The sequence below is a fragment of the Nannobrachium achirus genome (genome assembly GCF_963921795.1).
Source record: "Nannobrachium achirus genome assembly, chromosome: 20".
NCBI classification, from domain to species: domain Eukaryota; kingdom Metazoa; phylum Chordata; class Actinopteri; order Myctophiformes; family Myctophidae; genus Nannobrachium; species Nannobrachium achirus.
In genome coordinates this window covers 7,417,262-7,488,300 of record NC_137827.1, presented here as the reverse complement: position 1 = coordinate 7,488,300, position 71,039 = coordinate 7,417,262, and the positions used below count along the sequence as shown (strand labels likewise).

At 41.9% G+C, this 71,039-nt stretch overlaps 2 protein-coding genes across 2 annotated transcripts; both read right to left on the bottom strand.

Moving 5' to 3' along the window:
* Nucleotides 1–33,895: 33,895 nt before the first annotated feature.
* On the bottom strand, nucleotides 33,896–41,767 carry LOC308305660 (uncharacterized protein). The gene is made up of 3 exons (XM_080750492.1): nucleotides 41,709–41,767; nucleotides 40,786–40,905; nucleotides 33,896–34,958 (listed from the first exon to the last, which is right to left on the bottom strand). Exons 1-3 carry the CDS (start codon nucleotides 41,737–41,739, stop codon nucleotides 34,039–34,041), a joined length of 1,071 nt encoding a protein of 356 aa, XP_080606618.1. The 5' UTR covers nucleotides 41,740–41,767; the 3' UTR covers nucleotides 33,896–34,038.
* A 13-nt stretch (nucleotides 41,768–41,780) lies between these two features.
* LOC308305513 (uncharacterized protein) lies at nucleotides 41,781–45,319 on the bottom strand (the record flags this gene model as incomplete). The annotated part of the gene is made up of 5 exons (XM_080750309.1): nucleotides 45,119–45,319; nucleotides 43,800–43,919; nucleotides 43,211–43,306; nucleotides 42,252–42,349; nucleotides 41,781–41,789 (listed from the first exon to the last, which is right to left on the bottom strand). Exons 1-5 carry the CDS (start codon nucleotides 45,252–45,254, stop codon nucleotides 41,781–41,783), a joined length of 459 nt encoding a protein of 152 aa, XP_080606435.1. The 5' UTR covers nucleotides 45,255–45,319.
* Nucleotides 45,320–71,039: the final 25,720 nt, after the last annotated feature.

Below are 71,039 nucleotides of genomic sequence, written 5' to 3'. Positions count from 1 at the left end.
GTTATCTGGTTCAACGGTGCTGCTCTCTGAGGGAGCGTCTTTCGTGCAACACATCGCCCACAGTTCTTGATGTATTGTGCCACCTCAGCTCCCATCTTTGGCCAATAAAACCGGTCTCTCACAAGTTCAATAGTCTTGTCAATGCCCAGATGTCCAGACTCATCGTGAAGAGATCTGAGTACACTGGGAATATGCTCCTTGGGTAGGACAAGTTGATGGACTTTCATGCCCGCTGGTCTCTCAGTTACTCTGTAGAGCAGCCCATCTTCAATCAACAACTTGCTTGCTTCTCTCTGCAAGAGTGCGATGCCAGGATCCTCACCCTTAACTGAGTGAACAGAGTGCCCTTCTTCAACTGCTTTCTTTACAGAAGAGATGACCAAGTCTGTATCTTGAGCTCGAATAAGGTCTTGGCGACTCATCTGGGTCAGACTACCCACATCCACCCGGGTGGGAAAAGCATAACCCTCTGGGATGACATCAGGGGAGACCCCTAATGCTTCTGCACAATTACAGAACTCTACTGCTCTTTTCCCACATCTGATTGGTTTGCATAATGCTTTGACAGTTTCAGAGGATATGTTCTGCCAGTCAACATCTGACTCTGGCAAGGGATTGCGTGACAGTGCGTCAGCATCAATATTGCTTGTCCCTGGCTTGTACTGGAGGGTGAAATTGTATGTAGAAAGTGCAGCAAGCCAGCGATGACCGGTCGCATTCAACTTGGCGGTGGTGAGGATATAGGTCAGGGGATTGTTGTCAGTCCTCACAGTGAAACTCGCTCCATACAAGTAATCATGAAATTTATCAACCACAGCCCATTTAAGTGCTAGGAATTCGAGCTGATGGACTGCGTAGTTTTTCTCAGATGAACTCAACTTCCTGCTAGCAAAGGCGACCGGTCTCAGCCCTTCTGGGTATTCTTGGTTGAGCACAGCCCCTAATCCCTTAAAGCTGGCGTCAATGTGTAAAACATAAGGCTTTGATGGGTCAGCAAATGCTAGGACAGGAGCATTTGTGAGGCACTGAATGATCTTATCAAAGGCCTCTGTGCAGGACTGATCCCACCTGTCACCAAATGGTTCATTCACCTTGAAGTAAGTCTTTTCTGGTATCTTGGCTGCTTTCCTCTTCTTTTGGGTTGGAGGGTAGCCCTTTCCGAGTTCTGTCAGAGGTCTGACTATGATGGAGTAGTTCTTTATAAAACGTCGAAAATATCCGCAGAACCCTAGGAAAGATTGTAACGATGGAAGATCGGTTGGCTGATTCCAATGGGCTACGGCGCTGGTCTTGGCAGGGTCGGTTGCAATCCCATTCTCAGAGACAATATGTCCCACGTATGTGACTTGTGGCCGGCAAAACTGACACTTGTCTATGGATAACTTCAGTCCCATCTCCTCCAATCTGTCTAGGACCTTGAAGAGTCTTCGTTCGTGCTCTTCCAAAGACTTGCCAAATACTATAAGGTCATCCAGGTACACTATGACCTCCAGCATATGCATGTCCCCCACTGCTTTCTCCATCAGTCTTTGAAATGTCGCGGGGGCCCCTGTAATCCCCTGTGGCATTCGTTCAAACTGATAGAACCCCAATGGACAGATAAAGGCAGTCTTCTCCTTATCCTCTTCTGCCATTGGGATCTGGTAGTAACCACTGCGCAAATCTAAAACTGAGAACCACTTGCTTCCAGTCAAACTGTCCAGGGCATCATCAATGCGGGGCACTGTGTACTGGTCTGGGACAGTTCTTCTGTTCAGTGTTCGATAATCAACGCACATGCGCAACTGCCCTGACTTCTTCCTGGCGAGTACAATGGGAGAAGCATATGGGCTCCTTGATTCCTTTATTAAACCTGCTGCCAGAAGTCCTTGCAGGTGCCGTCTAAGATCATCAAGGTCAGAAAGCGATATGCGCCGAGACCTTTCTCTGAATGGGGTATCGTCATTTAGTCGGATGCAATGTTCCACTCCCTTGGCCTTTCCAACGTCCCATTCCGAAGTCGAGAAAACGGTGGACCTCTCGGAGAGTTTCTGTCTTAGTCGTTCTTTCCACTCATTCGAGATGGGGGAATCTCCAAAATCAAACAGTGACCCATACATCTTTGGTGGAGTCTCTGCCTTTAGGCTTGAACCCTCCGTCACCATATCGGCTACCTGCAGATATGCAATCACTGTGCCCTTGGGAATGGAGGTTGTCTTTAAGGACTCATTTTTCAACAGCACAAGAAACCGGTCTTTGTCCATGTTTTTGGCAAACAGAACAGTCGGCTGTACAAACACACTAGGAGGGAGGGCAGGTGAGTGAGCCCGTTCTGTGATGAGGATGCTATCCTCTACAATTTGTTTCTCTATAACTCTACATGCGGCTATATGCTCACTTCCGGCAGGAATTACAAGGGGCCCAGGGCCGGACCACTTCACTTCAGCTACGGGACCATCAGCAGGATGGACTTTGTGAAATGTGGTGGCAGGCACAGGATGGGGTTTCAGCTCTGGAACGCATACTCTTGCTGACCCGATGTTAGTCATGCCTCCAGTGGAAGTGAAAGGTCGGACTTTGTGCACATTGGTACCAACCAAGACAGGGATGTTCTCAGAACAACGAGGATCTGGGCAAACCAGGGCAAGAACTGGAACTGACTTTGCCTTACAAGGTGTCTTCTCTGGGATCTCCAAATCAACTTGGATGTAGCCTCGGTAGGGATAGCTGCCTTCTGATTCACTAAGACCCCAGATAGATAAACCACTGACTGGATGCAAGGGTACATGTGACAAGTGCTTGACATACCAACTGTCAAAGATTATCGTGACCTGTGACCCACTATCAAGCAGCGCAGTGCAGGTTTTGCCCTCAACTTTAACACAAACAGTGGAGGGAGGCCCTACTAGTCCATCTGGCAGACTGTTAGCCTGGACGTTCACAGCGCTCCTCCGCACATTTGCGTCAAGTTGTGGGTTTTCTGCACTGGTAGCCGCACTTGGGTCTTCCTGGTTGCTCCTCGGCTGTCGCTGAGAACGGGAGAGACAGCCGCTGGCCGCCGCGTCCACGTCCATGGACGCGGCCGTGGACGCGTCCATGGACGCGGACGCGAAAAAAACGTCCGTGGACGCGAGGCCGCGTCCACGGACGCAAACGGCCGGCCGTCCCGGCCGTGGACGCGGCCGTGGACGTGGACGCGGCCGTGGACGCAGACGGCCGGGGACGCGGCCGTGGACGAGGCCGCGGACGTGGACGCAAACGGCCGGCCGTGGACGAGTCCATGGACGAGGCCGCGAAAAAAAGGCAGCGAAAAAAAAAAAAAAAATGTCTATTGTATGTATTTTTTGATGGAGAATTCAAATATGACCTTCTTTTTTGCATAGGACAACTCTAACCTGCATCAATTGGTATTTTATAATTGCCAATTGTACCCTATCCATCTGAAAAACAAATTGGATGTCTATTGTATGTATTTTTTGATGGAGAATTCAAATATTACCTTCTTTTTGGAATAGGACAACTCTAACCTGCATCAATTGGTATTTTATAATTGCCAATTGTACCCTATCCATCTCAAAAACAAATTGGATGTCTATTGTATGTATTTTTTGATGGGGAATTCAAACGTTACCTTCTTTTCTAGATAGGACAACTCTAACCTGCATCAATTGGTGCATCAACCTACTATCTATCTATCTATCTATCTATCTATCTATCTATCCATCCATCTATCCATCTATCTATCCATCTATTTATTTATACTTCACCTTTAGTCCAGAAGAGAGTTCAGCATCAGGAACTTGCACACATGGAACTGTGTCATGACTGTGTCATGGAGCTAAAACAGGGCTATGTTAAATACTCAAAATGACTCTGATGGACCAATCAGGGTGGTGGTGGGGGGAGGGATCAACAAGAGACAGAAACTGGATAATGCTTTGTTAACTGTCCCACCTAAGTCCCTGCTAGTCTGAACAAACATCACCTTCCCTCTCATAACACTACTACTACTACATTTATATAAAGCTGCTCTTGCATTTGAATTCAAGTCTGACACAAGTTAAGGTTAACTTAGGTAGTATTTCATTTTGCTGGCTTTTAGGGTCTGTGTGTGAGTGTGTAGGCTCACAAATTATTATAATTGTCATTAAGTGACTCTATCTATCTATCTATCTATCTATCTATCTATCCATCTATTTATTTATACTTACTGTTTACATTTTCTATACATATTTATTTCTATATAAAACTCAGTTGTGTGGAGTTATTGTGTGCCTTTTCTTGTAGCTAAAGAGTCCATTTGTTCACTAGACATTAAGTCAAGGTTACTATTTTGAGCTGAAGCTAAGTGTTTTATTGCTTTGTGGTTTAACATGATTTAAAAGGCAAATTCATTGTTATGGTTACTTTAGAAGACTGCTTTTGCATTCATGAGTTAAAAAGAGAGCCAAGCTAATTTAAATAGTTAAGTTAAAGGAACACAAAACATGACCTAACTCGCTGCCATTGGACAGACAGTTACAACATAGGCCTACTCTTATCTTTCACAGAACAGACAATTATCATTTGTTTTATCTATTTGAGACTATGTAGCTGCTCTATGGGAAATAGAGCATTATATCAGCCTATTCAATTGATAATGACCAATGGGTGCCAGTTTCTAAGTAGTTAACCATATTAACATAACAATATATGTGGCCTAGACATGGATATTGCCCAATCAACTCGTAATCTACAGAAATGTCCACCACATCACACAGTATAAAACTTAGTAGGCTCAGTGGATTCACCTATGTTAAATCATGTCAGGTTAGTTTGGTTCAAGGTTCAAGTATAATAATTTATGAGACAAAAATGTAAACAGCACAAATGTACAATCACATCTCGGCTAGAATGATAACATAAAGTCCTGACTACTCCTTGTTATTGTGGTCCTAAATACTACAATGATTAGTTTGGATGCATTGCTTCTATCATGTCCAATTAAAAATAAATACATTACATACATACAGAAATCTGCCTTCTCCTGTATTGTATTAGTGACATTCATTATAAATAGTAAAATAACAGGACAGAGCAAAAAAGGCCTCTGTTGTGTCTTTATCTGATCACATGCAATCAGACACTCACACTGCACAGCAATATATAAACTTTATTACAGGCTCAAGTTCCACAGGGTAAGAAGACAATACATTACAAAGATAATAATTTAAAAAAACAACAACAGAGAGTACATTCACAAAGCCCCACCGGAGCTAAAGAGGCACTCATGCCACTCATGCCAGTGTCCACTAATGGTAGACGTGTACCTGACAGAGCTACATCCAGGGTCTGTCATCAGTCTCTGGAACAATCTGAAACAATGTATCTTTCCTGTGGCTGTTATAATGAACACAAACAGATCAGAAAGTAATTTAACATACAACAATGTAAGGGATTCCTTTCTATTAAAAGCAAAATCATAACTGGGTCAAAGTTGCTTGGTTCTCCCCATATAAAGGCATGTAGGTAACAGTAACATGATATTATGTCATGAATGATAAAAGTAATGTTTAAACACTTTGATGTGTGTGAGTTTATCTGGAGACTTACTCAGTCTGTGACTTACAGAGATCTTGATGGTCTTTGGGTTCCACCCGTTCATCAGAATTGCCGCTGGTGCCGTCTAGAGATTTCATCTTCACTTGAAGTCTGGAGTCTATTATGTACAGTGTATTCTGGACAGTTGTGGACACTCTGCAACTAACCTAACCTAACACACACTATGTGTTAATGTTGATCAATATAATAATGTAAAAATACAAAGTTAAGTAGACCTAAGTAAGAAATAGTAAATACATTGTAATAATACATTGAAGGGGAAAATGTAGGAAAACAAATGCAACTCAGCATTGAATTTATGGCAAACATTTTGCTAACCCTTTCCAAATAATATACAATTAAGAAGTGGGATGTTACACTTAGTAAGAGAAAGAATTAATGAAATATTACATTTTTAAAAAGCTAGAAGACTCAACTATTATAGTAACCATGTGAATTGCTAATAATGTTATGGGTCAGATGTGTAAAGATCTATCACATTGTATTGTTCTTTTCAGACTCAACAATAATAATGATGATGAATCTGGCTCTTATCAGGTGTGTGTTTTCTCTCCCTGTCCTGTGCTGTCCTCAGTTAAACCAAGACAGTGCTGTTGTGACCAATGTGGAAAAGCCTTCAGCTCAATTTATTATCTCAAAGTAGACCAGAGAATTCATACCGGAGTGAAGCCATTCAGCTGTGAACAATGTGGGAAGTATTTTGCTCGGTCTGGACAATTAAAAGATCATAAGCGTTCACATACTGGAGAGAAACCTTATTGTTGTGACCAGTGTGGGAAAAGATTTGTTCAAAATGGGATTTTAAAAGAACACCAGAGAATTCACACTAGAGAGAAGCCCTATTGCTGTGACCAGTGTGGGAAAAGCTTTACTCGATTGTCTTATCTCAAAATACATGAACGAATTCACACAGGAGAGAAACCATACAGCTGTGTCCAATGTGGGGAAAAGTTCAGTTTAATGGCTGCTCTGAAAGTACACCAGAGATTTCACACCGAAGAAAAGCCTTACTGCTGTGAACACTGTGGCAAACGTTTCACTGTAAAATCTAGCCTCGTACAACACAAGAAGATTCACACTTGAGAGAGACCTTACTGCTGTCACCAATGTGGGAAAAGGTTCACTCTGAAGACGGCTCTGAAAAGACACCTGAAAATCCACACTGGTGAGAAGCCATATACTGCTGTGTCCAGTGTGAGAAAAGGTTCAGTGATATGCATCATCTCAAAGCACACCAGAAAAATCACACTGGAAAGAAACCTTATTGCTGTGACCAGTGTGGAAAGAGCTTTCCTAGACTGGAACATATCAAAATACACCAACAAATTCACACCGGAGAGAAACCTTATATCTGTAACCAATGTGGGGAAAGCTCTGTCAGGTACACGTCTACCGTTAGAGGACACTGGCATGAGTGCCTCTTTAGCTCCGGTGGGGCTTTGTGAATGTACTCTCTGTTGTTGTTTTTTTTAATTATTATCTTTGTAATGTATTGTCTTCTTACCCTGTGGGCCTTGAGCCTGTAATAAAGTTTATATATTGCTGTGCAGTGTGAGTGTCTGATTGCATGTGATCAGATAAAGACACAACAGAGGCCTTTTTTGCTCTGTCCTGTTATTTTACTATTTATAATGAATGTCACTAATACAATACAGGAGAAGGCAGATTTCTGTATGTATGTAATGTATTTATTTTTAATTGGACATGATAGAAGCAATGCATCCAAACTAATCATTGTAGTATTTAGGACCACAATAACAAGGAGTAGTCAGGACTTTATGTTATCATTCTAGCCGAGATGTGATTGTACATTTGTGCTGTTTACATTTTTGTCTCATAAATTATTATACTTGAACCTTGAACCAAACTAACCTGACATGATTTAACATAGGTGAATCCACTGAGCCTACTAAGTTTTATACTGTGTGATGTGGTGGACATTTCTGTAGATTACGAGTTGATTGGGCAATATCCATGTCTAGGCCACATATATTGTTATGTTAATATGGTTAACTACTTAGAAACTGGCACCCATTGGTCATTATCAATTGAATAGGCTGATATAATGCTCTATTTCCCATAGAGCAGCTACATAGTCTCAAATAGATAAAACAAATGATAATTGTCTGTTCTGTGAAAGATAAGAGTAGGCCTATGTTGTAACTGTCTGTCCAATGGCAGCGAGTTAGGTCATGTTTTGTGTTCCTTTAACTTAACTCTTTGAATTAGCTTGGCTCTCTTTTTAACTCATGAATGCAAAAGCAGTCTTCTAAAGTAACCATAACAATGAATTTGCCCTTTAAATCATGTTAAACCACAAAGCAATAAAACACTTAGCTTCAACTCAAAATAGTAACCTTGACTTAATGTCTAGTGAACAAATGGACTCTTTAGCTACAAGAAAAGGCACACAATAACTCCACACAACTGAGTTTTATATAGAAATAAATATTTATAGAAAATGTAAACAGTAAGTATAAATAAATAGATGGATAGATGGATAGATAGATAGATAGATAGATAGATAGAGTCACTTAATGACAATTATAATAATTTGTGAGCCTACACACTCACACACAGACCCTAAAAGCCAGCAAAATGAAATACTACCTAAGTTAACCTTAACTTGTGTCAGACTTGAATTCAAATGCAAGAGCAGCTTTATATAAATGTAGTAGTAGTAGTGTTATGAGAGGGAAGGTGATGTTTGTTCAGACTAGCAGGGACTTAGGTGGGACAGTTAACAAAGCATTATCCAGTTTCTGTCTATTGTTGATCCCTCCCCCCACCACCACCCTGATTGGTCCATCAGAGTCATTTTGAGTATTTAACATAGCCCTGTTTTAGCTCCATGACACAGTCATGACACAGTTCCATGTGTGCAAGTTCCTGATGCTGAACTCTCTTCTGGACTAAAGGTGAAGTATAAATAAATAGATGGATAGATAGATGGATAGATGGATAGATGGATAGATAGATAGATAGATAGATAGATAGTAGGTTGATGCACCAATTGATGCAGGTTAGAGTTGTCCTATCTAAAAAAGAAGGTAACATTTGAATTCCCCATCAAAAAATACATACAATAGACATCCAATTTGTTTTTGAGATGGATAGGGTACAATTGGCAATTATAAAATACCAATTGATGCAGGTTAGAGTTGTCCTATCCCAAAAAGAAGGTAATATTTGAATTCTCCATCAAAAAATACATACAATAGACATCCAATTTGTTTTTCAGATGGATAGGGTACAATTGGCAATTATAAAATACCAATTGATGCAGGTTAGAGTTGTCCTATGCAAAAAAGAAGGTCATATTTGAATTCTCCATCAAAAAATACATACAATAGACACTTTTTTTTTTTTTTTTCGCTGCCTTTTTTTCGCGGCCTCGTCCATGGACTCGTCCACGGCCGGCCGTTTGCGTCCACGTCCGCGGCCTCGTCCACGGCCGCGTCCCCGGCCGTCTGCGTCCACGGCCTCGTCCACGGCCGCGTCCACGGCCGGGACGGCCGGCTGTTTGCGTCCGTGGACGCGGCCTCGCGTCCACGGACATTTTTTTCGCGTCCGCGTCCATGGACGCGTCCACGGCCGCGTCCATGGACGTGGACGCGGCGGCCAACGGCTCTTGCTGGAGAACGGATCAATTTCTGTATGACCTTTTGATAATTTTCTGGAGCACTACATTTTGCAGAAATATGTCCATCTTCACCACATCGGTAGCAGAAGAACCTACTTGAGTCCCTTGACGCCGGAACTCTCTGCCGCTGAAACGGGGGGGAAGGCTCTTGCGCCGGTTGTGCTGGTTGGGATACTGCAGTAGGTCTGACTGACATAACTGAGACCCGTTTCCTCAGTTTTTTCACCTCCTTCTTTAACGCTTTGAGATCTTTATCTTCACCCGAGTCTTCCTCCTCAGTGGTGACGGACTGTTCTGGAGCAAGTCGTGCCGAGTGTTGCGAAGAGGGTTGTACTGTTGGTGAGGCTGTAAGCTCAGTGACTTGGGCTTTCAGTTCCTGTATTTCTGCTCTCAGATCCTTGATGTCCCCCTCTGCTGGTGCCATGACAGTTTTGACATGTACTGATTTGAGGGGGTTAAGCTTGCGACGAGAGGCTTCATACTCCTCTTCAACCCGGATCAAATTTAACAGCTGCAAAAAGTTAGGCGGTTTATCTCTGCGTTCTCTAAGGCGGAGATTCAGGAGCATCATGTCAGAGGACCTATTGGCTCCTTTTATCAGCTGGTCAAGGCGTGCTTTATCTGCAGAGGTAGTTGGCAAACCTCCCTTTTGAATGACTTTGTTCAGAGCTCTCTCCATTCGCCTCAGAAATGCTGAAAGCTTCTCACTTGGTTGCTGACATATCATTCTGAATGAAAAATAAAGTTCTTCACCCGTTTCAACAGTGCCAAATGTGTTCTCTATCACATCGATGTACTCGGTAGGAGTTGCCTCGGGGTTGTTGAAACGAACCGCTTGCAGGATCTCTAGGGCAGGACCCTTTACACTTTCCATTATCTTCATTCTCTTGTCTTTGTCTGATCGATCACACTCCTCAATCATGAGTCGAGCTTGCTCAATCCAGCTATCCAACTGCTCTTCCCCAGGTGGTGTGGGGATGACACCAGAGAAAGGTCGCAGCCTCCGGTATAAACCACTGTCACTGGGGGGCTTGCATGTTCTCTGCATTAGATCTCCCACTGCTCTAATAATATCTTCCGGTGTGGAAGCTTGGAGTGTAAAAGCAGGACTAGGTGACTGTGGCTCTTGACCAGGCGCCCCGGTCGGATTTTCATCAGAGGGTCCAAAAATCCTCCATGGCGTATTACCGCCATCTGGTAACACATCTAATGGAATGGCTTTAGTGTTAACGGGCTCTTTGCATTCACATAAGACAGTTAGCCCTTTACACTGAGGGTCATACATTCTTCCTCGGACCCTAACACGTCCAAGAGACTTTATGGACTGCAAGGTTTTTTCAATTAAATCATTCTCAGTTTCTTCTGGGACGTCTTTGACCAACAGGGCGTGCAAGGGGTTAAGGCCTTCTCCTTTACACCAGTGCTGCAGTTGTGCCATTGAGTCCTTTGTGTATACTACTATACCGTTTGACTGTGTCGAAATTTTAAGAGGTTTTAAATCCTATCAGTAAGAACTTTTCAATAAACACTTTTTAAACTTTTTTAATCACTATTTTTATTGTTGTCTGGGTCTGCTTTAATATTAAAATTAATTTGATCTCAGCAGTGCCTCCATTTATGTAGCACCCCAACAGCCTATGTGGGGGTGTGTCTCTGAGTTCGTACTATCTAGGTAGCTACCACAAAGGTTTACCTGTAGTGGGTGACACTTCCCGTACCCTGCTAATAAACAACCGGTTACCTTGAGTTTTAATAACATTCACAGTAGAAATGCAGTTTGGAAATAACTGACTTAAAAATACTTGACCCAGACAACGTTTTTAAATTTAAGGGAATCAACTTTTAATGAAATGTTTTAATATATATATATTTTTTAAAGTGTATAGAAATGTTCCCTTTTAAATGCAATAAAATAATAAACAATGAAATGTAAATAAATAAATGAAAAAGTATGAATTGAACAACAAAATATCACACCAGACTGTGTAGCCTTTCAGAATAAAGCTAGCCTATAAATGTAAACCTTTAAGGCTTATATCAGAACCATTCAAAGGTATGCAGATTTAATTGGCTTTACCCCAAAATGAACACTGTAACACAATAATCACAGCCCTAGTAGCCAACTATTAACTGTATGGTGTATCACACTGTAAACCAAATCAATAATTCTCAAACCCCTGAATTATTCCCTCTCTCTCCCTGACTATATGAATTCCCTTCAAAACACTTATCTCAAAGTATCTGCAGCATCAAACCATGAACTCAACCTTTAACCATGAACTTGATAATGAAAATAAAATAAACATAAAACATACACTGTGGGCCCACACACGCACTCACGCACGCACGCACACACACATACACACTACCACCCACGTTGCAGGCCTGTGTGTTGCTCCCGCGATGCGGTGAATCCGATCCTCACAGTGGTTCCAAACAGACACAGTTCAACTCACAGTTCTCTGTAGAAGTTGTGGAAACAGTCCGTGGATACAGTACTTGGAACGGCAGACGTTTCCAACGGTCGCGGAGCTGGACTCCCGGTCCGGAACAGTCTTCTCCAAGCCGACGTCTCGACAATGGCGTTCTTCTCCGGCCAGACAACCACGCTCCACTTGCAAACGCTGACACACTTCTATTCAGCGTTTTCGCACCGCAACGTCCTTATATCCAAACACGTAACGTGTCCACGGCAACTATAACCTGTAGTTTCACTGAAAACTACTGTAACACAGTGCTAACACGTCCTTTGATATCTGTTTCTTTTTCTTCAAAAAAGTCACCTCTTGTCTCTTCTCTGTCCTTCCTCCATCTACCTGTCTCTTCCTCCTTTTGCCCGCTTCTCTCTCCCACGGCCAATAACCGCAGGTGGTTCTGACTGGCACCAGGGTTGTCAACATTGGACTGTCAGAATCCAGGAGATTTATTTTTGGGGGGCGCGCGGAACTCCCCAACCGGGTTCTGGGGGGTCCTCTCCCCAAAACGTATTAATAGATATATTTTTCCTGTGTTCTGTTGAATTTTGTGCATGTTTGATACATTTATCAGGCTTACTTTACTAGCATGGGTACAATTTCAGCCTTAAAATGCCAAATGTTGTTGTACAGATTTGATGACTGAAGCAAAAGGACATCTTTAATAATGATTTCTCATCTTTAAGTCATTACTTAAGTGAATATCTGTATGATCTTTCTTGCATCCATTGCCCCCACCCCTAAAGCGGGGGGTCTGGGGGTCCTCCCCCAGAAAAATTTTAACATAGTAGATGTAATTTCCTGTGTTCTGGTGAATTTTGGGAGTTTGATACAAAATCCAGGAGAAATCCAGGAGATTTGCCAATCCAGGAGACTCCCAGGAGAGGGGTTCAAAATCCAGGAGACTCCTGGGAAATCCAGGAGAGTTGACAGGCCTGACTGGCACCCCTGGCATCCAATCCCTAACACCAGTCATGCACACATTCACACCACATAAAGGAACACTCCGTAGTCTTTGCTTAGTTCATGGTTTACATCCCATATGAAAACCCAATACCTAAACCTGCTTGGCTCTTTATCTTTATTTAAGTTAACCTCAGTTAAGCACTTATTTTTCAACTAAATTACTTTTGGTCTATTTTTCCATTCTTAATTTCTTTATTAAGACATAGAGACTCATTTATTTTAACCCTGTACTCTCCTCAGTCATTAGAGATTAAGTTTAACCCCTTAATTTCTCACCCGGGCTACATGTGCTAACTCCATAGGCTATGGTAGGATTTACCCCTTCAAAACGGGACTTCAGCACCCGGGGGATGCTGAGTGGGCGGGTCGTGAATAGGGCTAATTAATAAACTTGACCTTTCACTCTGTACTAATTCTGCTCTTTTCCCCCTCTACACTAAAGCTATTTGCCGAAAATAGCCGATCTACAAGCTCACAGTCACAACGCCTCGCGTTGCCATGCGTTGCGAGCTTGTAGATCTGCTATTTTTGGTTAAAGTTCTCCGAATATGAACGCTAGGGTTCAATTGGTTAATATAAAAAAGCAGGGGAAAAAAGTTTCTTTCACACAAAGATTTGGAGGACCCCCTGTAGTAACTCTGAGGACCCCCTTGGGGTCCCGGACCCCCTGTTGAAGACCCCTGATCTAGGCAGTTGTCATCCAGTAGGTGGCAGTAGTGAGCCATGGACTAGATGGCAGAATGGAATCCATTCCTCTTGCCATCCGTACTTCCGCCTTGTCGTTTTTACAGCTTTGTACATCTCTGTTCCAGAAAACAAACTATATCGTCTCTTACTGCACTTTAAACATCTTCAGACATGGTGGTCTCCTGTTCAGCGTGGGGCTGCAAGAACAGATTCAGCCGGGAGGGCAGACGGCGGGGACTGACCTTCCACAGGTAAGATTATTGAACACGTTTTAGTTGTATTATTTATGTTATTGAGACGCAACATACGGCCATGTTGTATTCGGGTGAAAACACGACCTGGCGTAACGAGTCTGAGGCCTTAAGCTAGATGCAGAATAGATGTTTTTAATATCTTTTTTTTTTTAATAAACTCAAATCTTTGCTTCTGGGGTCCCTGGACAAGGGACATTTTGAGATGGGGCCAAATACATATCATTTTGGAGGTCCTTGACATGACAAAGTATGAACAGTTTTATGAGAAAAATAAAGAAAAATAAACGTATTTAGCTATAGCAGTCTGTGGTTCTCAAACTTTGTCATGTCAAGGACCCCCAAAATGATATGTATTTGGCCGCGGACCCCCATCTCAAAATATGTTGTTCCAAGGACCCCCAGAAGCAAAGATTTGAGTTAAAATATTCACTCTAAATGTGGGTCTATTCTGCATCTAGCTTAAGGCCACAGCCGGTGAGTGACAACGAAACAACACAGCTTTCATTGCAGAGCCTACACAACACGTAGTTAAACATGTATGGCAGCATTGGCAGGGGTCTTCTGTCTTCAACAGGGGGTCCGGGACCCCTAGGGGATCCTCAGAGTTACTACAAGGGGGTCCTCCAAATCTTTGAGTGATAGAAACATTTATTTTTAACCACTTGAACCCAAGCGTCCATATTCTGAGAACTTTAGCCAAAAATAATAGATCTACAAGCTCACAATGCGTTTGTAGATCTGCTATTTTCGGCAAAGAGGTTTGGTGTAGAGGATTGATTGATTGATTGATTGATTGATTGATTGATTGAAGACTTTATTAGAAGTTTGCATAGGAAAAGGTACAGTTTCATGACGGTACAGTTCACTGGTACAAGGTCTACTAAAAGGAGATCCATGAAAAGACTAAGCTTATTTCCACAGGAAACCATTTAAGTATCTCATATAACATTGAATGACAGACGAATAGAACACAGTACTATGCAGTAGTAAAAAAAAGAAAAAAAAGAGCAGACTAAGTACAGAGTGAAAGGTCAAGTTTATTATGTGTTGACGGTTCAAGTGGTTAAATATGTGAAAATTGTTATATGAATCCAAAACGCACTGATGATTGTGCTGTGAAACTATATGGAATCTGATAAGGTTGCTTCATCTCATCTCTCTCAATTAAGGCGTCCTTGGCCTGAAAACGTTGAAGACCCCTGATTTATGGGGTTTATGTTGTCACTGCGCAACATATGGTGACGTGTTGACAATACTTCAACTGTAGTTCACCTTATTGCAACAACAACCCCTGATCATCTGGTGCAAAATGAAAACTGCCAATAATAATCATACCATTTGAGAGTTGAGAGTCTCAACTCTGTGTCTCAACTTGAGACACAGAGTATTTGCCGGGCCAAACAGTGAATCACGTGACGTAGGTCCCCTTCCCACATTCCCTCAGTGGTTCTCAACCTGTGGTCTGGGGGTCCCCAAATTTATTTTGGGGGGTCCCCAGATGATTAACTTAATGTCTACAAGCTACAGTAGTTGGGAAGTTGTGAGCTTAATAAATGGTCTATTTTCAGCCAAAATGCTTAGAGTAGAGTAGAGGGGGAGAAGTGTGGGACAAATTAGAATATTGTGTGTAAAAGCATTGCAGATGCCATAGCACTTCAAATCATAACTGACTTCGGAAACTTCCCACTGGACTTCAAGCAACTCTGACTTAAGAAGGTTGACATTTCTTTTAATATAAATCCTTGTTTTGAGTGGTTTTGTGTAATATTTGAAATATGAACTTTTGATATTCATGAGATTTTAACAAAAAAAGGTTTGGAATAATTCACTGAGTGTCCAATGTATCTAGAATATATGAAAGTTTCAAGAAATATATGAAAGTTTAAAGAAAATGCACTTTTACACAATATTCAAATTTTTCGAGAAGGATCTGTATATGTTAGCTATGTTGGAGTACTGTAGTAGACACTTCTTTTCATGTTGTGGTGTTGCGTACAGTGTGAATGTCACTAACCCCTCTCAGTCTGTAGTAAAGTCACATATCTTGGACATTTTATTACAGAGCAAATGACGGATGATGATGATATTAATCACAGACTATTGCACAGAAATCCAGCATGTGCTCAGAAGGGTAACCTAACTGGTATTTGTTTGACTGAGAATAAGGTTAGAAATAACTTTAGGATTACGCATATCTTTCTGAGTTAAGATTAGGAACACCGTTTTACTGAGGTTAGGAATAAGGTTTTAGGTTAGGGCTAACCTTTAGGCATAGTTTACAGAGGTATATAAGGACATTAAAGATCTCAATGGAAAATAACAAATAAGCCTTGCCTTACCCAAGTTTCCTTTTAGTTGACATTGTATCAGTGAACTGTACTGTCATGAAACTGTACCTTCCCCTATCCAAAATCAATCAATCAAAAGGCATAAACCATCAGCCCAGGCGAGTTTCTTTTCCGGCGACTCTTCTGGTATTCCTGAGAAGCAGTTAGGATCACTCTGTTTGTTAGTGCTTACTGCACACACCACTCTACGCTACCTTTCTGTGGTCACGCTACAGAAAAGCAAGTATCAGAAACTTCAAGTGGCTTATTATAATGATGATGATGATGCCATGGGCATCAAAGGCTGAGATGGTGCAGTGCGAGCAAAATGTTTGTAGCTGCAAGAGTTACCTGTAATACTTTTCAAGCAGTTCTCCGTAACTTAATGCATAGGTTCATGTGCCACTTGGATGAGTCTGTGAATAGCATCATTGTCAGCGTAAGTAACCCTGTGAAGAGCTGCACTAGACTAGATATTCCTCAAGGCATTCATTGGCTTAAGAGCTTGTATTTATAATAACCAGGCCAGGAATTGGCTTAAGAGCTTGTATTTATAATAACCAGGCCAGGAATTTCATGGAGGCCATGAAGGCCATGGCCACCGTTGCCCCTCAAACCAATGGCATGACCTGAGGCCACAGTGGCCTTAATGCCCCACCCAGCTGACTGCATCATTTTCTCCTTTGTCTTTTTTGTCAACATGTAGACAGTAGACACCGGTATCTCTTTCTTGTCATGTAGACACCAGTGTCTTTTGTTGAGATTCTGTAATCTTAACTCCCCCGAGTCCCCATCTTTAAACCAATCCAGTGACTTTGATTGGTGCAGGGCTGAGCATTGATCAGAATGTAAATACCCCGTGTGTGTGTGTGTGTGTGTGTGTGTGTGTTTGTGTGTGTGTGTGTGTGTGTGTGTGTGTGTGTGTGTGTGTGTGTGTGTGTGGGTGTGTGTGTGATTGTGCATGGCCTGAACAACAGCGCCCCTCCCTTAACATGTGTGGTCACAAAAGGTACTGTAGGCTAAATAGATATAGATACACCATAAAAATGCTAATATACAGCATACGATTTGTGAAAGTGACAAACGGGCTTCACAGTTATGTCAGGTGTGTTCATATGCTGATGGTGATGCGATTTCAGATCAATTGCTCCAGCCACCGAGGAGAAACGCTGTGACAGACAGACAGACACTCACTCACTCACTCACTCACTCACTCACTCACTCACTCAGACATTCGCAAAATTATAGTATAGATAGCAGTGATGTCATTACGTGCGCATCCCGCATCAAAAACTCATTCAAGTCGCCCAGGGACTCATTCATGTCATGGTCCTGGGTTCCCGGAGATGCGCCTCCATTGGAGTCCATGTTAAAATAATTTACTTCTTCTACTTAAGTTGCTATATTAGTTTAGATAGTTTAATTCGTTTTTTAATGTATTGTGTAAGATAAACACTGTAAAGATTTATTATCAGTTAAACCTGGAACAGCTAAAAACTATTTTCACTAGTGGTTCTCAAAGTGGGGTCCTGGGTCCTTGAGGGAGTTCCAGGGGGTCCCCAGATAAATGATAGTTAGGAACCAAATAGAACTTTATGGGTCTGTAACTCGGTGAACAAATGGAACCAAATGGACCTGTTCCATTTGTACTCTAGTATTTTAAGATTTCATATAAATTGGGGTCCCAGTGATATAAATATAATTAAATGGGTGTCTGTAGCCTAGTGTATTTAGAAATCCTAGTTCTAAGTTCAAACATTAGCCAAATTGTAAAATAAATATAAGAAATAGGCAAACATTTTGAAAATAGCCGATCTACAAGCTCACAGCGCTCGAAAACATTGTATTGAGGACTCATAAAACTTTTCTGGGACCCATTTGAATGACCACCTGTGGGTCCCGGGACCCATTACATTGAAAACCTAGTAACATCACTGCAATGGACTAAAATCTTGTTTTATTTGATGGCCTTCCTGCCCTGGCATTTGGCCTTTGGGCCCTCAAAAAATGGACAACACAAAAGGCCAAGTGGCCTTGCCCCTAAAATGACAACATTCCAGGCCTGATAATAACTGTCACAAATGCCTGTGTAACATGTTCAATTTGGACAGTTTTTTATAATGTTCATTGTTGTATGTATTCGTTTTCTTTGGACCATGAGTCTGCAATACATTCATTCATTCACTAATCTTTCTCATTTCTCTTGAAGGTTCCCCGCAGAGAAGAAGCTGAGGAGGCAATGGGAAGTTGCTCTGCGAAGGAAAGACTGGAAAGCCACTCGCAACTCCTCGCTGTGCAGTGACCACTTCAAGGCGGATGACCTTTACAGGGCAGGTGAAGCTGACTTCGTCCGGCTTAGAAAGGGAGCCGTGCCATCCGTCTTCAGCTTCTCTCCTCATCCTCAAAGAGTAAGTGTGTCATTAGGCTAAACACGTTCATAGATATCCATGATTCTTGTTTGTACAGTCGTGGCTAAAAGTACTGGCACCCTTGCATTTGTTAAAAAAAAATAATAAATAAAAATACAACACACAATGGTCTAGATTGTGCACAGTGACGGAACATCAAGGTCTCTGGATATGGACTTGGAGCCTTCAGATTGTATATGTCCATGCTTGGATACAATCTGACCTCCTGACAATTCTCTCCTTTTTTATTTGGTACATGCTCAGTATGTGACACAAAACAGCAGAATGAGGGATTTACTCCATTTAAAGATTAAAGTCAACCTGGACTCACCACAGATGAGTTCCAGGTGAACAGCCTGCTTGAAATTCAAGTACAGTGTATTTAAGTATTTATGCAAATTTCTGTGTAGAATGAGCTAGGATTCTGTATTTATTTTGGTTTTATGTTGTGTTCCTCTGCAAACCAAATACTGTATGTTGATGCAAAATATGTTTTCATTTGCCAAGCTCCTGGAAGATTTTTTTTCCTGTTTTACAAATGCAAGGGTGCCAACACTTAGTTAGTAAAGCTAGTAAACAGTTTTATTTTTTCCTCCTTTCTGAACCGTTTTTTTAAGTGGTGTTTCATCCATTTTTAGGCCGTAAAAAGCCTGATCGCACAAACGTCAAAGGACACTGAAGAGAGTCTGTCAGTGACTGGTCCTCCTCAGCAGCAGTGCCAAGAGACTAACACTCATAATGTTGTGAGTATTTGCTACATCCAAAGCAGCAGTGGGTATCAACAAGTGCTCATAGGACCAGAGATAGTCTGCCCGGCCCCACACCCACACCCTCCACAACTACCTGAGAGAGACCTGAAAGCTCCCCCATCACCACACATTACCAAGGTATTCTTTCATTTCTTGTTGTTGTTGTTGTTGTTGTTGTTTGGTTACACTTTGAAACCTCTGTCACTGTTTCAGACGCACTCATATTTTTGTTTACACAGTGAAACAGGCTGTTGTTAAATATGCATCCCTAAATGGTTAATGGTGCATTTATAGCGCCTCCCTTCATCTAGTTATTTCACATAATCACAATTATTTTGTCACAATCGTCATAATGGTTTCCATGTTGAAAAATGTTAATATATTTTCAAACATTAAAAAGAAAATGTGAAAATGGCAGATCTACAAGCTCACAACGCGTTGCAAGCTTGTAGTTTGGCTATTCCCACTAGTAACAATGTTATTTTTTAAGTATAAAGTTGTCAAATATGTCAGTCATTTCTTTGCATATTCAGGCTATGTGTCATATCTGCCATGTGTAACTTCAAAGACTAAAAGCCAAACAGAAATGTAATTGTCAATGACAAAATCACAATTAAATCATTAATCACAATTATTTTGTATATACTTACTGTTTGTTTAGACTTACTGTTTTCTTTTTTTGTTATTTCATTTTCTTTTCTTTACATATCTACTGCATAGTACTGTGTTCTATTCGTCTGTCATTCAATGTTATATGAGATACTTAAATGGTTTCCTGTGGAAATAAGCTTAGTCTTTTCTAGGATCTCCTTTTAGTAGACCTTGTACCAGTGAACTGTACCGTCATGAAACTGTACCTTTTCCTATGCAAACTTCTAATACAGTCTTCTATCAATCAATAAATCAACCAATCAATCAAATTATTAGAGTGAAAATTAATCATCTTGTAAAATGTCATAATGGTGACAGCCCTAGTAATACTGTGAAGTTTCTTCTTCCTCCTAGGATCACTCCTATGGTGACAGCTCTAGTAATACTGTGAAGTTTCTCCTTCCTCCTAGGATAGGATCACTCCTATGGTGACAGCCCTAGTAATACTGTGAAGTTTCTCCTTCCTCCTAGGATAGGATCACTCCTATGGTGACAGCCCTAGTAATACTGTGAAGTTTCTCCTTCCTCCTAGGATCACTCCTATGGTGACAGCCCTAGTAATACTGTGAAGTTTCTCCTTCCTACTAGGATCACTCCTATGGTGACAGCCCTAGTAATACTGTGAAGTTTCTTCTTCCTCCTAGGATCACTCCTATGGTGACAGCCCTAGTAATACTGTAAAGTGTCTTCTTCCTACTAGGATCACTCCTATGGTGACAGCCCTAGTAATACTGTGAAGTTTCTTCTTCCTCCTAGGATCACTCCTATGGTGACAGCCCTAGTAATACTGTGAAGTTTCTTCTTCCCTACTAGGATCACTCCTATGGTGGCAGCCCTAGTAATCTGTAAAGTTTCTTCTTCCTACTAGGATCACTCCTATGGTGACAGCCCTAGTAATCTGTAAAGTTTCTTCTTCCTACTAGGATCACTCCTATGGTGGCAGCCCTAGTAATATTGTAACGTTTCTTCTTCCTCCTAGGATCACTCCTATGGTGACAGCCCTAGTAATACTGTAAAGTTTCTTCTTCCCTACTAGGATCACTCCTATGGTGGCAGCCCTAGTAATCTGTAAAGTTTCTTCTTCCTACTAGGATCACTCCTATGGTGACAGCCCTAGTAATCTGTAAAGTTTCTTCTTCCTACTAGGATCACTCCTATGGTGGCAGCCCTAGTAATATTGTAACGTTTCTTCTTCCTCCTAGGATCACTCCTATGCGTTGCCTGGAACTCTGGACGGCCTGAAGGCCAAACTCATGGATGCCATGGCCACGGCCAAGAGCCTGAAGCAAGACCTGAGGAACTCCAAGTCAAGAGAACAGCTAGCGAAGAAGAAGGTTAGTCAGGGGATAGTAATACAATCTGGGGATAAATTCCTTACCAAGAAATGTCTTCACCAATGTGTTTAACCCTAACCCTAAGGTGTCTAGTAACACATCTAACAGAGTTTGACATTCAAAATTGGGCTAAAAACTGACCCACAAAATGATGGTTTAGTGATGAGTTTTCACAGTTTTGTGGGGGCAATTTTTAGCCAAAGGAATGTTTTTTTTTCTTTTTTTCTTTTTTTTACAAAATAAATGCCTGCCATGGATTCAGAATCATGACAGACACATAGTTAGACCCCTCACATCTTACTTAAAGCAGATACTTTTTCTGCGTATTTTCTTCCAGTAGTATAGTGTATAGAAAGTCAATGGGAGCCGCCCAGGGCCGTTTTTAGCTATAGGCGGTATAGGCGGTCGCCTAGAGCGCCGATCTCAATGGGGCGCCTGCCGAAATGGAGTGTTTTTTTTTTTTTTTTTATTAATCTTTTTTTATTTTTTTTTATTAAAAAAATAAAATAAAATAATCGGCGCCCCCTCTATTGGTTAATCTCACCCAGACGATCCAGTTGCTTATGTGGGTCAAAATAACATTTTTATTATCAATCATAAAAACTCGAGTCGAGCATCAGAGGGACAGAGGCAGGCTGCGCTAAGTCGCAGCAGGGCGATATGAATGAAATTGGTACTAGTAGTACCCCGCACTCTTCATTAGGGGGCGCCGATCGCTCAGCAGTGCACAGCCTGGGCTGGGCTCACCCGGCGCAGCCTGGCTGGCCTTCCTTGGCCAGTGTTACATACATAACAAATAAATAAATAAATAGAAATAAATTGTCATGCGAATGATCATGATTGTGACCAGTCCAGACTGTCCAGTGGCACTGTGTAGTATTAGGACCTACTGTTGGTAGGAACCTTTGTGTGTGGGCACTGGGGCTCCGGGGGAGTGAGTTAATAAACGGACACAACAACACTGTGTATAACTCTATGGTGTGGACACTCCGTTATTACAACAAAGTATAAACTACTCGACATGGTATCAGAAGTGGCAAGTATTGCGTGCCAGTTGATAGCAGTACTTTGAACCCGTTTGTTGTTTTAAAACCGTGAAAGTAACGTCGCCGTAAGGCTAAATTAACGTGTTTAGTTGTCACCTCATTCCTCCCTGGCTTTTGGAACTTAAAAGTAATACTCTTTATGATCCCTTCATTGAGAAATTCACCCAAATGTGAATATGTGAACAGCAGTTACAGAACCACGTCATAATCGTCATTGGTGATAGGTGAGAGAAACTGAATTAATTTATATTGCTGGATCTGCCGCTGTGCATTTAATTTCCATTGATTGATTGAACATTGAAGAATGTATTAGACGTTTGCAATAGGAAAAGGTACAGTTTCATGACAGTACAAATCACTGGTACAAGGTCAACTAAAAGTATGTGTGTGCGTGCTTATTAGGTTTATCCAGCGCGCTTGCCTTGTACACAGTCTGCTGTTCATTGTTGACCATTTTTGTAACAAATAAAATAAAAAAAAAGTTAATGAGCCACCCAACCTGACCCAAAAATCACGCCAAAACCCGAGAAAATGTCATATTATTGAACAGTCATCCAAACCGGCCCAAAACCGACTAAATTCACGGCAAAACCCGCAAAAATCTCTCGAATGCGCCCCCCACTCCCGCGGGGGGGGGGGGGGGGGGGCGCATTCGAGAGATCTCGCCTAGAGCGCCGATTAGACGCCCTACGGCCCTGGGGAGCCCAACTTTCAGCTCAGCAGCTGTAAAAATGTATGCTATGAATTTTGAATTTCACACTTTGTTTGATGTGTTACTTACTAGACACCTTTACACACACATTGGTGAAGACATTTCTTGGTAAGGAATTTATTCTCAGATTTGACATTATTGTGATAACATTCTCTGACTAGGTGACATTATTGTGATAACATTCTCTGACTAGGTGATAGGTGTGGGCGATATGGTGATAATTATCGTTGAGACGATACAATGTCTCCACGATATGCCCTTTCAGAGGTATCGTATATATATTGTGATACAATTGAGAGAGCCTTGTAAAAAATCCTGTTTAATCGTTAGTCCGATTCATTGCAGAATTCAATTTAAACCTGCATTTTGGTCTAAATCAGTAGTTCTCAAACTTTAAAATGTCAAGGTCTTTACATACTTGTAAAGTTCAATTTAGACCTCCCAAAATGAACCCAGAGAGTCTAGTTTTTAACTAGTAACTTGAAAAATAACCATGAAAACCAACGTGAAAAAGAATCGTGATAAAATCGTGTATCGATTCGTGATACAGCTTCTGCTTGGGAAAATATTGTGATATTGTATTTTTCCATATCGCCCACCCCTACTAGGTGACCAATCTCCTGGAGGACATACGGGAGAGGAACGTCCTGAACGAAGAACTGAAAGCCAGGCTTGATTACTACTCTGGTAAAATGAAAATTCTACTTTCAATGTTATTTATATTATGGTCAAATGTTTTTTATTCGACTAGTTTGAGATGCTTTCTTATCATTTCAAGGGGACTTCCTAATAGAGATGGGATTTATGGCTCTTTGAATTGAGCTGGATCTCTGGGATCCGTTCCTTTCAAAGAGCTGTTCAAAAGACTGGATCATTTTACTAGTTTCTTGATCACTTCAACCCTATATACATCACTTTTCGGCCATTTATAAATTTCCGCCATGTGAAAATAGTCGATCTACAAGCTCACAATGCGTTGCGATGCGACCCATTATGATCTTGTAAATGTTTTTCAAATGTTTTTTCTATATTTTATTCATTGGAAAACTTGTGAAATGGGACATTTTGCATAATGAGTGCTACTACTACTATTGGTACTTTAAGTACATTTTGATTCCAATACTTATGTGCTTTTACTCAAGTACATTTTAATTCCGAACTTCTACTCGTGGCAGAGTATTTCCACGTTGCAGTATTGATACTTTTACTTAAGTAAAGAATTTACTCCCCTTCATCAAAAAAAAGGAGCAGCTCCCTACTGCGAACCAGATCCCATCGTTCAATTCATAGAGCTGTTACAAAAGACTCGACTCGTTCGCGAATGTCCCATCTCCTCTACTTCCTAACTGGTTTGTGCTAATAGGGAGGGGGCGATATGAAAATTTCATATCACGATTATTGTGACCAAAGAAACAATGATTCACGATATTATTGCGCTAATCAAAATCCATTATCCTGGGGTGGAACATTTGCCAAAAAATAGCAGATCTACAAGCTCACAACGCATCGCGTTGTGACGTGTTGTGAGCTTGCAGATTGGCTATTTTTTGGCAAAGACATATGATAGAAAGTGAAAAAAAGACTATCAAGTATATTATAAGTACCTTTTACTAATTATAGAGGGTTTAAGTGGTACAGGATATGCAGCTCAGCAAATAAAAGGTGAATTGATAGCAGTGCATGACGGAGGACGATATCACGATAAATTAAATCTCCACGATACGATTATCGCGAGTGTTTTTTATCACGATAAACGATAATATTGCATATTGTCACATTCCTATGTGCTAACTGAATTTCAGACGTGCCGATGGAGCTCCTGTCCAAGCAGGGCCATGAGTTCACCAAGGACCAGAAAGAGTTCGCCCACACTCTGCATCGACTCGGTCCACGAGCTTACGACTACCTCCGAGACAAACTGCATCTGACGCTCCCCCATCCACACACATTACAAAGGTACTCTGACTGAAGCTCCCCCATCCACACACATTACAAAGGTATTCTGACTGAAGCTCCCCCATCCACACACATTACAAAGGTATTCTGACTGAAGCTCCCCATCCACACACATTACAAAGGTATTCTGACTGAAGCTCCCCCATCCACACACATTACAAAGGTATTCTGACTGAAGCTCCCCATCCACACACATTACAAAGGTATTCTGACTGAAGCTCCCCCATCCACACACATTACAAAGGTATTCTGACTGAAGCTCCCCCATCCACACTCATTACAAAGGTATTCTGACTGAAGCTCCCCCATCCACACACATTACAAAGGTATTCTTCTGACTGAAGCTCCCCCATCCACACACATTACAAAGGTATTCTGACTGAAGCTCCCCCATCCACACACATTACAAAGGTATTCTGACTGAAGCTCCCCCATCCACACTCATTACAAAGGTATTCTGACTGAAGCTCCCCCATCCACACTCATTACAAAGGTATTCTGACTGAAGCTCCCCATCCACACTCATTACAAAGGTATTCTGATTGAAGCTCCCCCATCCACACTCATTACAAAGGTATTCTGACTGAAGCTCCCCCATCCACACACATTACAAAGGTATTCTGACTGAAGCTCCCCCATCCACACACATTACAAAGGTATTCTTCTGACTGAAGCTCCCCCATCCACACACATTACAAAGGTATTCTGACTGAAGCTCCCCCATCCACACACATTACAAAGGTATTCTGACTGAAGCTCCCCCATCCACACTCATTACAAAGGTATTCTGACTGAAGCTCCCCCATCCACACACATTACAAAGGTATTCTGACTGAAGCTCCCCCATCCACACACATTACAAAGGTATTCTGACTGAAGCTCCCCATCCATCCACACACATTACAAAGGTATTCTGACTGAAGCTCCCCCATCCACACTCATTACAAAGGTATTCTGACTGAAGCTCCCCCATCCACACACATTACAAAGGTATTCTGATTGAAGCTCCCCCATCCACACACATTACAAAGGTATTCTGACTGAAGCTCCCCCATCCACACACATTACAAAGGTATTCTGACTGAAGCTCCCACATCCACACACATTACAAAGGTATTCTGACTGAAGCTCCCCCATCCACACACATTACAAAGGTATTCTGATTGAAGCTCCCCCATCCACACACATTACAAAGGTATTCTGACTGAAGCTCCCCCATCCACACACATTACAAAGGTATTCTGACTGAAGCTCCCCCATCCATCCACACACATTACAAAGGTATTCTGACTGAAGCTCCCCCATCCATCCACACACATTACAAAGGTATTCTGACTGAAGCTCCCCCATCCACACTCATTACAAAGGTATTCTGACTGAAGCTCCCCATCCACACACATTACAAAGGTATTCTGATTGAAGCTCCCCCATCCACACACATTACAAAGGTATTCTGACTGAAGCTCCCCCATCCACACACATTACAAAGGTATTCTGACTGAAGCTCCCACATCCACACACATTACAAAGGTATTCTGACTGAAGCTCCCCCATCCACACACATTACAAAGGTATTCTGATTGAAGCTCCCCCATCCACACACATTACAAAGGTATTCTGACTGAAGCTCCCCCATCCACACACATTACAAAGGTATTCTGACTGAAGCTCCCCCATCCATCCACACACATTACAAAGGTATTCTGACTGAAGCTCCCCCATCCATCCACACACATTACAAAGGTATTCTGACTGAAGCTCCCCCATCCACACTCATTACAAAGGTATTCTGACTGAAGCTCCCCATCCATCCACACACATTACAAAGGTATTCTGACTGAAGCTCCCCCATCCACACTCATTACAAAGGTATTCTGACTGAAGCTCCCCCATCCACACACATTACAAAGGTATTCTGATTGAAGCTCCCCCATCCACACACATTACAAAGGTATTCTGACTGAAGCTCCCCCATCCACACACATTACAAAGGTATTCTTCTGACTGAAGCTCCCCCATCCACACACATTACAAAGGTATTCTGACTGAAGCTCCCCCATCCACACACATTACAAAGGTATTCTGACTGAAGCTCCCCCATCCACACACATTACAAAGGTATTCTTCTGACTGAAGCTCCCCCATCCACACACATTACAAAGGTATTCTGATTGAAGCTCCCCATCCATCCACACACATTACAAAGGTATTCTGACTGAAGCTCCTCCATCCACACACATTACAAAGGTATTCTGATTGAAGCTCCCCATCCATCCACACACATTACAAAGGTATTCTGACTGAAGCTCCCCCATCCACACACATTACAAAGGTACTCTGACTGAAGCTCCTCCATCCTCACACATTACAAAGGTATTCTGACTGAAGCTCTCCCATCCACACACATTACAAAGGTATTCTGATTGAAGCTCCCCCATCCACACACATTACAAAGGTATTCTGACTGAAGCTCCCACATCCACACACATTACAAAGGTATTCTGACTGAAGCTCCCACATCCACACACATTACAAAGGTATTCTGACTGAAGCTCCTCCATCCACACACATTACAAAGGTATTCTGACTGAAGCTCCCCCATCCACACACATTACAAAGGTATTCTGACTGAAGCTCCCCCATCCACACACATTACAAAGGTATTCTGATTGAAGCTCCCCCATCCACACACATTACAAAGGTATTCTGACTGAAGCTCCCCCATCCACACACCCTAACCCTACAAAGTTATTAGTGGGAGAAATACATACAAAACTGTGAAAAGTGATGACTCATCACTAAACCACACTAAACCATAGTTTTATGGGGTCCATTTTTAGCCCAAGGAATGTTTTTTCATGCAAAACAAATGCTTGCAATGGATTCAGAATCATGGAAAAAAAAACCTAGTTAGACCCCTCAGATGCTACTTGAAGAATATGTTTTGGGGGGGTCTTTTTTCCCCTGTATAGTTAAGTGAATTAGAGCCATCTTTAATTCTCATTTTACGACCAGATCCCATGGGGAAAGTGCTTCGATACAGCAATTTCAGAATTCAGCAGAGAAAAATGCCTCCAGGTGCAAATTTTCACTGGGGGATATTTTTTTCAAGAATGCTTTGAAATAATAATTAAAAACAAAAATGTAGGAACAAAATTAAAGGACCCATAAAAATCTGTCTGTGACCCACAAATGGGTCCTGACCCATTGTTTGTGAAACAAGTGCATTAAAAGTGACTCTTTTTTGTATTCATTTCACAAAGGTGGAGTTTGGAGGAGCGGGCGATGGTAGAAAAACCAGAACTGGACCAGGCGATGGTAGACAAACCAGAACTGGATCGGGCGATGGTAGAAAAACCAGAACTGGAGCGGGCGATAGATGACATATCACAAAGCAGCCTTGAGGAGGAGGAGCCTGAGAGGTACGGAGTTCTGTTCTAATGTTTCTAGTTGGTTCAGCATCCTAGAGTTTAATTATGTATTTCAAAGACCCACAACCTGACAAGAGCCCCTTCTCAATTCGAGGGTTGGACACTACAAAGTGCAGGCTTCAAGTGCGATGACATCACTGGGGCGCGCAGAGCGGCTGTCCCATTTCGTAGACCCCTTCAAATCTACCCTTTGAGTGTGTACTATTTCTAGCCTGGCAAGCCAGCCCTGATACGTGCTCAGTCACTCATTCCTTCCCCAGTGTCAGGGCTGGACTTCGGCCTATAGGCACCGAGTATGAGAAATCAGAAAATGATCGGGCCAATCTGTGACTGCGTTTCAACTGCTGTCCGCACAACAAGTGAAAAGCCTCCCCTGATTGGTCCATGTGTACATGGTGATGTAGATGCATTGCTACAGCATTTTCAAAACAACAGTGGCTGCCCTCGATGCAACAAGAGTAACAGTTAACGCCAAAATGATAAAACAAGCAATAAGTGAAGTTATTTCAGAGTTAGAATCAATTACAACAATTAAAAAAGGAAAAGGAGTATCCGCTAGCGGAGCTCATGGCCGAAAATACGTGTTTGTTTCCCGTTCTTCCAATTGGCTGCACTGGTTAGAGCATTCAACCAAGCCGGGTAATAATAATAACTAAACTGCACTCTGTCCAGGTGCCAACTTGTCCTTGTGCACTCGTGACCATATATGGCTTACATGTGCGCCATACTACTGCAATCATTGCTGTTCGTTGCGGTCTGTATGTATGTGGGTGGGCAAGTTGGCACTGTGTCGAGGTGCCAACTTGCGCCTTGTTAATTATATCAGGTCGCAAACAGACAGCACCAAACACAGTACTTACTAAGTAATAACTGTTGTAGCTCAGGGGTAGAGAAACCGTCATTAGAGCACGAAAGGTCCCCAAAGGGTTCCCAGTTAGAATCCGGGCTCCACCTGAGTTAATGTCGAAGAGTCCTTGATCAAGACTCTGAACCCCTAGTTGCTCCCCAGTGAGCAGGTTGGTGCCTTGCATGGTTTCCTCCGCCATCGGTGTATGAATGTGTGTGTGAATGGGTGAATGTAATGCACAATCTATGTAAAGCGCCTTTTTGAATAAAAGCTCTATATAGATGCACCATTTACCATTTTGCATCTTTTTCTTTTTTTTCAGTTGGGCTGCTCCTTTGGATTGAAAGTCCCGGAAATGAAGTGCTGTGATTGGCCAGTAGTCAGCCTACCCTGGGATGGCGGCCGCAGTACAGGTCGCTCCAATGAAGTGCACCGGAGAAGCTAGGTTTTTATATCTCTGGGTGGGCTCCCTCCATGCTCCTCCCTCTGTATGGGTGGGCTCCCTCCATGCTCCTCCCTCTATGGGTGGGCTCCCTCCATGCTCCTCCCTCTATGGGTGGGCTCCCTCCATGCTCCTCCCTCTATGGGTGGGCTCCCTCCATGCTCCTCCCTCTATGGGTGGGCTCCCTCCATGCTCCTCCCTCTGTATGGGTGGGCTCCCTCCATGCTCCTCCCTCTAGCAGAGGTCAAAGAGTGGAGGGGGGGGGGGGGGGGCTCCAAGGAAATGGCAAGACCAGAGTATTAGAGGCAGGAGAGTAGGGTCACGCTTTGATCTCGCCGCAGACCGGAAGTGGCGTCGCTGGAACCTGGTTTTATTCTTAAAGACCCAATGAAATGACTATTTTGGGTATTTTATTTTGAAGTTTCAGTTTGAAAAGGAAGCCTGTGTGTTTCTGAACCAATCCGAGGGGACCAGCCCTTCAGGCGATGGGATTTAAAATCTGAGTAATGGGAGCCAGAAATGGAAACAAACAGATGAATGTAATCAAAGGTTCATTTATTTATTAGTGGACCTGTCTATGTCATCACTTTTTGAATTTCTGTTCACAGGAAGTAATTAAGAATGGCCTATTTAGGGACCTTTGATATAAATATACTATATTATATATATATTTTTTGGCATCTAGTGTTAGGTATGGCCATATTATCACTACAGATATGCTCTAAAAGTGTGAAAAACATGTTTTTGATTTCACCCTGTCTTTAACAAGCCTTTGCTGCTCTTCAGCCCCGTCCGCTCCCATTATAACCAAGGCATTTTCACTCGCTGGTAAGTAGACTAAATCACGTCTTTTCTCCCCTTTTAACTCTTTCGTGGACCTCTCCAAGTTAGGCTTGAACATTATTATTTCACGTAATCTGCTCTAGTTAATGTTTCTCGTAAGAATATTGACTTTATTTACTTTAAAATGATTTACTTTATTGTCTTTAAAATGGACTTAAATTGACTTGGAGAGGCCTGTGAATGCGTTAAAAGGGGGGGAAAGGTGTGATTTAGTTTTCTTACCAGCGAGTGAAAATGCCTCTTGGATTGGGCTGAAGAGGAGCAGAGACTTGTTAAGAATAGTCTTGCGTAGCCAGACAACTATTCCACAATCTCCGAATGCTATATAGAGTATGGAACGGCAGCTCCCGAACGGCGAGTATCGGAAGTAGCCGCTGCTGCTCTGAACTGTAGTCCCACTGGAAACATAACAGAAACACAATAGCTCAGACAAAGTCATTCGAGCAGCCTATTTTTTCTATGGGTGTATAGTTTAAGAAAACGTTTGAAAACATCATGGAAGTAACACCAATAATACCAGAGAAAGACGAAATAACGCCCCCAGAAATGTTGAAAGGAGACATAACGCTTCCAGTAGGACATGTTATTGCTACTGCACCAAGGGAGCGGTTGCGTCACATCGGCTTTATCTCGCACTCATCGTTTCTATTTCCGTTTGCCAGACTGTATGCCAGGAGCATTTGCCCAAATCGCGGAGGCAACTGTCTGGCCTCGCGAGACTATGTTAAGAATAAAACCAGGCTCCAGTAATAAATAGTGACGTCACATCCTCTTTTCACGCTTACAATGGGAGTCGGCGTAAGTGTCAGAACACTCTCTCTTCTATGGGTCTGGGCAAGACATGCCATCTCCGCTTTACTTCTCTTATTCCGGAGTTTGAGGCTTCTCTGGTTTTCGAAAATAAGCCTTGACCTCAAGGCCTTCTCTATTTGTATATAAACTATTTGTATAAACTATTTGTATATAAACTTCTGAATTAATAGTGTCCTGAACTGAATCCAATGTCTGTGGTTCAAAGGGTTTAACTGGGACTGAATCTACTAGAACAGTGGTTCAAACTTGGGGTCGGGACCCCAAGTGGGGTCCCCAAATTATTTTGCGGGGTACCCAGATGATTAGCTTAATGTAAAAAAAAAAGAAGAAAGAAATGTCTCACTCAACGGTAAACAAACCAACATAAGTGTATACAGGGTATCTGCACATTTATAAAGTGTCAATTTAAGGATTTTCAAGATACCAAACTGGCCAAACTGTCAAATATGAAGTAAGCAAGAGGCGAATATTGTGAAAATAGCCGATCTACATGCTCACAACGCCTCGCACTGTGAGGCGTTGTGAGCATGTAGATCTGCTATTTTCACAACATTTATTTGCGGAACCAAACGAGTCACATTAAATGTAATACCTACAATTCCAAGTGCTTGTCAGGGTGGGGGTACCCAGTTCAAATATGTTTATTTTGGGGGTCACAGCCTGTACTAGAAGATGATCAGGGTTCTGACACAACTGATTTAGGTTATTGTTTAAAACCTTCTGTTGGAACAATTTATTCTGCACCCACATTTACTTCACTGACAGCAAACAGAGGTGTTTATTTACCGAATTCACACCCTGTATTGTCATTATTAGGTTTAGATGACCAAAACTACACAAGGTTTTGTTTTACCAATTTGCTGTTGATGGTTAAATAAAACTGATTGGTGACTACAAAGTTTTCAACTAGCTTCTCATTTCTCACTCCATGACTTGAGTATACAAAAGGACCCCAATCTGACAACTTCAGTTGTTTTTACAACAACAAGGGTTCATATTTTAGATTGTCATTAGAGAAAAGAAAAGATGAGTGTTAAAATGTTTTCATTTACTGCTTTGTATCGTTTTAGCCATTTTAGTATTTTGATTTCAGTAGTTGGGGCATGCGTACAAGTGGCTAAATAAATATGTATTTTTACCAGCCCCCATAAGTCACATCTGCCCATGAAAGATGGCGGTGCATCTTGGGAATGGGCTTATTGTGTCTAAAAATACATATTTAGCCACTTGCATTCATGCCCCCAACCTGGGGGCATGCATGCAAATCAAAATCATTAAAATCACAAACGATAAAAGTAAATGATAACATTTTAACACTCATCTCTCAATGACTATCTAAAATATGAACCCTTGTTGTAAAAAACAAAACAAAGTTGTCCTTTAAATCCTATTAGTAGACCTTGTATCTGAACTGTGCTGTGCTTTTCCTACGTGAACTGCTATTAAAGCAAGCAATCGATCAATCATTGTGGTATGACCGCAGCTTTTTTTGATTTGTTGAATAATGTTTATTGTTATTTAAGAGAACTTGTGAACTGTATTGCTTTGTTTTGAGCTGTTTTATTGATTCGGGGATGACAAATTAAGTAAATTGTATCCAGCCACTTCCATCTCATGAAGTATTTATTGTGACAAACACCAATCAGCCCAACAAGAAAGTATTATGACATATTGTATGACTAATACTATAGTAACAGTAGTGTAGGCCATATTTGGGTGTGGGCAGTGGGCTGGTTCCAATGGACATTTCATTGCAATCACCCAGTTTGCACCTTGTAATCACACTTTTCAACAACCCAAGTTTTCAACAATCGAACAAAAGTTTTCTGAAAAACAATATTATTCAAAAATTAGCCTACAAAAACAAAAATGTTGCTACATACTGTACATGTACTGAAATACACTAAAATGTGTTCCCGGCCTGAATGGGTTAATAATTTGAAAAACAAACAAAAAACAAACAAACATAAAACATAAAAAAAATAACATTTAAAAAAAAATGAGAAAATATTCAAGCTACATCTTGTAGATTAGGTTATTTAAAATGTTTTTCAGATTACGATTAACATAAACACCATATATATCTAAATGAATTTCAAGCAGCTACGGTTTGTCAACATTTAATCTGTTTAATCTGTTCACAAATACACCTGGTCGCAGATAGAAAAGAACATCAACGATGAGAACTCAAGAGATCCCTTGTCAACGGCCTGTACCCTGGTATGGCTGTCAATCATAAGTACCGTATGTAAGTCACAAATACCAATAACTCTAATCATTGTAACTGACCTACTGTAGATATTTACAGTAAACTTGATTACTACCTTCTATAACTTCTGTAATTTGATTCTTTCAATGAGCCGTATGACATACAACTTGTCATGATCTTAGAGCATTGGCTCTCAACCTATGGGTCGGGGTCCCCAAATTATTGTGGGGGGTCCTCAGATGATTAACATGCAACATTGTTCTCTCCCTCAACAGTAAACAAACCAACACAGTTTACGTGTATAGGCTAGAGGTTATCTGCACATTTCTAAAGTGACAATTTAAGTACTTTTTAATACCTCTAAAATGACAAATTAAACATTGGCCAAATTGTCAAATATTAAAGTCAGAAATTGTGAAAATAGCCGATCTACATGCTCACAACGCCTTGTGAGCATGTAGATCTGCTATTTTCACAACAGAACCGTGTTATACAAAATGTTATGCCTCAACTCTTAGTGCTCGTCAGGGTGGGGGTCCCCAGTTAAAATATGATTATTTTAGGGGTTGTGACCTGAAAAGGTTGAGAACCACTGCTCTAAGTGGTTACACAGGGTGGTGCCAAAGTGACAGTTGTAATGCACAGGGCGTTTGACCGAGTGTGCAACTAATTTCCCCCAGCATGGGTCCTCATGTGCAGCTGCAGATGCGCTTTCTGAGTGAAGTGTTTGTCGCTGCAAATCGTACAACTAAAGGGTTTTTCCCGGGTGTGAATCTTCATGTGTTTGCTCAGGTCGCCCCTCTGACCGAAGGCTTTGCCGCAAACCGAGCAACCGAACGGCCGTTCTCCCGTGTGCGTCCGCATGTGCATCTGCAGGTGTGCTTTCTGAAGGAAGTGTTTGTCGCTGCAAATCGTACAACTGAAGGGCTTATCCCCCGTGTGAATCCTCCAGTGTAGCCTCAGAGAACTCATCCTACTGAAGCCCTTGCCACAGACTGGACAACTGAATGGTTTCTCTCCCGTGTGAGTCATTGCGTGCATGTTGAGATTTCCCTTTCGGTTAAACTGTTTACCACAAACCGTACAGCTGAATATTTTCCTCCCAGCGTGGGTTTCCGCGGAGGGAGCTCGTTCTGACGACGACGACGCTGCCGGGTCCTCCTGGGACAGCTCATTGTTGCTCCAGGAGAAAAACTGTCCGTCCACAGCCTGTGTCTGGTGTGATTGCAAGGTGTTCGAAGCCGGCTGATCTTCCCTGGTCTGCTCCCACTCATCATCGCTGTCTTCAGGGTCGGATTCAGAGGAGAGGAGCTGGACGTCGTCGCCAGTCGGTCGTGATGTTCCACGGTACTCGACTCGATCCGCTCGTGTTTTCATGTGTTGGGTTGAGGTGCTGGCGAGAGGAGGCGCCGTCTCTCTTTCGTTATGTCCACTTTGCACTGATCGTAATGTCCTCGTTGACACGCCAGACCCCCGGGTTCTCTGGAATATCTCCTGGTCTTTAATCTCCTCCAGGACGGGACTGGAGCTCCTCTGTTGGTGTTCAGGGGAAACCTCTGCTTTACACACAGGGCGATGCAGGAGGTCTGGGGGAAAAAATAAATGAATAGCACACCATTAAATGTTTCATCTTAATCTGGTTAAGGATTTCTTTTTCCGAAAATAGCCAATCTGCAAGTTCACAAGGCTTCAAAAATAGCTCATGCGTTGTATATTTGCTATTTTCCAAACGCGTTCACAGTTAAAAAGGTCTTAAAAGTAATTAAATGGACACTTTAGAAATGTACAGATACCCTGTAAATACTGTTGTGTTGCACATTAAGCCAATCACCTGGGGACCCATCCATGTCCTATGCTGGCAGGCAGCATACTTTTCTTTTCTTTATGTGGAGGAAATCTCATATGTTTAATCAATTTGCATGGTAGAGTATGTTAATATTACAAGTAGAATATCTGTATGGTAGCATATGTTAATATAATAGTATATCATTATCTGCGGTTGGTGGTTGGAGTTGGTCTACCTCCTGCTTGTCTGTTGAGACATTTACTGTACATTATGTGTGGTCAGGTAGGACATCTAGTGGCTGAACTGTGGTACTGCATGAAGTTCAAACAGCAGTTCATCCTCTGATCAAACAGGCGTTCCCTTACAGCCCGTGAACCACAACTAAGAACATTTACTTGAGTAATGTACTTAAGTACATATAAATATTGTACTTTTGACTCCATTACATTTGTAGGAAGGGACTCAAGGGAGCCAAACTTACCAAAACATTATTAATTGACCATCTAAGCCTAAGCCCTATTTCACATATATAATGTAATACAAATAGTAGATCTACAAACTTGCGTGTCCTCTCCTCATGTACATACCTGTTGTTACGTGGATTGTGGACCACTCTTTGCCTAACCTAATGTAAATACATGCTGCTTTTTATGCTGTGTAGATCATAGATACAAAATCATAGACATATCCCAATTAAGATGATAAATAGACCTTTATTTATCTTGCAGGATGATTCAGTCACCAAAGACAGAACAGCAGTTATGGTGTAGCCACAGGGAACGAAAAAGTACAAGATATTCAACAGTATACACAATAATACAGACCCTCAACCAAGCTTACATTATACAGGAAAGGTTTTATGATAGGAATACACACTTCATCACATCCTTACTGTGCTTATCGTACTGAGCTGTTGTTACTTCAGACCCAACTAGAAAAGTGCAATTCAGGGAGATCGCAAGTGTGGTTGCACTGACGCGAGTCATAAGAAATGAATTCCATATTACCATTTATATTAGATATGGTGAAGTCAAGTGAAGCATGAGCAATCATCCTGTCTGATTTGACATCATATTGTCCAAGATATTTGGCCTTACAACCCGGATAACTTTGGTAAAAAAGGGTTAACAAAAGAACAGGTTATGTCCCTGTACCCAAGAAATGTCTTCCCTCTGCCCCCTAACGATTACACGCCAAGGCAGGATGTCTTTCACAGCTGGGGCACCTTCCCCCTGCCTCAGGGGTCCCTGAACGTGACCGCGAGCTGCTCAGAGTCAGCACCCACCCTGTGCACCACCCAGGAGTTGATGTTGTCTGTCCCCGCTGCCTTCCTGGTGCTTGTCCGGGTGAGGTGATGCCGCGCTTGGTCAGTGGTGAGGAGCAGGCGAGGAGGGGCTGGTGGGTCAACGTTGGTCCCGTTGTCTCCCGCCTCTCGGGGCAGCCGCTGGTCCCGCTGAACAGGTTCATGTCATACTCAGACGCGTCTAGTGGATACCCAAGCTTGTACCGGAGGTAGGGAGCGCTCCATTGTAGTCACTTGGACCGCGCAGAGGAGGTGAATAGAATGCGTTTATCGTGGGCTTGCCCAGTAACGATTGCATTCACCACGGCTTCGTAAATCGCGCGGCCGGCCCTGGCCCGCTCTTCGCAGGCACTCAAGCCTGCGGCGCTCGGGCGCGAAGAGCAGGACCAAGGTCTGCTGGCCTTTGCGCCGCTTGCAATGTCGTGGACAATAACTGTGACATCTAACCATAAAACGAGAGCTCCCTAAACACGCTTGGTAATCTGCAAGACGCTACTCAGACCCTCTCCCTGCAGTGCTTGCTGAGCTGTACCCGCTAATCTTCCTGAACCCCCCCACATACATACACACACACCCGTTCCTGGTGTTGTTTTGCAGTAGGCAGCTCTCAAGTTCACGTTGACATTGTCATCCAACCACAAACTGGTGCAATAATTCAGTTGTGCTAGCACTGTTCAGTTACGTTCGCACTCTTCTTCTTCTCTGGCACGGCGGGGTTCGACTCTTTAGCGGAGGAGGTGCGTTTTATCGGCGCCTTTGGAAGGATATTGCGCCACCTGCTGCTGTCCTTTGGGTGGTTGTGGCGGCTGCACGAAGACAGGGTCGATTCACACGACGTGTGGCCCGTCGACACCGGTATGGTTTCTCTTGCCTCCAGACTGCCAGCGTTAGATGGGTTTGGCACCAGGTTGGCAGCATCAAAGGGGATTGGTACCACTACCAGGCTGGCAGCGGAATCAAAGGGTCTTGGCACCAGGCTGCCAGAATCAAAGGGTTTTGGCACGGGTGTTTTTTGCAAGCAGATGTTGGTGTAGATGGTCTCGGTGCCGGCTGCTTTGCAGATCCGAGGCAACATGGAGGCCAGGAAGTTTATCCCCATGGGCTCTCTGGAGTACCTGACGTCAGGAGAGAGAAGACACATGAAAACTACTACACTGTAAAACAACTACACTGTAAACTACACCAACAAAACTAGGCAAGTAGGGCTGCAACTGTTGACTATTTTATTAGTGTTTACTGTGTGTTTTATACAACGGCCTACTGGATCATACTACAGCGACACAACTTGCACACAGAAAGTAGCAGATCCCGCCACGTTTCGAGCTTGTTGATCTGCTATTTCTCTTACTTTTGAATTTTAATCCCGCAAAGTAACAGTTGTGGACAGTTGTGGGCCCGACAGAGACTATTTATAATTACTTATTTTATACTTCGTCACACAACAGTGAAATAGCAGATGCACAAGCTCACAACGAGTCGACTATTTAAATAAATAAGCATAGATTATTAATCGATTATATTACTGAAGTATCAATTATCTACTTTTAATTTTTATAATCGATCAAATCGATTGCACCGTTGCACCCTAAATAACAGGCTACCATTAGAGAGTATGCGCATGCATAAAGCGAATGTCAAATCGAGTGGCAAAGTGAGTTTAACACCGTTTAACGTCATTTTAATGCAATCAGATAGGACTTTTCTGTTCGGAAGTATGGGCTGTCAAGGCCAGAAAGTAAATTAATGTTTTTTTTGCCACTCAGTAGGCGTTCCCGTATAACTTCCGCGTATGATGATGATGTCACACGCATACCCTCTATACAAACACACGGCTTGAATGTGTGTCCATGGTTGACTCACCACAGGTGTCGGGTGATGTTTGTTGATCGTAGCGGGTGCAGATAGAAGGCGGGCGGGTCTTCAGGCAGCAGCGAGAGGTATTTCTCCAGCGAGGCGACGGGACACAGCGGGTTCCCGGGCTGCTCGCACATGAACCCCCGCAGACGACGCCTGTCCCTCTCACCGCCGTCCCGGGGGGCCTTGGGGTACTCGTCCAGGGCCAGCGTCACGTACTTCCGTCCGCCGTTGGCGGCGGCGTCCCGGTGGACGGAGAACGCCTGCGCCTTCAGGTGCCGGTTGCCCTCCCTGGCCAGGCGTCCCATATGCAGCTGCACGTCGAACCACACCTTGTTGACCAGGCCCTCGGGCGTGTTGGGGTCCAGCGCCGGCGAGCGCGTGATCTTCTCGAAGTCGGCCTCCGTCAGCCCGCGGTGCTGGAGCTCGTTGTTTCGGAGTCCCTCTCGGCGGAGCCTCTTCAGCACGGCCACGTAGATGGCGTTGCTGCTGCTGAACTCGGGGTCTTTGAGCAGGCACATGGCGCGGCTGACGGGCGGGTCGTTGAGGTGGCGGTTGAGGCCGGCGCGCAGCCCCACGTAGCTGCTGAAGCCGTAGGGCTTCCCCTTGCCGTTCCTCACGCTGGCGTAGAAGCGACGCAGCGTCTGGTTCAGCTCCACCTTGGTGACCGTGGCGAAGTCCACGGCCAGCTCCTTCTCGGCGCACCACGTCTGGAAGCAGCGCACCGACCACTGGGTCTGTCTGAAGGTGCTGAACGTGTGGGGCCTCGAGCGCTCCAGCTCGTCAAGGTCGTCCTCGTTAATTTCGGCGTGTCTTCGTTGTTTTTGTCCTTCCTCCTCTTCTTCCTCTCCCTCCTCCTCCTCCTCGCGGTCGCTTTCTGTGAAATGTGCCATTTCAACTTGGCAAAATCAGAACTATTGCAGAATGTAATTTAAACCTACGTTTTGGTCTAAATCGGTAGTTCTCACACTTTAAAATGTCAATGATCTCCCCTATGGCTCCATTTGGTTTCATTTGTATACTGTCTGGAATCATACTTGTAAGGGTCAAATTTAAACCTCCCAAAAGGAACCCAGAGAGTCCCTGGACCCCATTTTGATGACCATTGGTCTACTCTAAATGAAAAAAAAAAGAAAAAAGAAAAGAATGCAAAATCAGAACCCAGGACTGGACGTATGCGTTTTACAAAGTCCATAACACCACACTAACGTCAAGTGGAAGCACGAGGAGTCTCCAGCGTAACACGATACAAGTGCAATAAAGTGTTTTGTTCCATCCGTGCTAAAATGTCTCTGTATCCCACAACAGTTTACAGTTTAGGCATTTAGCAGACGCTTTTAATCCAAAGTGACTTACAATAAGCAGATAATACATCACTATAATAAACAAGATAATATGTCAGAACATCAACAACAAGCAGGCACTGCTGCAGCAGCTGAAAGCCAGCATTACACTCGGAAAAGGAAACTAAGTGGTACAGTGAGGCACAGACGGGTTTCAAACACTTCTTTACTGAACAACACGGAACATTTCAGAACACAAGCGGCCCGATTTGACGGTTTAAAATCCCATTTAAAATGTGTATTATGTAGGGAGAGGGACGGTTGAACACAGAGCGTGCAGTGGATATTGGGGGTGGTCTACCACACTGGTTCTCAATCTGTGGGTGGGGGGGGGGTCCCCAGATGATCAACTTAATGTGCAACTTTGTTTTCTCACTCAACAGTAAACAGAACATGAGGTTAAAGTGTATAGAGGGTATCTGCACATTTCTGAATTGACAATTTAAGGACTTTTTAATACCTCTAAAATGACAAATTAAACATTGTCCTAATTGTCAAATATTAGAGGCAGAAATTGTGAAAATAGCCAATTTACGTGCTCTCAACGCAAGGCGTTCACAATAGAACCGTGTTATACACAATATAACTACTTTACTTTCTTGTAGCTGGGAGCTACTTTCTTGAAGACCTTGTAGTGAATTATTAGTGAAATAGAACAGTTTTAATTGGTACATGGCTATGATTTTTCAGGTTGCCATATTGTAACCGTTTTAGAAAAGCAATAAGCCACGCGGTTCCCTGTATTTTATAACGGCTGAGAGGGTTGGAGACACCTTGTGTTTCCCCACGCCTCTCAGCCGTTATAAAATACCAGGTAACCACATGCCTCGCGTGGCTTATTGCTTCAGTCTAGCGAGACTAACAACAGAGATACAGTAAAATAAAAGTGGGGGGAAAAAAACGAATCTCTGTCAGTCTGGTCCGAGGCTAACAGACCTTGATGTGTGTCAGATACCTGAAGAGCTGTGATTGGATGTGTGTCAGATACCTGAAGAGCTGTGATTGGATGTGTGTCAGATACCTGAAGAGCTGTGATTGGATGTGTGTCAGATACCTGAAGAGCTGTGATTGGATGTTGGATGTGTGTCAGATACCTGAAGAGCTGTGATTGGATGTGTGTCAGATACCTGAAGAGCTGTGATTGGAGACTGTATATGTCAGGGCATATTGTCCTGGTGGAGAAGGCGGAGCCAGGTCTTCAAGAGGATGAGGATGGTCTGTAGCGCCACCTATGGCCTCGATGGAAGCTGCAACACATTCAGTGAAAAGAGCAGACCAGTGAGCCTTCATGTGCAGGGGGCGAGTTTCTAAACTCTAGGCTAAGTGGGGGATAGAGTGCTTGTTTTCATCAGTGTCGGCAGGTTAGCTGCACACCAGTGTTGGCAGGTTAGCATTTCAGCAGGTTAGCATTCACTAGCGTTAGTTTTACTGAGGTTAGGGTTACGCTTAGGGTTAGAGTTAAGGTTAGGGTTAGAGTTAGGTTTTGGTGCACCTCTGCCGCGGTCCAAGTGACTACAATGGAGCGCTCCCTACCTCCGGTTCAGCCAATCACAAGCTTCAAAAATGAGTGCGGGGCGTGGTTTCCCCCCAGTGCGCCTAGAGTTTACTTGGTTGTACTATCCTGTCACAATTATTACATAATCGTCTAATCGCAATTATTTTTGTCATAATTGTCATAATCGTTTCCATGTTGAAAAATGTTCATATATTTTCAAAAATAGTGGAAATAGCAGATCTACAAGCTCGCGACGTGTTGTGAGCTTGTAGGTCGGCTATTACCACTATCAATGTTCTTTTTTAGGTTTAAAGTTGTCAAATGTGTCAGTCATGTATTTGTATATATTATTTAGGTTATGTGTCATATGTGCCATGTGTAACCTCAAAGCCTACAAGCCAAACAGAAATGTAATTGTCAACGACAAAAACACGATTAAATTGTTAATCGCAATTGTTTGAGTGACAATTAATCGTCATGTAAAATGTCATAATCGTGACAGCCCTCGTTAGAACTGCTCAAAAAGTGATTGTTACTATAATGAAGTGAACTCACCATAAGGTGGAAAACGGCAGTCGTGATCCATTGTATTTCCTTCACAGCGCTCAGGGTCCTCTGCCTCCTCCTTTACCACGACTTGTTAGGAAGAGACACAAACCATCAATTACAATTTATAATTTAGGAATTTAGCAGACGCTCTTAATCCAGAGCGACGTACAATAAACAAGGTAATACATCAAATGCATGGAAATAGTCATCTATTTCTATGGACGGGTTTCTGGTCCACGTTACACTGATAAGAACTAGATGCGTGCGCAGGGTACCAAACTTAGCCAATGAAACCAGCTCTCCCCAAAACAACAGGTTTGGGGATTGGTGGGAATTGATTACATGATACGGTCACCTGTGCATTTAGTCTCAATGTTTGTAAACAAGAAACCCGTCTATATAGAATAGAAATTCTATAGAAGTTCTTGGTGACATCACAGAGAACTCTACTCCCTCGTTGGCTAAAGGCCCTGCCTATTGTACTGTAGGCCGGAAACAGACCGCACCGAAAACGGGACGAAAGAAAGAAAGAAAGAAAGAAAGACAGACAGTTGGCTTTGAGTCCTTACTGAAGTCTGGGTGGTCTTCAGGCTCCTCCTTCTTCACAAGGTCTGGGGTCCGGGCCTGGGGGGACTCCTCACACTGCTCTGGAATGAAGGAAGAAAAGCCCCAGCGTTTTAGGATGAACTGACATGAGAAACTCAACGATAACAGGACAATATGGGAGGAGTAACTCGGCTAATGACTTAGAATCACTTCACAATCAGAATTCTCTTCATTGTCACATGACTCATGAATCACAGGTATGAAGAAGTAAGTGGGTGAAATTACATGAAATAGCTTTTTTGTGCAAGCTCCGTTGTTTGTTTTCATTATGAGAAAGGAAAACAAAGAGGAGGATAGGGAGAGCAAGGAGACAAGAAAGAAAACAGAACGATGTCTACAGTATACACAAAGCATAATCCATCTGGTACAGTGTGTACATGAGGCAGAGACATAAGGTGCATACGGTTGGACACAAAGGTGGCAGCACGTCAGCAGGTACTTATTGATTGATGATAAACGTTCCCACGAGTTCAGCTTGGAACGAGCAGTAGTGTTGCATTTATTTATTTACGTTATATAACACCTTTATCCAAAGCCCTTTACAATGTGCGTTGCAGTCGCACACGTTCACCACACGTTCACTCACCGACAGCCGACGGCAGAAGAAACCATGCAAGGCCACCAACTTGCTCACTGTGAGCCATTTAGGGGCTCTGTTCTCATTGGTGGACATTTATTTACGTTAGTCCAGACCTGTGGTTCTCAACCATTCCTGGATCATCAGGGCCCACTTGAAAAATCTTCAAAGTGTTCGTGGCCCGTCCATCTGACCACTTGACATGTCAGAGCATGTTTATTTGAATTGATCAATCAAACGATTGTGTTTCCGGCGTGGTTAAGGATTTAAAGAAAATTATACCATGACCATTTCTCCCACCGCATAAAGAGAAAGAGAGAGATACCTGAAAAGCTGTTGATGGCATATTGTGCTGGTGGAGAAAGTGGAGCCAGGTCTTCATGAGGATGGTCTGTAGCGCCATCTATAGCCCTGATGGAAGCTGCAACACATGGATTGAGAGAGTGAGAGAGACTGGAGGGACTTCACGCATTGGGTCAGTGGTAAATGACTCTCTGTGACTCAGTAGCATCACACCGTTACACATCTGAGTCTTACATCTTGATCACATAACCGGGGAGATAATTGTGTACCCATTTCTGTGAGTTTTGCATGAAATCTGTAATCTGAGTAGTTGCAAAAACTGTGTTTTGAAGAAAATGTGTAAATGGCAGAAAATGTAATCTGGCACAAACGGCGTCAATAAGTTGCATCATGACTCTTGATCCAAGGAATCCAGGGGGGAAAACATTGTAGGATCTACAGTTCAAGACTTAAAGGCCAAAACGTGAGGTGGGCTGTTTTAGCGGCCACGGTGTGGAGATTTAATCACAGCACAGTGAGCACACAACCGTAAACACGGTCAGTTTGGAATGAAAACCAGGTGGAAAGCCTGGGGACACAAGGAGGCGAGTCTCCAGTAACAAGTCACTCACCCAGCTCAAAGTCCTGGACATGTTGGGGAAACCGTCTCTGCCTCTTGGTCCATCCTGCATGGTGCTCTGGAGACACTGGAGACGTCATCTTCACCTGCAGGCTGGACTCCACACACTGGTCTGGAATGAAGGAATCAAAGAACTTTAATGTGACATCATGGGTTGTAGATGCTGGTTGAACATCAATCAGAGTGATCTTAATCTTAGTGATTAGTGAAGCTTAATCTTAGTTTACAGAGGGTGTAAGAAGTGTTTTTGTTTTTTTGGCAGCCAGTGACACAGAATACACTACATCGTAGGGCTGGGCAATTAACGGAAAATATATATCCACAGTCACACCTCTTAATCGACTTCCAATACTGTGAATGCTCCTTTTGGTACTTACATCTGATACCAATACTTATGTACTTTTACTCAAGTACATGTTGAATTTCCTTCACTATTTCTACATTGCAGTAGCCTGACCATAGATGTTTTTTCTTTCTTTAAAAAAAAGAAAAAAATGATTCTGACATTTGCATAGCTATGATGGGCACTACAGTTCAGGTACGAAAATAAGTCAGACTACATAAAAAAAAGAAAAAAAAGAAAAGAAAAAAATATATATATGATGATAATCTTGATCCAAGGCTAAATGTTCACCAACCTAAGGTGTGTAGTGGTTCTCAAGCTGTGGGTCGGGACCCCCAGGGGGGTCCACATTCCACATTATTTTTGGGGGTGTCCCCAGATGATTAACTTAATGTGCAACATTGTTTTTCTCACTCAGCAGTAAACAAACCAACATAAAGTTCAAGTAGAGGGCATATACAGTGACAATTAAATTACTTTTTAATACCTCTAAAATGACAAATTAAACATTGGCCAAATTGTCAAATATTGATTGATTGATTGATTGATTGAAGACTTTATTAGAAGTTTGCATTGGAAAAGGTACAGTTTCATGGCGGTACAGTTCACTGGTTCACTGAGGATCCTCTCGAAAACGAGATGCTACATCTCAATGGGGTTATTCCTAATAAAGAATTTCAACACACTGGTACAAGGTCTACTAAAAGGAGATCCTGGAAAAGACTAAGCTTATTTACACAGGAAACCATTGAAGTATCTCATATAACATTGAATGATAGACGGATAGAACACAGTACTATGCAAAAAAAATAAAAACAGGCTACAAAAGGTAAATACAAAGAGGGGTAATAAAAAATAAAAACATACAGGCTGAAATGTGAAAATAGCAGATCTACATGGCGTTGTGAGCATGTAGATCTGTTATTTTCACAATAGAACCATGTTTATACATGTATAATGCAGTGTACCGTGCAGCATTGTGTGTTGTTGTGTCTCGTCTTCCTTATATTCTCTGATAAACCTCTCCACCAGCTCAAAGATCTCCTCCGCGGCCGCGTGGAGGCGCTGCTGCACCTGCAGCTTCACTGAGTCCAGTGGGATCATGTTTAGATCAGAACAACTCTTATAAATGTTATTAAAAACCAATAAAACACCCCTGAAATATAAATGTCTGCTAGGATGCTGTTATGTTTTAGTAAACAACAACGACAGTGGACTTCCGGGGTGGCGCAGCAGTTTGACGTCACTAACAGGCGCCACTACTTCCTAAGACCTTCAAAATAAGATGTCAGTGATTAATGTTTGTAAAGAGCGTACATTTGTTTTTTAAAGAATACATTTGCGATGTATGTATTTGAATGCTTAATCTATATTTTGAATGTGCATATCATGGGAAGATTAATCGTTTTTCACCATTTTTCAATTGGCTGAGGGGTACTCTTATTCTGAAGAGATTGGCTTATATTTGCTAGCCTATATTCGCCAATTTCACATAGACCTCTGGCTGCTATACATTCATAGGGTACATTTTTGCCCTGTTCAGGTACTGTAAGACTCTTGATTTATAATTTTTTAAATATATTATATGATATTATATGATATGATATTATATTATATTATATTATATTTATGGGATTTCTCAGATTATATCTTCCTCTCATTTTATTTTATAAATATTATTTTTAAAATGTAGAGATAAGAGAAAAAGTATCAATACTGCATTGTAGAAATACTCCGTTGTACAAATAAAAGTCAGAAATTCAAAATGTACTTGAATAAAAGTACAAAATATATTGGCATCAAAATGTACTTAAAGTACCAAAAGTAAAAGTTCAACATGTTTGAAAATAGCAGCTCTACAAGCCCACTGTGACGCGTTGTCGTGAGCTTGTAGATCGGCTATTTTCAAATAGCCTTGGTATGAAATAGGGCAAAAGTGGATTAATGTATGTTTTATAATATTATAATTTATATCTGCAAAGTAACTAGACAAAAAGTATTAGTACAACATTTGGAATCAAAATGCAGTGGAGTAGAAGTAAAAGTACTGCGTGGAATCTGGAAATACTCAAGTAAAGTGCAAATACCTCAAAATTGTACCTATAAGTACATGACTTAAAGGAATATTTCACTTTCAAAAAAACTTTTGATAATTTTATTGTCTAATCAGGCTTTTATGAACACCCTGAACAGTTTTTAATTTGCTTGATTCAATATGTAGATATGTGATGTAAATGTTACCAGGCTCTGCAGGCCCAGGGCCTCTCCCCACACACACCCATTGTAACTTCAAACTTCATTTTAACCATGATAGATTCATTAAAAACACACATTACTTTTTCTGGTGACTCATACTACCCTCCTAATATGTGAGCAGGCCGTGTTTTTTCCATAACCTTTTTTCATTTATTTGTAATAATTCTATTTTTTTCCATTTTACATTACATGATTGAAAGACTATCAATAGTCTTTCTGGTCCAAGGCTATTAGTTTACAATTTACATACACTGTGATATTCATGGTAGGCCTACGACATTATAATAGTTTGTTTTTGTTCGGTTGAAAATAAAATTAATGTTTCCTGTTTGTTTATGATCTAAACCCAGCATTTCTGGTAGGCCTACTCCTGCGGGGAACCCCGGGGTCAGGGTGCTGTGTTTCAACCCGGACAAGATAGAGGGGAGGGCGGGAACCGTTTCCGTCCCTCTCTCTCGTCCGGGTTGAAACACACCGTAAACAACAGAGCAGAGAGCGAACGAACTGTTCATGATACGGAGAAAGATCTGTGTTATAAATACAATAATAGAGGGTTTATTACTTTACTTTAATAGAATAATCCTTACTTTAGAGCTGTGTTCTACCAAGAGACATTCTTTGAGAAGGTATGTTTTCCTTTTCTTTTGTTTATAGATTCAGAATGTAACTTGGAAGAAAGGGGGCATTTCACTAGTGAACCTGAATAGTGTTTACTGGGAGATCAGTTTTTGATCAACAATTATTTGTGTCCTACGCTGCTCTCCTGTTTTAGCCTACATGAAATATTACCCTAACCTAAAACAAAGTCGACCCAAATTCGTTTCTCAACGGGTCTGTGGCCTAACTAGATGCAGAATAGACCAAAATCAAATTTTTGCTTTGGGGGGTCCCTGGAACAAAATATTTTGCGTTGAGGGGCCCGTGGCCAAATACATATCATTCTGGGGGTCCTTGACATGACAAAGTTTGAGAAACAATAGCAACATGAGTTTTTTCAGGAAAACTGTTAGGATTTAGAAGACATTTTTAGAATGTGCCTATCAGTGGTTAAGGACCCCCAAAATGTGTTTTTGGCCGCGGACCCCCATCTCCAAATATTTTGTTCCACGGATGGACCCCTATCGCAAAATATTTTGTTCCAGGGACCCCCAGAAGCAAAGATTAGATTTCGGTCTATTCTGCATCTAGCTTAAGGCCACAGACCATAGACCCGTTGGGAAACTAATTTGGGTCGACTTTGTTTTAGGTCGACCTTTCCTGTATTCCCCAAAACAAACTGATTCGACTACTTCTCGACATGGGGCCCATGATGACCCACGTTTCTCCCACACATTTTTCTAGCCGAAGATGGCTCAACGTGGAAGACATGGTTAAACAACTAATCACTAATCAATCCACTCAGTGCCAGGATATCTGACCAAATATCTCCAAAAGGTTAGCTACAGCCACAACACCACTGGGAGCACACACAATGATCTGATAACACAACCTATAAGACACATATGGGTACATTCTCCTACATCACTGCCACCCAAGTGTGGAATTCTTTTGACTACTTCCCTTAAAACACGCAGCTCGCTGGCTTCCTTCAAGACTGCCCTGAAAACTCACCTTTCAGGAGAACAGAGGCGAAGGTAGTAGTCTCCCATAGACAGGTGAGAAGTGAGCACCCCTTGTCTCCCCTACCCTGTACATACATACTCTTTGATAAAGTACATGTACAGTAGCTATGTCCCTGGACAGTGATTTAGTTAAATTAAATATTTAACCATACATTCGCAATCTCCAATTTCATACATAAAGCCTGGAATAGAAGAAGACATGCAACTTACACATAGACAGTGGTACTGTGATTGATCATACCAACCTGTTACTCAAGTCTGTTTCTTGTTCATTCTGTCTTTGTGCCTCTCTCTCTCTTTCTCTCTCTTGCCCTCCCGTTCAGAGTAACCGAGTATTTGATGTACTTTTGATCAGAAGTATACAGTATGCAGTATTACTTTATTTAGTTTATTTCATTTTCGTGTCAGCTTGTTGGCAATGGAAAAACTGTCATGTAAAATTGTGTCTGAATAATCCCATAAGGGATGGGCTGCGAAAGGCAGCCAGACACGAAAATACAATTTATAACTGTGATGATATTTGAATGTTTTTTTATTTTTTTATTTTGCTATTTGTATTCATGAGTTGAATACCAAGGACCTACGACGTGAAAAAGACCAAAAGGACTTATTTGAGATGCCCCTTTTAGGCAGGGTGTTTAACTGTACTTAGTTACTGTACTACATTCTTTAATGTATTGACTATAAATGGTAAATGGTGCATTTATATAGCGTTTTAATCCAAAGCGCTTTACATAGATTGTGCATTACATTCACCCATTCACGCACACATTCATACACCGGTGGCGGAGGAAACCATGCAAGGCACCAACCTGCTCACCGGGAGCAATGTGGGGTTCAGAGTCTTGCCCAAGGACCCTTCGACATTAACTCAGGGGGAGCCCGGATTCGAACTGGGAACCCTTCGGGATTTATACCCTTCGTGCTCTAATACCAGTTTCTCTACCCCTGAGCTATGCTGCCCCCATACTATACTTGTTCTGCTCTCCACTTTTGTCTAATAAAAGACGAAATCAATCAAAAAATCAGACCATTATTTTCATATTATATATGACACCACTAGGTCTAAAGTCCTTTGAATTGCTTCATTCCAGAGCAGAGTGTGGAGTCCAGACTGCAGGTGAAGATGAACTCTCCAGACTCAGCCAGGGCCATTTCTATTAAACAGGAGGAACCTGAAGATCAGCCACACTTCAGTAAGTTTAACCACTTGAACCCTAGCATCGCTAAGCAGGGGGAACATGTGCTGAAAATAGTCCATCTACAAGCTCACAACTCTGAAGTATTATGTTTAATATTGTTTCATTATGTGTGTCTGTGTGTGTGTGTGTGTGTGTGTGTGTGTGGGTGGTGACAGTGCACGCACACACACAACGTCAACATGCATTACAAGTACATTTTGAATCCTGGATGTTTACTCGTAACAGAGTGTTTTCCAATAGCCCCACGGTCGAAGACAGAAACTGGAAGTACGCAGAAATAGCTACAGAAACAGCAGAACGCTCTGAATCCACAAGCCTATGGGCCTATTGAACCATATCATTGCTGCACAAGTGACTCGTTGATATAATATAGAAAAGGTGATTTTGGGTTTTATATCCCTTTAACCTAACCTGACTGCGCCAGATAGTTGCAGCAGTGTGTAACGCTCTGCCTTACATCTGGGACCTCTCGGGCAGACTCGATGTAAGTGGCGGGCCATTTTTTGAAATTCTTTAGCAGGTGATTGGATGTGGCCGTCTCTCTATCACAGTCTGGGAGTGCCAACTCCAACCACTCATATTGGCCTGTCTGCATCCACGTGGTCTGCAATCAGACTCTATTGGCTCAGAGCCGCTCAGAGCCCGCCCGTAGCTGCCGCTGATTGGTCCGGCCCGGGGCTTTACGAGCGTTATCAACTCCCACCGAGAGATCTCAGATGGTAAAGTAGGGCGGTAGCCTACGCACTACTGCCACCATCTGACGCAAGTCAGGTTACCTTTAACCACTTATTGTAGACTGTAGTAGACTTACTCTACAAGCTCACAACGCGTCACATTGTGACGTGTTGTGAGCTTGTATATCGTCTATTTTTGTTTAAAACAGTGACAGAGGTGGCACCTGGTTTGAAATGTATAACAACGTATACTGCAAGGCTGCGCGGTTAATCGTTTTCAAACCGAAATCGAGATGTGAAATCTTGCGATTAGCGAATCGCAAAGGCCACGGTTTTGGCGAATTTCTGCGAAGTTGACTTCCCAAGCATTATGCAGACGTTTTAATTTTAGAAATCCGTTCATAATTAATTGACTAATGAATGATCAAATCATGCTTCCTATATATACCCGCGCATCGCTGCACCGCGGATTAGCCGACATTAGGGGTTGCTCCAATCTCCTCAGAGCAGGAGAGGAGCCAAGACAAGGCATGACACTGTCTGTCAACAGCACGTAACAGTGTATTTCCCTTCCAACAGAGTAGGCTACTCCATGGCTACAGGTAGTGAATGTTCTGGTAATCATTATAAATATAACATCCTTAAATCCTTGTGCATAGATTAGATCCCTTTTGTCGTAAGCTGAAAGTGAAAGTAATTTCTGTGCAACTGCTGCGGGAGGTAACCGGTAGACTCGCCGAAATGAAGGTCGCCGGAAAACGTGGAAGAGTCGCCGAGGAAGGCTCACCAATTTCGGTGGAATTCTCGCCTGCCAGACTTGGAATTGTCGCCGACAGCTTTTACATGTCGCCGACAGTGTCGCCGGTGTGTTTGGAATAGTCGCCTTTTATAAACCATTATACTTAGCATTTAAAGCTCTGATGCCCAAAATAGACAACAAAGGGAGTGAGTGAGTGAGTGAGTGAGTGAGTGGGGTATTCAAGTGAGTGTAGGCTACCCTACCCATATATCAATGTCACCCATTCACACATAACGTTTGCATAAGTGTCCACCACTTGCAGATGTGTGCAAGTGGTGTATAAAACATACTGTGCTTTTAGATCACTAATAGATGACATTAACAAACATACATAATCAATCAATCCACTTAACTCAATAGCTGCCGGGCGCCGCTAGGTGCCGCTAGAGTGCCAGCCATTCTCCCGTAGACATTCACTATCACATCCGGGTCGCCAGCCTGAACTGGCTTGGCTTTTCACTCGAATGAGTGCTATGCTAGTGAGCCGGAGGAAGTTAGCTATCAGTTAGCAATCGACTATATAATTTTTTAGAAGAGCGATCTAAAGTTATTCAGCCGCCAAAATAACTTGTCTGCTGGCCTCGGAACACAATCCGGAGAAAATCCGCTGTAAAGATGTGTTTTTCTATTGGAGTGGGCGGCGTGCTGCGGCCTTTTCTTCCCATTACGGGCCATGTAAACAGAATCGCGGCCTTGTGCTAGGATGCTAAATTAGACCGGGGCGATCGTTGTGCCGCCGATTATTTAATTCATTTTACTAAAGGAACCGAATAATGTCGGTTCTTGTAATCCTTAATACGTCTTGCTGAAACAGCGTTTTTTTGGGGGGGCTCTAAACTTTTTTCTAAACCATTTTCAATGGAATAAATCATCGGGACAAGTAGAATGGCTCACTGGGAAGAGGTGGAGGAGCCAGGACCACCCACGTCGCTACTAGCAGCTCAGGGTAAGCGAAATAGATTAAAAAATTAGTATTGGAATGGAAAAAAGGACCAAGATTATTCGGTTTTCGCACAGAAAGCGTTAATAAGCCCTAGTTTATATCTTGGCTATTTGAAAATAGCTGATCTACAAGCTCGAGCTTGAAGATCTACTATTTTTCAAACATTATTATGTACCTAGTTAATATCTAATTAAGAAGAGTGAGAATTTGTGGCTACTGTGTTGCTAAATCTGTTCATTATAAGTAGGCCTACATCTTCTTTCTGTAAAGTAGACTATAAAAATTGGGGGTCCTTGTTCTTGGCATGAAAATGATTGAGAACCATTGTTCTAAAACAATATTAGACAATAAAGTTTGACTGACATGCCCTAGTTGCTTATTTTCGGCTTATTGTTATAGACATGGTTGCTTGTTTCTCTCGCAAATGAGAATCTGGCAACACCGCCACTGGCTGGCTCGCTTTCCGCAGTTGTGATGGGATGATGAGACGGTAACGCTACTGATGCTTCGTCTGTGTTTGTTTCTGTGAGGAGAACTGCCGCGACGTTGTGTGGAATCAACGGAAGGCAGAAATCAGAGTAGGCTTCGCTTCTGTGATGGGACCAAAACAACTATTGCAACGTTGTCTGGATGATTAACGGAGGGCAGAAAGCAGAGTACAAAGCTGGCTGGCTGCTGCGTCTCTGATTTCCTCTATCCCAAGTAACTAACCGCAATTTAGCTCATGTGTTTAAAGCAACACGTTGAGACGCAGTTGTCACCTGGATGTTTAACAGAAGTATACAGGCAGCTACAGTTATAAGCTTATAGTTTCTCTAAATAGCTTACTAGTCTACTGTTAACTATTATTTTAGGGTAACTGATCTAGCCTAGAAGTACCCGGTGATTCCACACATCTGCAAGTGGTGGACACTTATGCAAAGGTTATGTGTGAATGAATGGGTGACATTGATATATGGATAGGGTAGCCTACACTCACTTGAATACCCCACTCACTCCACTCACTCACTCCCTTTGTTGTCTATTTTGGGCATTTGTTCTCAGCATGTTGTTTGTATATGAATTATAAATATAGGCGAGTATTCCAAACACATTGGCGACCCTTGTCGGCGGGCATTCTCGATGAGATTTCTCACTGCCTGGATGAGTTTTCTATAACGCCAGGCGACTATGCCAAACACTTTGGCGACACTTGTCGGCGACCATTCCGGGCGACCTTCATTTCGGCGAGTCTACTGGTATTCCTGCGGGATAGTTGGCCCCTCCTCCGTCCCCCACACACATGTGAAACTTATGGTGTGTGTCTTATGGTGCATTTCTTTACCTTGATAAAACTTAAGCAAGGCAGCGACTTACGGTACTTTCTTCCTTGACAATAATGAGAGGCAAACAAAACCATTACTGACATTTTGCTGAATATAAAAAGTTTTATATTGCTAATAAGCAAAGTAAAATGGAATCTTTTGGAAATATAATTTAACTGAATCAAACCATTTGCCAATTTGCCTAGTTAGTGATAATCAATTCATTTTTAAATGTAAACACACAATAAATATTCAAGGAAGCTTAAATGATGTTCTTTGGTTAAATAATGTCCTTGACAATGAGAGGCATTATTTCTGAGATTCTTCTGAATATAAAAACGTTTTATATTGCTAAAGCAAAATAAAAGGTAATGGAAATATAACTGAACTGAATCAAACCATTTACATGATTGCCAATTAGCCTAGTTAATAATAATCAATTTATTTTCTAAATGTATTACACAATAAATATTCAACAGAAGCTTGATCTAAGGTAGTGAAATGATTTTCCTATGGTTAAAATAATTTATTATATCATCCTTTTAACAAAAATAAAACTATCACTTATCCAACCTTGAAATAAATATATAAATACAGGGGTTAAGGTTCTCCGTCCTGGGGATGGATTTCCGTCCTGAGGAGTCCCTAGGGGCCATTTATGAGATCGAGGCAGATTTGCCAAAAAATAGAAAACAAAAAATGGGAGTGGGGGGGTGGGGGGTGTAGCCATGGCCGTGATGTTAATAACATGACCGAAATCGTCAAAATGCAGCATATAATACTTGCTAGTCAAGTCAAAATAATTTCCGTCTTAGGATTTTTTTTTTGCTTTAGCCCCTGTAAATATCGCGAATAAAATCGCAATCGCAATATTAGTCAGAAAAATCGCAATTAGGTTTTTTCCCAAAATCGTGCAGCCCTAGTATACTGTAGGTGGCGAGTCTGGCGACCGGTCTAAATTATACTTAATTAGTTTAAAACCTAAAACGAGGTGTTGAGTGGTGCCAACTAAGCGCTATGTTGCTTCAGTACAATTCACTGGCCCTCACTCCTATTCACTGTCCCTTGTAGAGCTATCAGTTTCCCTCTAAAAATCCCATTCTAATTTCATTCATTTTATTTTCATGCATTTTCATGCAAATAGTCGAATATGTTATATATGAGTGTATAGTTTTACTATAATAAACACATAATATGTGCGCATATTGAGATGCTGTAACAGGCTGGGAAAAAATCGAAGCTACAAGCCCTCACTACATTGCACCATCGATGGGTTGTGGGTTTGTAGATCGGCAGAGGCGTGGCTAGCAGCTAAATTGCTTGTTTAGACATGACACGGTGCGTGTCTGTCCAGCGTGTAAGCAAGCTCATCTACATGACTGACGGACAAATATTTGTGGGCTCGCTGAAGACGAGTCCACCATGTTATACCCCAGTTTATGTTTATTGTGGGCTCGCTGTTTCTTCGTCCGCTTTCAACTCCCTCACACTTTGTGCTAGAAACTTCGTTCAAACTTCAAAATGTTCAGCTTTCTACAGTGATGTGTGCTCGTACCTTTCTTTTTAAAATATTTTATATTTTTTGAAATATTTAACTTTTAAACCTTTTTTTTCCTCCTTATAATGGGAGTCTATGGAGAAAAGTGCCCTCTTTTCTGGCGCACATTCTTTGTATAACTCTTTCATACTTTCACATTAAAACCTCGTTCCAACTTTGAAATGTTCAGCAAGGTTTGAAGTGTCATTGTTGTTTTAATAATTTTGAAAAAGTTTATACTGTTTGAAATATTTAACTTTATTCGTAAATCTTTCATCCCATAGAGAATGAATGGGATCTGACTTTCAAATTTTCACTTTTTCACTCGACTTTGCAGCCTCATTACTCTGGCATACTTTTACGTAGGAACATGATTTAAAGTTGAAAAACGCTCACACATATTTGGACTTCTTCCTGGTTCAAACGGTATTCGAAAACGTTGTACGGTTTCTCCACAATCGCAGTCCAAAGGTAGAGTGGTTTGGGGTATTTGGGGTTTTTTTTGGCGGGAAAACCAGTCCTAGAGTGTGGCTAGAGTGGAGGAGATGTTTTCTTTTTCCCAGATTTTCTGTGAATACATTGTCCTCACGGTCAAAATATTCAACTTTTATGCATGTTTTTTGGCACGTTTGTAGCCACGCTCGTCGTGTTTCGTACAGTGCGACTAAAATGAAACGGATACTTACAGAATTTCATCTATGGCCCTCGGAGTGCCGGGCGTGACCTCAGACTGTCCCATTCACTCTCATTTTCTTCTGGTTCTCCGATTTTTTTTATTTTCCCCCAAACATTTCTAGCTCACTCTCATGCGCTCATTTTTTTCGGACCAACACTAAAATCGCAAAGTGCGTAGAACAATATCTAAAGCCACTCACCGAGCAAAGACTATGTGCTTTCGACATTTCATGTTTCCGGTATAGCGATCAGTTCATCACTTGCGAACAGTTGGTTCTACAGCTCACAAGCAAAGGTGCTCCTTATTAACTTTAATTACAGTGCTGAGTCAGTGGTCTCAAATGATTTAGGGGCGGCTGTAGCTCAGGAGGTAGAGTGGGTTTGCCAATGATCCATGGGTTGGCGGTTCAAATCCCAGCTTTTCCTGTCTACTTGTCGAAGTGTCCTTGGGCAAGACACTGAACCCCAAGTTGCTCCCTGTGAGTTGGTTGGTTCCTTGCATGGTTTCCACCGCCACCGGTGTATGAATGTGTGTGTGAATGGGTGAATGTAATGCACATTGTAAAGTGCTTTGGATAAAAGCGCTATATAAATGCACCATTTACCATTTACCATTTTACAAGCTCACAATAAGTTGCACTGAGTAACTTTGTAAGCTTGTAGATCTGCTATTTATCTGGTTCTCAAAGTGTGGTCCAGGGAACACATGGACGCACGCACGCACGCACGCATGTATGCACACATACACATGCATACTCACACGCACGCGCACGCACACGTCACACACACACACGCACACGCGCACACGCGCACGCGCGCGCACACACACACACACACACACACACACACACACACACACACACACACACACACACACACACACTTGAGTAGAGGCGAGTACTTTTACTTTAGATACTTTAACAATACTTTTCACTCTTTGGTATTTTGAATACTTTTACTCAAATATGTTTTTACTTCATAATGAGGAATTTCGGTACTTTAACAATACTTTTACTCTTTGGTATTTTGAGAACTTATACTCTTTAGTATTTTGAGTACTTTTACTCAAATATTTTTGTACTTCATAATGAGTACTTTTAAAATCTTAACAAGTACTTTTACTTCGATACTTTTATGATAATGTTTTACTCTTTGGTATTTTGAGTTAATTTACTCAAATATACTTTTACTTCCTAATGATTACTTTCGATACTTTAAAGTGATCCCTGGCTAATACGACAAATATGCCTTAATACATTATAATTGTCCTCTATAACTACAATGTAAAATTAAAAACATCTCAAATATTTTATTTCTTCTAGAAAGAGCTAATCTTTCAGTCAATAGGGGAAATGTCTGTCGCAAGTTGATGATGTCATAAATGTTGTGTGGTCTAATTTATGGCATGCATGTGCAAAATAAACCACAAACACATTTGAAATATTGATTTGATGCTCATATTAACCATAGGAAGTATTACGTTTGTTTTTATTTGCACATGCATTCCATAAATTCCATTAGGGATAGATCACAAATTACATTTATGACATCATCAACTTGCGACAGGCATTTCCCCTATTGAGTGAAAGATTAGCTATTTCTAGAAGAAATAAAATATTTAAGGTGTTTTTAATTTTACATTGTAATTATAGAAGACAATTATAATGTATTAAGGCATATTTGTTGTATTAGTCAGGGATCACTTTAACAATACTATTACTCTTTGGTATTTTGAGTACTTTTACTCAAATACGTTTTACTTCATAATGAGTACTGTTCAATTCTTAACGAGTACTTTACTTTTGATACTTTAACAATACTGTTACTTTTTTGTATTTTGAGTACTTTTACTCAAATATAGTTTTACTTCATAATGAGTACTTTTCAATTCTTAACGAGTATTTTTACTTCGATACTTTAATAATAATTTTTACTCTTTGGTAGTTTGAGTACTTTTACTCAAATATACTTTTACTTCATAATGACTACTTTTCAAATCTTAAAGAGTGCTTTTACTTCGATACTTTAATGATAATGTTTTACTCTTTGGTATTTTGAGTACATTTACTCAAATATACTTTTACTTCATAAGGGTGCCCTCACACCAAAATACCTATGAGAGTCGAATCCGCGTTCCGCCAATGCATTTCAATGAGAAGGGAGCGTTTTTTGCAGAAATCCTCTGCTGACATGAAACCGCTTCACTCTCATTGAAATGCATTGGCGGAACGCGGATTCCACTCTCATAGGTACTTTGGTGTGAGGGCACCCTAATGATTACTTTCGATACTTTAACAATACTTTTACTCTTTAGTATTTTGAGTACTTTTACTCAAATATGTTTTACTTCATATTGATTACTGTTCAAATATGCTAATTATCTAATTAATTATACACAATACAAACATGTACATGGCAGAAATGGATTCTACAGGAAGAAATACGTAAGAATCAACTGAGAAAAGTTTGGTAAACCCTTTTATCATTTTTTAAATAGGGTTTGTCCTGTCATTTCCACCCATGTTACAAATAATTTGACACATGGGCAGAAAGAACAGGAAGAAAATCATAATAAATTGATAAAAGGGTTCACCAAACTTTTCTCAGTTGATTATAATGTATTTTTTTCTGTAGAATCCATTTCTGCCATGTACATTTTTGTATCATGCATGTTTAACACATTGGATGTCCACGATTTTGTATTATTTATCTCCTCTAAGTGCCCAGGCCCACCACCATTGTGGCTAATCCGGCCTTGCTGCGTCAATGCATGCGCGATGACGTCACTTGGTCACATGAGCGCAGACAGGATGTTATTGTGTAACTTTCTGTAAGGGCTAGTGTTGATCATAGCTGTTCATTGCCGATCAAAATTTGGACATTATGCCGCACGCGGCCACAGTTTTAGCCATAAAACAAACATCGGAGATAAAGGGCTTTAAAGATGGGGAAATGCATTGGAGTATACGGAGAAAAACGGCCGCGTGATGCTCTCAGCGTCGACTCGAAGCGGCTAGCGGCTACATCCAGGCGCAGCCACAACCTAAAGGTGAGATATAAAGCTATACTGTAAATACAGTAAACGCGTCCAACGCGTCGTGGGCCTCCAGCGACATCAAATAAATTGTCGCGTAGACACCTCGTGGTCGTGAGCTAATTAGCATATTTGAGTCAATATGCTAATTATATCATTAATTATGCACAATACAAAAATGTACATGGCAGAAATGGATTCTACAGGTAAAAATACTTTAGAATCAACTGAGAAAAGTTTGGTACACCCTTTTATCGAAAGATTGTAGGGTTAGACCTGCCTACTGGTGTGGTTGTTATGAGCAATTATGCATTCCCTTTTTATTTGGGGTTTTTAGCTGGAGGATGCCACCTGCTGGGTCAGACGTGTCGTTCCAAAAACACCCATACTTATTACATCATAGAATCAACCCCTCCCCTAATTACCATTCACCCAACCCATGTGGGTGTGGCTAACTTCAGCTGGGTCACCACCCACCATGACAACCACACATACCAATGAACTGGTGGGTGTGGCCACATAAAAACATCCTTTTAACTCTTTCTGTAGACTTTTTTGGAAAAAATTCTTCCCCCTAGTATAATCATAATAGTAGATAATCATGTTTTATAGAGGGGGAAATCATGGCACCCCATCTTTAAATGTTACTTTCAAGTGAAGCTTATGGGGGTAAACCGCAGGAGAAATAGCTAAGTAGCTAAGAATATGTAGAAATAGCTTCAGGCCTGGGAGAATATTCCTCCGGACTGCAGCGCTTAAACAAAGGTGTCGTGTCACACACACACACACACACACACACACACACACACACACACACACACACACACACACACACACACACACAGAGACAAAGTGTATGCATGGGGATAAGGCATAATGACATCTGTGTGCACTGCAGTGCACTCAAACTTAATTGTTGATCATTTGTGACTTGATGAAAGCATTTATTTTCGCAATGGGAGGTCAGCATTTTTAAGTACTAATCCATTTCTTTAATATTCGAATTGTAGACAAAAACAGCCCTAGTCCCTTGAGTACTATTCACTGCCCCCTCAGTACTATTCACTGCCCCCTCAGTACTATTCACTGCCCCCTCAGTACTATTCACTGCCCCCTCAGTACTATTCACTGCCCCCTCAGTCTATTCACTCTCCGTTCAGTACTATTCACTGTCCGTTCAGTACTATTCACTGTCCCTCACATTAAGCAGATTATAGCTCATTTTGTACATGGAGGATGGAGATGTTTATCTACACTTAAGGAATCCAGTGTTAGCTGTCATATTGTTTTTCTGCTCCTAGACATCCTGCACCTGGTTGTGTGTAAAGAGGAGAGGAGCTCCAGTCTGCTCCAGGAGGAACCAGAGCCTCCACACATTAAGGAGGAACAGGAGGAACCAGAGCCTCCACACATTAAGGAGGAACAGGAGGAACCAGAGCCTCCACACATTAAGGAGGAACAGGAGGAGCTACTTCAAAGACCAGAGGAGCCTGGTGGGTCGACGTCGACATTACCAGCAGTGAAAAGTGAAGACGGTGATGAAGACACCTCTACGCACTGTTCTGGAGTTGAAGTGGAGCTTGAATCTGACTCTGAAGTCACTGAAGACAGTGACGATTGGGAGGAGACCAGTGGAGGTCAGTCAGTGTTAAACACAGGGACAGGACATATACTGTATGTGTGAGGAAAGAAACTGGGTGTTGGAATAAAATACATTCATGAAAAATACTATTAAATCAGAACGATTACCAGGGAAGACAAAATTGCTCCTCATTTTATACTCACCAGTTTTAACCTGCCTCTCCCCTTCTATCCTCAACCCCCCCCCCCCTCTCTCTCTCTCTCTCTCTCTCTCTCTCTCAGGAGACACTGGAGAAAAACCTTTTCACTGTAAACATTGTGACAAGAGTTTCAGCCAGTCATCTCACCTGAAGACACACCAGCGTATCCACACTAGAGAAAAAACATTTCACTGTGAACATTGTGACAAGAGTTTCAATCAATCACATTACTTGAAGAGACACCAGCGTGTCCACACTGGAGAAAAACCTTTTCACTGTGAACATTGTGACAAGAGTTTCAATCAGTCATATAACCTGAAGAAACACCAACGTCTTCACACTGGAGAAAAACCTTTCCACTGTGAACAGTGTGACAAGAGTTTCAATCAGTCATATAACCTGAAGAAACACCAACGCCTGCACACTGGAGAAAAACCTTTCCACTGTGAACATTGTGACAAGAGTTTCAGTGAGTCATCTCACCTTAAGACACACCAGCGTGTCCACTCAGGAGAAAAACCTTTTCACTGTAAACATTGTGACAAGAGTTTCAGTGCGTCATCTAACCTGAAGAGCCACCAGCTTGTCCACACTGGAGAAAAACGTTTTCACTGTAAACATTGTGACAAGAGTTTCCATCATTCATCTCACCTGAAGGGCCACCAGCATGTCCACACTGGAGAAAAACCTTTTCACTGTAAACATTGTAACAAGAGTTTCTATCAGTCATCTAACCTGAAGAGACACCAGTATATCCACACTGGAGAAAAACCTTTCCAGTGTAAACATTGTGACAAGAGTTTCAGTCATTCATCTAACCTGAAGAGCCACCAGCTTGTCCACACTGGAGAAAAAACATTTCACTGTAAACATTGTGACAAGAGTTTCGGTCAGTCATCTAACCTGAAGAAACACCAGGTTGTTCACACTGGAGAAAAGCCTTTCCACTGTGAACATTGTGACAAGAGTTTCAGTGAATCATCTAGCCTGAATAAACACCGGCGTCTTCACACTGGAGAAAAACCTTAGTGATGTCACCAGTCTAAAAAGTGTGTCAAGTAGTCTGAAGGCACACCAGCGTATCCACATTCCACACTGGAGAAAAAAACCTTTCCAGTGTACACATTGTGACACGAGTGTCAGTAGGTCACATAGCTTGAAGAAACACCGGAGAAACACTGGAGAAAAAAAGATTATTGGTGTCACCAGTCTAAAAAGTGATTCAGTCAAGTAGTCTGAAGGTACACCAACGTATCCACATTCCACACTGGAGAAAAAACCTATCCAGTGTACACATGGTGACACGAGATTCCGTTTTTGTAGTCATTTAAAAAGACACCACTTTATTCACACCAAGGGAAACAAACATTCTACTATGAAATATTTCACTTGTTTTATTTAGTAGAATAACTTGTGAGTTCCATCATTTAGTGTTAATATAAAACATATATATATTTTAGAGTACATTTATATGCATAAAGGTGGACACTACAGTACTCATATTACTTTTTTTTTTATTTTTTTTTATAATTTTTATCCCACAATTTTGTAACCCATTTTTTCACCCAGTGCCAATTGCCTATGTAGTATGTAATCCTGGGCTCTGCTCTCCCTCTGCCAACCTGGGGAGGCAACGGACTGACCTCATGCTTCCTTCTATTTATGAGGAGTCCAAGTTGCTTCTTTTCACCTGACAGTGGAGATTTCCCTGGTTTGGACGTAGCGCGTGGAAGGAACACGTTATTCCAACCAGTTCCTTTCCCCTCCATCAGGCGCCCCGGCTGGCCAGGGGGAGGCATTATTGAGACCAGGATTACGTGCATGTTTTTGTGAGGGTATCAACCCTAGGAGACACGGGGAGAACATGCAAACTCCACACAGAAAGGTCCTATCGCCAACCCCACCTAGGGTGTGGGCGCTGATGACGCGGAGGAGGAACACGCCGCCAGTGCCCACAGCGTCTCCCGGCGGGAATCGAACCCAGGACCTTCTAGCTGTGAGGCGAAGCGCTAACCACTGCGCCACCTTGCCCCCTAGTACTCATATTACTTATATGTGTTGTTCGATTTAGTAAATCAATATGCCCGTCTGTTATCTGTTGGGCTTGAGTTTATGATTTCAGCTTTTTTTCCTTCTCCCATGCAAACCTTTTGTTACTTGAAGAAGCTTCTAGACAGTATTGTCTTGTTATAATTATAATAACAATAAATATGTATTTGCATAAAGAAAGCATTTGTCTACTCCTATGTTGATAAGAGTATTACAAACTAAGATCTGTTTACTCCCGAATTAATTTCTACTTGCAAAAAAAGAAAATCTACTTTTCAGATGCGTTGTAGGAGTACTTTGGAAAAGAAAATGTAATGTTTTTTTTTTAGTTTTTTTAAGACCGTTTTTGCAAGGTTTTATAGCCAAAAAGCAACAATTATAAATCCTGCTCTAATTTACATTTTGGGGGATATCTTTCACAATAATAACAACTATGTACATGTTCTAGACATTCTAATGATGATGTTGTTTGTCCAGACTCTGGACTCCAGAGATCTTGAAGTTGTGTGAATGTCAGCCTCTGTGGGGGGTATTTATATGCAAATATGGTGGGAGCATGTCGTTGTTACTACATGTCATCTTTTCGACACCCTCACCCTAACCTTAACTTCCGTGGAGCGAGTCGCTAAAACGAAATGATGGTCGTTCGAAAGAGCCGAGCGCCATTTTCCCAATATTGAGGCCAATGGCATTATAATACTAAACATTAGGATCCAATGGGGATGGTGATGTTTCTTTATTTTATTTTATACATTTTTTATCAAATATAAATGTATCCAAAACCGACAGTGGGTCTTGCAGGGTTAAGACAGATTAACTATGGACAATCGATTAGCGTGTTAGTTCTGGTGACGCTGCAGCATTCTTTAAACTGAGATTTAATCATTTTTTCTGGACATCCCTTGTTTAATAAGGCTGAGTGTCGGGTAGTTGTCAACCCTACCCTGCAGTCAGAGCACAGCCTGAAGATCCTAGACCAGGGGTCTTCAGGCCAAGGACCCCTTAGTTGAGAGAGAGAGAGATGAAGCAGGGACCCCCACAACCTTTTTATAGATTCCATATAGTTTAATTGTTTGACAGTGCGATCATCAGTGTATTAATAAACTTTCAACTCTGTGCTTAGTCTGCTCTTTTCCCCCTCTTCACCAAACACCACCTTTGCCGAAAATAGCCGATCTCCAAGTTCACAACGCCTGCACATTCTCACAATATGGACGCTAGGATTCAAGTGGTTAATATAAAAAAAGGAGAAGAAAAACTTTACTATGACACAAAGATTTGGAGGGCCCCTGTAGTAACTCTGAGGACCCCCTAGGGGTCCCGGACCCAATGTTGAAGACCCTTGTCCTAGAGTGAAGATCAGCTTCAATCAATGAAGAACAAACATCTGAACATGTCTGCTTTACTGACACACACACACACACACACACACACACACACACACACACACACACACACACACACACACACACACACACACACACACACACACACACACACACACACACGGTCTACCGCTGGAAGCGATTTCCTAAATCACCGCTAGAGGGCAGCATTACCCCACTGATACACTGAGCTTGATCAGCCTGCCGTTGAAAACTAGGAACTGTCAGAGGTTTCCACCATAGCTGTTCTTCACTGACGAAAACTAAATAAGAACTAAACTAAGAATAAATGTATTGACGATTTCTTCAACAAATACAAACTAGACAACAATGTTAGGTAGGGACTAGTGACTTTTTGCTGATCTTGTATTCATTTCATTTCTGATTTCGGACTGTTAGGCCTATACGTTTGTTTTGTTTTAGTTTAGTTTATTTCTGTTGTCATGTGAATGAATTGAGTACAAAGAAGGACCCCAATTTAGGCTAAACAAGCCATTTTACCTTGTATCTGAACTGTACTGTCCTGTGATGTTCTTTTCCTATGCAAACTGCTAATAAAATATTCATTCAATCAATCAATCAATCAAAACGAGCATTTTTGGTATTTCTGCGGGCCCGGAACTTATAATAGTGTTTCAACCCGGACAAGATAATAGAGGGAAGGACAAGGACCGTTTCCGCCCCTCTCTCTCTCTCTTCCGGGTTGAAACAGCGTAAACAGAGCAGTGTTTTCTAAACAGTGGAGACTAGAATCCTTACTTTAGAGCTGTGTTAAAGTGTGTTTTCTACCAGGAGACATTCTAAACAGTGGAGACTAGAATCCTTACTTTAGAGCTGTGTTAAAGTGTGTTTTCTACCAGGAGACATTAGAGAAGAAGGTATGTTTTCATTTTCTGTTCATACAGGACCGTTGCGTTTTTTTTTGTTTTTGTTTTTTTTCCCTTCATTTTCTGTATGAGTAAAATGCATTGGATTTGGTGTGCAAGGATGTGCGAAATCCACACTGCGGACCCGAAAAGGAGTCATAAAATGAGTCAATTCGTTTTCACCGCATGCGACAAGACGCACGAATCGAACTGGTTTCGATCGAGAAAAGAACGCACGGCCGCAGCCACTTGTCACTGCAAATTCGGAGCCGGTGTGCATGAGGTCGTAGAGTATCATTGTTTTTTTTTTTAAATGGAATAGTCCGTTTTGTCCTCGCGAAAGAATGCGTCTGTGTGCAAAGCCCTTAACTTGGAAGAAAATGAACATTTCTCTATTATGGCAGACAGTGAGGACTACAGTGTTTAAAATAATACCATTATTGCGACCGTAGGTCCCAGATTAGTATGTAAACGGTCACAGCTTGTCCGTATGTTTGTATCTCACTCTGTCACGCCTGACATCTATGGGTTTGTCGCTCTGATGCTCTGACATCACATTCTGGCTTCACTGTGATGTCCATATATGGAGTTAAGTAATCAATATTAAGCCCATATCTAACATGACTTCACATGGGAATGCCCATATATGGAGGCCACATCGGCCACATGACATACCACACTAACAGAATCCATATATGGCCAAGACAGGCCATATATCTGTGTGGCTGGTTCTACAGACAGGGATCTCCATGTATGGGCATAAAAGGGTATGATGTCAGATCAGATGTCATAGACATCATAGGACTTTCACATAACGAATAACTGAAGCATGTTTGGGCTCTCACAGCAACATATATACAGTACATGGATCTCCATATAGCAATGTGTGTTTATGAAGGAAGACGTGAAGCAGGAAGGCAAAACTATTAATACAAAAAATATATAAATACTTTAATGCTGCAGAGATTAATCTTAGGTTAAATAGCCTTTCCTCTGGTGCCATCTTTTAGCCAAATTCTCCACTTGGACACAAGATGTGTTAGAACGTAAAGACAGATTGTCATGAAACTTGATCACCCTGCAAGCCAAATGACGTCATGACGTTATCCTCCGGTATCTCCGGTGACAATCAGAACTAGGCCAGATCACAGCCCATATGGGGATGATCTTTACGTCATTAACAGGATGTCAGGACGTTTTAACAGGACTTTTTTGTTTTAGGATTATTGTCATTGTTTGTAATGTTAGTTGAAATAATATGAGCATGTAAGGTTATATTCTGGGACATATCTGACTAGTTATGAATATGCTATTCATCTGGCCTCGATCAAACCCTCTCTGATTAATCCAAGACGTCCGTTTTCGCGGGCAGGATTTATGTTGGTTGAAATCAGGTGATATTCTAGACCAGATCTGACTAGTCATGGTTTGACTTGATCTGGCCCCAATCGAGACGTCACTGATTGGTCCAGGTCCTGACCATGCTTGCTGGGCAGTGCATTAAGGCTTCCTGGAAGATCAACTCTAACCAAGTGTTCCATTGACCTTGATCTTCTAGCGCCACCATCAGGTCAAAATTACATAGTTTCACACAAGGTTACAGCTGCTCGATTATGGCAGAAATTAACAGAATTTATTTTGGTCAATAAAAATTAGGGCTGGGGCTTTTTTTTTTTTTTTTTTTGCGGTAATAAGTCACTGTTTACTGATGGTATCGCGGTATCTCCCAAAAAACATTGTTCTGAATGAAAAATAAATAAAATGTTAATAAATGTTGTTAACAAAACACACAACACAATTCATAGTTTTATATCATTCTTGTTGACCAAAAGGCTCTCTTTCCATAATCTTGGCTCAGATCAGAACTAAACACAGTGGGATTTAGTTTTGCTTTTGTGTTTCTTGAGTGACACACAGATGTAAAATAATGATCTTTTCAGCCCTACTTTGTTCACTCCCCTCACCCAGGTCAAATAAGGCTGCTTACAGTATGTGATCAAATACCATCTCTCATCCCCTCTTGTTAGTTTGAGGATCTATTTTGGATCACAGCCCAGTTTTGTAACTACAATTATTTGTATCCTACGCTTCCTCTGTTTTACATGAAACCATTTCTAAAATACATGACACATCAAAGTCTTTACAGCCCTATACAGTAAAGGGTGGGGGTGTAATTTTTGGTGGGGTTGGGCAGGGCTTATAAGGAAGCATAGTTGTAGAAACTAATTTAAAGCAGATTGGTTACTTTTACTAATTAAAGTCCTTAAAGTCCACAGCCCACTGTGATCATTTTAAACAATAATTATTTGTATCCTACACTTCCTCTGTTTTACATGAAACCATTTCTAAAATACATGACACATCATAAGTCTTTATAACCCTATACAGTAAAGGGTGGGGGTTTGGCAGGGCATATAAGGAAGCAAAGAAACAAATTTAAAGCAGATTGGTTACTTTTATTAATTAAATTCCTTGTTGAATTGCTTCATTTCAGAGCAGAGTGTGGAGTCCAGACTGCAGGTGAAGATGAACTCTCCAGACTCAGCCAGGGACATTTCTATTAAACAGGAGGAACCTGAAGATCAGCCACACTTCAGTAAGTTTAACCACTTGAACCCTAGCATCGCTAAGCAGGGGGAACATGTGCTGAAAATAGTCCATCTACAAGCTCACAACTTTGTAACAAATTATTATGTTTTAATATTGTTTCATAATTTCATGATTCAAAGGGGATCTCTGATAATAAAATGGTAAATGGTGCATATGTGGAATTCATCAATGTCACTTCAGTTTAACAACTTACTGTAGACCCTCTAAAACACACCTGATTTGCACTGTACTTGAGTTCTTTTTCCATCTAAGGCCAACTCTCTTCACCAAAAATAGCAGATCTACAAGCTCACAACATGCCATATTGTGACCCGTTGTGAACTTGTAGATTGGCTATTTGTGGTTAACCTTCCCCGCAGAATAGGGATCCTGGGGTTCAAGTGTTTAAATAAAGTTAAGTATTAAGTTGTTTTCAGTCAGTTCTGATGGAAACAGATATTATTCCAATATGATTTAGTTTAGTTTATTTTATTTCGGTCCCATTTCAATCAACCAGTACAATACATACAGGGCGACATTCAATTCTTGGCCATCTGGCCAGTGATGTATATCGGACCAGTTACCCATATGGTAGTCTCTCAATTACAGACTTCTGCATTGCTGCGAAAGGACCAACCTTTTCTGTGACGATGGCTAGCCAGATTGCCCATATGGAGACCCCTGGTTCCCATATATTCAGATCCATGTACTGTATATGGAGATATGCTGTGAGACCCCAAACATGCTTACTCAGTTATTTGTTATGTGAAAGTCCTATGATGTCTATGACATCTGACATCATACCCTTTTATGCCCATACATGGAGATCCTTGTCTGTAGAACCATCCATTAGTGTGGTATGTGGCCGATGTGGCCTCCATATCTGGCATTCCCATTTGAAGTCCTGGTGTTTTTACTTTCGGGTTGGGGCCTGCTCAAGGACGTCTACACAGCACTGCTGTGTTATCGCACTGACACCAGCGAAAATACATTTTGACCGAGGCTGTTATCTGGAAGCTTCTACACAGACTTACGCTAACACAAACATAACTCTCAGACTAACACGCACACAGTCACACACACACACACACACACACACACACACACACACACACACACACACACACACACACACACACACAACCACACACCCGCCTTCACCCCCCAACGTTTTGTCAGGGCTTCTTTTTTTCCTTCTCCCACACAGTTCCTCACCAACTTGGAGGTGCTGTATGGAAGCAGTGTTTTTTTTTATCGCCCAAGCACTCCTGAGTTGATCTTTGAATATGCAACTGTGCTCTGTGCTTGTACCATATGTTACAATGACAAATAAAGCTTCTACTTCTACTTCTACTCATGTTAGATAGGGGCTTCATATTGATGACATCAGAGAACTCCATGTATGGTCATGAAAGGGATAGTGTGACATCACAGTAAATCCAGAGCATGATGTCAGAGCGACAAACCCATAGAACCACAGTGTCAGGCGTGACAGAGATACACATATACGGACAAGCTGTGACCGTTCACATACTAGTAAGACGCCACAGGGCGACATGCGACCTCGCCCTTAAAGAGGTGGTGCCATGATTTTCCCCCCCTCTAAAACATGATTATCAGGTATTATGATTATACTAGGAGGAAGATTTTTTCCAAAAAAAGTATACAGAAAGAGTTAAAATTGGGTTTTTATGTGGCCACACCCCCATTTCATTAAGTATGCATGGATGTCATGGTGGGTGGTGACCCAGCTGAGTTAGCCACACCCCACAGTGTTGGGTGAATGGTAAAAGGGGAGGGGTTGATTATATGATGTCATTTAATCTGTGTTTTCCGATTGGGCCTTTTGAGGCCCAGTCTTTCAGCTTTCAGGAAGAAACCAAAAATACACAGGGAAGACAAATCTTCACATTATAACCACGCCTGTGGGTCTATTAGAGTAATGTCAACTCCATAGACATATACAAAACAGAAAAAGTACAAAACTATGGCACCACCTCTTTAAGGGTGAGGTTGCGCCAATTCTTCAATTCATCTGGCCAGTGATGTATATCAGACCAGTTACCCATATGGAGACCCCTGGTAGCGATATATGGAGATCTATGTACTGTATATGGAGATATGCTGTGAGAGCCAAAACATGCTTGCTCAGTTATTCGTTATGTGAAAGTCCTATGATGTCTATGACATCTGACATCATACCCTTTTATGCCCATACATGGAGATTCCTGTCTGTTGAACCAGCCACACAGATATGGGCTGTCTTGGCCATATATGGATTTTGTTAGTGTGGTATGTGGACTCCATATATGGGCATTCCCATATGAAGTCCTGTTAGATATGGGCTTAATATTGATCAGGGAACTCCATATGTGCATGAAAGTGATTCTGTTAGTGTGACATCACAGTGAAGCCAGAGCATGATGTCAGGGCGCAAACCCATTCTGTTAAGATCAGGGGCATAGTTCCGCCGATTTAATATGACTCCAATACGGAACTAAAACTTCCTATGATTGGCCGCTAGTTGCGCTGTTCGTTTATACAGTCTATGGTTAGGATTGGTTCCTCGGACATCACAGTGACATCAGAGCATGATGTCAGAGCGACAAACCCATAGAACCAAAGTGTCAGGCGTTATAGACAGAGACACATACTTACGGACAAGCTGTGACCGTTCACATACTAAGACTGTGACCTACGGTCGCAACTAAACTGACCTACGGTCGCAATTAAGCATGGTCAAAGCTGGTCCAAAAAGGTATAAGCAGATTCTAAAAATCAAACCTCGGTTCGAAGTGAAGCGGTGAATCTTAGTATAGAATTGTCTGGAGAGCCGGTATGACAGCCGGTATAATAGGTTTTTAAAAAATATATAAAAAATCCTGCTTGCTGGTCTCTTAGTTGTTTGTCAACTGCATTCCTCTATAATTATTTCAGTTTCTGTTATCTTTGTGGCCTACTACATTTTTCAACTTCTGCTAGATTTTCAATGTATTTACTCTTGTCTGCCTTAATGCTCCTTTTTACCATTCTGTTAGCATCTGTATATTCTTATTGTGCCTTTGCTTTTGCTCTTATGCGGCTATTTGTCATTGCTGCAATAGGCAGTGACGTCATTACGTGCGCGTCCCGCGTCTCTGACGCATTCACGTTGCCTAGAGACGCATTCACGTCATTGTCCTGGGGTCCCGCGGACGCATCGCCTCCATTGGAGTCCACGTTAAAATAATTTACCTTACGTCGCGAAAAAAAAAATATTTAAAAAAGTCCACAGAAGCCACTATTGTTCATGGGTGAAGGCATGCTACTTTACCCTACGTTAACACAAATGAAATCCGCGTAGAAAGTCTTAAAACAGACGATAGAACTAACGACAGTGTGTTTTAAATCCACCGACGCCATTTTGTGCGCCCATGCATGGTCACAGAATTCAATGGGTGCCTGAGTTTTAGCGTAGCACCGGGCCGCTCTCTGACCATAGTGGCACAGCGTGTTAAGGTGATACACCAAAAAGGGTTCCCCCACAGAACAAGGCACGGCGCAGAAACGTGACGTCTCTACACTGCAGCGACATGCGCATTGGCAACGAGCGGTCTCCGAAAAGAATTGCTTTAGTAAACTTGCGTAGTTGCGTTACTGTGAAAATGTCCCACAACTGAAAACATCCGATTATAGCCAATGATGTTATTATGATGATCCAACGGCTACAGACCTGCCAATAGTGGAGGAAAAAATTGGCCAGAAGTTGACCATACCCCTACCCGGGGTAGAACAAAACGGGACATAGTTTTTTCATATCTTTAGGATGTCCCTTTCATGAAATGGATTGTCCCAAGTTTTGCTTTTAATGCAAAAGTCATGAAATTGATCCATGAAGGGACTAACCACATAAGCAAAAAAACGCCTATCCTGAAAGATGGAGTTCCAAGTCAAACCTTTGTTATTTTCTACCTGCAGGTTGTTTTTACCTCATACTTGCACAGATGGTCTACAGGTAGTGTCCTTACATCCCAGAACAATCAGAATGCAAAAATATGGTTCTGTTTTGAATCTGCAGCCTTATATATAAGGACTTTCTATAGGCGAAAATGACATTCCTAAGGAAAATTCCCCTGTAATCCTTCTATAAGGGGTTGTACAAACCATGACAAAGTTTTTTCATAACTTTTACTT

Bases quoted from the DNA above. Each gene is read 5' to 3' on its own strand.
- LOC308305660 (XM_080750492.1), bottom strand. From the start codon at position 41,739: ATGGATCACGACTGCCGTTTTCCACCTTATG. The intron at 40,906-41,708 runs GTGAGTTCACTT...AATGTGTTGCAG, and splicing joins CTGCCGTTTTCCACCTTATG to CTTCCATCGAGGCCATAGGT. The intron at 34,959-40,785 runs GTATCTGACACA...TTTTTCCCCCAG, and splicing joins CTCCAATCACAGCTCTTCAG to ACCTCCTGCATCGCCCTGTG.